The following is a 72089-nucleotide window of genomic DNA, read 5'->3' as shown; positions in this document are numbered from 1 at the left end:
AAGTAGGGAAATGTTGGTCAAAGGGTACAGACTTCCAGGTATAAAATGATTAAGTTCTGGGGATTTAATATATAAAATGGTGATGAAACTTAACAATACTGTATGGTATATTTGAAAGTTGCAAAGAGGGCAGGTCTTAAATGTTCTCACCCCCACCCTCCATACTATAGTCCTAAAAGAAGCAAAGATATGCTGATTTCCATGCATAAAATCTATTTCCTTTGGTCTCTATTGTACTGCATAATACATTTAGGCTTCAGCAAAAACTACAGGGCATACAAAGAAGCACGAGAAAAATACAACACGATTTCAAGAGACAAAATAATCGACGACAGACTAGACTAAGATATAACACGGATGTTGGAACTTTTGGACAGGATATTTAAAATGATTAATATGTCAAAGGATCTAGTGGAAAAAGTGTATAATGTGCATGATTAGATGGGTAATATCAGGAGAGAGATGGAAACTATAATAAAGAATGAAATGGAAATGCTAGGAAAAAATCATTTAAAGAGAGATGAAGAATGCTTCCCATGCCTTCTTGAGACATCAGTAGAATCAATACAGCCACGGGAAGAATCAGTGTACTTGAAAATAGACTGATGAAAAATCACCCTAACTGAAAAAGGAGGAGAAAGAAGAGGGAAAGGGGAAACAGAACAGAGGACTTAAGATCTGTGGGACAATAACAAAAATCTAACATATGTGTAATTGGAATCCCAGATGAGAAGAAAGTGGACAGGACATGAAATATTTGCTCATAAGAAGAAATAATGGACTAGGGGCCTAGGTGGCTCAGTCAGTTAAGCATCCAACTCTTGATTTCAACTCAGGTCATGATGTCAGGGTTATAAGATTGAGACCCATATGGGCTTTGTGCTCAGCAGAGAGTCTTCTGGAAATTCTCTCTCCCACTCCTTCTGCTCCTCACTTCACTCACTTGCATTCTCTCTCTCCAATTAAAAAAAAAAAAAAGAATAATGGCTAATAATATTCTAAAATTAATCAAAGATTCCAATCAACAGATCCAAAAAGCTCAGGGATCATCAATCAGGATAAAAACAAATACACTGGGTGTCTGGGTGGCTCAGTCTGTTGAGCCTATAACTCTTTGATTTTGGCTCAGGTCATGATCTCAGGGTCGTGAGATTGAGCCCAGCATTGGGCTTCCTACTCAGTGCAGAGTCTGCTTATCCCTCTCCCTCTGTCCCTCCCTCCACTTGCATGAGCTCTCTCTCTCAAATAAATAAATAAAATCTTTAAAACACACACACACACACACACACAAAATACCCAAATAAAATGAAGTATATTTAAACTACTGGAAGCCATGAACAAAGTGAAAATCTTGTAGGCAGCCAGAGAAACAAAAGACAAATTATCTACAGACGAACAAATATAAGAATAACAGCAGATTTTTTATCAGAAACTGCAAACCATGAGATAAAAACAGTCATATCTTTAAAATGTTAAAAGAAAAATCTATCAGAATTCTATACATGCAAAAATATCTTTCAAATATGAAGAAGAATTAATGACTTTTCCAGAAAACAAAAAATAAGAAAAATTTTTGCCTGAAATAAATCCTAAAGAATACTGTTCAGGCAGGAGAAATGTGACACCAGACAAAAATTTGGATATACATAAAGAAGAGTGCTGGAAATTAAATAAACGATGAAAAATATAATTCACTTTTCTTAATTCCTTTAAGACATGAATGATGCCCTAAAGGAAGAACAGTAGCAATATACTATATGAATTATGTAAAAGTATTATGTAAAATTAAAATGTATGACGAAAAAACCCACCAAGTATGGAAGCACACGTAAAGCTAAACAATACTATTGAAAGTAGACTCTAATTAGCTAAATATCTAAATTTTAAACATTATGGAAACCCTTAAAGCATTTTATACAGTGGTATAAAGAGTAAGTCAATAGTGAAGATAAAGAGGGAATCACAAAAAAAAGTTCAATTAATATAAAGGAACAGAGAAAAGGGGGAAATAAAGAACAGATGGAACAAATAAAAAGTTACTAGTAAGATGGCAGACCATAGCAAAGATTGTATTAAATATAAGTTATCTAATAATATCAAATAAAGACAGGATTCAGATTGGATACAAAGCAAGACTCAATTCTATGCAGTCTATAAGAATCCTACTTTAAACAGAAAACACAGATTGAGAGTGAAGGGGCACCTGTGTGGCTCAGTCAATAGACATGCAACTCTTGATTTCTGGGTCATGAGTTTGAGTGCTATGGTGAGGGTAGAGTTTAGAAAGCTGGAGTAGTTATATATATATATATATATATATATATATATATATATATATTTAAAAAGTAATCTCTACACCCAATGTGGGGCTTGAACTCATGACCACAAAATCAAGAATTGCATGCTGTACTGAGTCAGCCAGGCACCCCTGAGGTAGCTATATAATATCAAAGTAGATTTAAGAGCAAATAATATTATCAGGGATAAGATAAACATTTCTTTTTTTTTAATTTTATTTATTTGAGACAGAGAGAGAAGGAGAGCATGAATGGTGGGGTGGGGCAGAGGGAGAGGCAGAAGCAGGCTCTCTGCTGAGCAAGGAGCCTGATATGGGGCTCAATCCCAGGACCCTGGGATTGTGACCTGAGCCAAAGGCTGACGTTTAACTGACTGAGCCACCCAGCTGCCCCAAGAGATACATTTCTTGCTGACAAGTTAGGGGTCAGTTCAGGAGGAGGACATAATAATGATCAATGTTTATATACTTAATAGCAGCTTCAAAATCCATAGAGCAAAAACTGATAAAACTGAAAGAAGAAATAAACAGATTTACAATTATAGTTGAAGATTTGACACTTTTCTTTCAGAAATTAACATAACAAGTTGGTAGAAAATCAGTAAGGATATAGAAGATCTGAATGATAGTGAAGACTAACTCTGCTTTATGAATTTTCCACTTACCTTTATGCCCTTTCTGGGGGATCATTTTCTGAAATTGCTTTTGTAGGATTATGGACCTCCTAACCTGACCTAACCTAACTTTTTTTTGAACTTTTTCTCATCTATTTTACTTCAGTTAATCCTTATGTTCTACATTCTTGGAAATTTTCTCAATTTTATCTTCCATCTCTCTTCTATATGATTTTTTATTTCTGCTATCATATTTTAATTACCAAAAGTTCTTTATTTTTTCTCTAAATATTTCATTTAAAAATCCTCCTGTTTTAGTCTATTTCTTATCTTGTTGTAGAATAAGAGCTATCTTCTCTGTGACTATTAATAATAGGTTTTTCCCCAAGGTTTTCATCTCACTATACTGTTTCCTCCAAGATGCTTTTTCCCCCTGGGTTTACATCTGTTATGTACTGAATTATGTCCCCCTAAAATCCATATGTTGAAGCCTTAACCCCCAATGGGACTATATTTGGAAATAGGGCTCTTAGGTAATTAGAGTTAAATGAGGTCATAAGTGTGAGGCCCTCATCCAATAGGATTGATGTTTTTATAACGAGACATCAGAGAGTTTACTTTCTCTCTGTGCCATGTGAGAACACAGCTAGAAGGTAGCTGTCTGCAAGCTAGGAAAAGAGCTCTCACCAGGAACTGAATTACCCAACACTCTGATCTTGGACTTTCCAGCCTCTAGAACTATGAAAAATAAATCTCTATTACTTAGACTACCATCCTATGCTATTATATTAGCTAGAGCAGACTAAGACAACATTTTTCATAACAAATTTTTCTTGCATATTTGGTAATCCTTGACTGCTCCAGCACCCAAGTATGGTTTAATGGGACTTAAAGAAGCTCTAGCTTCCCAGGTAACTGTATCAAAGGGCCTGATATTGAACTCATGACCACAAAATCAAGAATTGCATGCTGTACTGAGTCAGCCAGGCACCCCTGAGGTAGCTATATAATATCAAAGTAGATTTAAGAGCAAGTAATGAGAATGATATTATATCCAGCAGTGCTGAAGAGTTAACAGCTCTTAGGGCACTCTTTGACCAATGGAAGACAGGAAACAGAAATGAACCAGCAAATAAATTGCTTACTTTTCTCCTTCCTTCCTTCCTCTCAATAGCAGACTGTTCCAAGTGGTTAAAGTTCTGTATAGATTCTCTGGAGAAATACCATGTGACCAATTATCCAGCCTGTACTTTCTTGAGAAGTTCTGATGAGTTGGCAATACACCTTCTTGTATTTGCTTTCTTTCTTCTCTGCCCCTTTTCTTCTCCCCTTTCTGTTTTTTTCATTGGGATTATACTCTCCAAAATTGTGGCAGCATATTAGCTTTGCTTCAGAATCTGTTTCAGTTTAGAGCAACAGCTTTGCATGTTTAGTATTCATAAGAATCACCTTGGGAATTCAATAAAATGCAGATTCTGATTCAATATTCTTGGGGTGGGGCCTCAGATTCTGTATTTCTAACAAGCTCCCAAGTGATGCCAATGCTCTTGGTCCTTGGACCAGATTTTGAGTCACAAAGCATAGAAAGCACAGGAGAAGGCACCTGGTATGTGAATTGTTGTGGTAAGAACATCTGGTATGCTGTGGCTTTACACTTATTAAAGCTTTCACTTGTTAATTGGGCTAAGGTGGAGGTGGATAACATAGCATTAGAACATTTTGTCTCCTGTACTTTAACATTATGGGAACAATGATAATTATAAGGATTGTGGTGTTGGATGGCTGCTTTTGACATCATCAGAAGCCTTGCAAAAAAAAAAAAAAAATTATAGGCTAAAGACAGTTTTTAATCTATGTCATGCTGTGATAGCCAAAGGATCTTATGGCAGCTTTAGAGAAACTTTCATCTTCTGCAACTGTAGGAGTGACTAGATTAGGCTGAAATTTGGGCATTTAATCTGAGTATACGGATAGCAATAATGCAAAGGAAACTCAATAGTAATTGTATATCTAAATCTGATGTCTGATAGAGAAAGAATTGGAATCCTGAGAACTGTGATGAGAACATTTGTGTGTATGAACCTGAGGACTATTAACTCTCAATTTCTCTGAATGCCCTGGCCATCAGAATCAAGTCCTTTCTCCTTGCCAGAGACCAGGAGCCTCCTCTTCCCTGGACAGTATGCAATGACCTCACCTTAAGGATAATACCTCAGAAGATGATGCTGGTTTTTATTAAGGTCATCCACCTACCATATTTCATTGCCTCCAGATAATAACCTGGGTCAGGTCTCAGTATAGCCTGTACAGGGAAGTATAAGGCTGCTTCAAGAAGAAGCTATCACATGCCAAAAGCACCATAGAACCAGGATATCCACATATACCAGAAGGAACATAGGAATATATGTAGGCTTTCAAGGGGGATAACTAGGAGAAGATGCAGTATATAACTGGGTAAGAGAGAATTCATTGTCATGGTAATCTCACATATGACTCAGAATTCAGTAATTTGCTAAGTATGTCTATTGCTGGTCTTAATTTGCTGAGATGACCCCTGAGAGATTAGAGATGGCAATGGTTTATCGTAAATGAGGTATTGATGCTAGAACAAAGATCATGTCTTAAATCAGTATTCAGCAAGCTTATTCCACGAAAGGGCCAGATAATAAATATTTTATAGGCCATAAGGTCTCTGTTGCAACTGCTCAACTTTGGTGCTCTAGCGAGAAAGCAGTCACAGATAATACATAAAGGAATGAGCATAGCTCTATGCTGATCAAACTTTATTTACAAAAGCAGACTATAGACTAGATTTTGAACCAGGCCTTGGTTTACTGGACCTGGTATTATATGAAATTAAAGCAGCTTTATGTGATAGAAAGAGCTAGAGGTTTATAGAAAAAATAGATCTAGATTTGATTCCTAGTTCTACTTATTATTGTGTAATTGTGCAAGTTACTTTATTTCTCAAGCCCCAATGCTTGTATTTATTAAAGTGGGCCTTAAAACCTTTCATGTTTTTGTAATAATTAAATGAGATGATGAGATCATTTTTGCAAAATATTTGGCATAATATAAATGTTCCATAAATTGAAGCAATTATTTTATCTTTTATTTTCTGAACAGCACTAGGCATATAATCCAGAACATTTTAAGTATTCAATAAGTGCTACTTAAAGAAAAGAAAAAATCAGCAAACTGCTTTCTGCTCATGTTGGATTTTCCTAACATCTTTCCTGTCCTTTGTATAAATACACTGATCACCTGCCCATAAACTGTATAATGTACTTCTAATAGAAAACCATTAAATTGTGATGTTGCCATAAACCAGTCTCATGACTTTTAGTCATGTGAGTGAGTTTTCCGAAAGTCTGATCACGAAAGACATTTTTTGATCACTAATGTTCTACTTGGAGCTCTGCTGCTCAAAGGTACTAGGCTGCCTGAAGATCTCCCCCAGGGTGATCTAAGCTGTGCACAATTACACAATAGTAAGTAATTGTGCACAATTACACAATAGTAAGTAGAACTAGGAATCAAATCTGGATCTATTTTTCTATAAACCTCTAGCTCTTTCTGTCACATAAAGCTGCTTTAATTTAATATAATACCAGGTCCAGTAAACTAAGGCCTGGTTCAAAATCTAGTTTATAGCCTGCTTTTGTAAATAAAGTTTGATCAGCATAGATCTATGCTCATTCCTTTATGTATTATTTGTGACTGCTGTCTCACTTCTGTAAGTGTGGGAGCAACTGGGCTGTTTTTGAGGATTGTAGTATATTAAACCATAAAGAAATGCCAAACGGAGTTAAAATAATGTGATACAATGTATTTTGAAATATTTACATGGAATAAAATAAAGCTTTTAACTCTCAAATAAAATGAATTATATTCCCTTTTTTAGCATAGACTGTCACATGTCTGAATATGAGGCCCATGAAGACTGTGGGACTGGGGCATATAGACTTCAGGGTTCTGCTCCCCTGAGCTTGACCCTGCTCAACTCAAGACTTCTAACTTGTTGGCACTTTAAATCATTTTTCAACAACTGTTTTATGCTTCTGAGAAATAGTTCTCCACTTCCGTACAGTGCACCTGGAAATATTGGTGTTTTTTGGATAATAGCTTTCATATTTCAAAATTAGATCTGATAACTTGCTCTATGATGGAATGAGAAAAACAGAAGCTCAGCCAGAAGAAATACTATAAAATGCAGTTTAGGTTGATATACCTAAAACTATGCATGGATAATAAGTAGTGTCATCCCACTTGGGGAATTAATTTGGAAATAAATGCTATTCCTTTTATGAAGTTTTAAGAAATGATATATACATAGGCGGCATTAAAAATATCAGCGGTATCTTTTTAATGTGGGTTGGTATAAATTACCCTTGGAGTCCTCTAGAACTAAAATGCATTGCAATAATCTTTATGAGTGTGCTCTTGCCCACAAAATTGAGTAATAAAAACTATGGGGACCAAGGCACAGAATCTTGCTGTGTACAAGAGGTTCAAGAGATTGCAAGGGAATGTGTTTCCCTTATGATTACATACACTTGAACATCCTTCTGGCTATCAGAATTCCAATTCTATCAGCAACTATTTTTAGAGGAATATATTGTGTTGGGCACCCTGTCATGAATGTTCATTTAAAGGTCCTTTAGAATGTTACTGTTTCTTATTTATCACTGCAGCCATACAGCTGAGGACACAAGAGCTTGATAATTATTTATAGAATGTTTTTGAGTACATATGCTATTAGACTTGATTCTCACACTGACCCTCTGTGAGATATGTTATTATAAACCCAGTTTTATAGACTAGAAGCTGACATAGCTAGTAAGTAGTAAAGATTTAATTTGGCACCAACTATGCTGAGATGTCTGGAGGGCAAAGTATTGTGACACAGGTGTATGTGAAGCGGGAGAGCGAGGTTCTTTTCTCGCAGAGTTGAAGAATGTATCTCATGGAGAAACAGTAAAGTGATGGAAGTTTATTAAGCCAGGATAACAGAAAAAGCTCTCAGGAGTGAGAGGGGTCCTGACAGGGTTGCCAACGTGAGCCTCCACTGACAGTCTTTTATTTAGAACTAACCAGGGAGCTTGTGGCCTTAACATTCTTGTGACTTTTTGGTTTGAGTAAGGGCTGGTGATAACATCTTTAATGGCTTACTTCTTTTTAGGGTATGGTTATTCTTTGTTGGTCACAGGTGACTATCATTTAAAACAAAAAAACCAAAAAAACAAAAAAAAACCTTCCCAACCCTGACACCTAGTGCAGGGTGGTCTGCTTTGTTCCCTTATCTCTGGTTTCCTTACACCTCAGTATTTGGGAATTTCTGTGAGCCTGACCACACACATAGCCCCCTACCTTTCTCTCCTGTCCTTTATTCATATGGAATTGGCCTGATGGGCTTTTTGCATCTAAAAATGCACTTTACTAACAAGGAGGAGCCTGCCTCATATGAACACTCTTTAGGGCCAGAAGGTTGAGTAAGTGGGTAGTTTTGATCCTACAGAACCTAAATGGTCATGATATTGTTATACCATAATATCTATTCTGTATCAGACACTGGGATAGACATTGGCTTTTATGTTGTTTCTAACTATTATACCTGTGATGTTTTCCTAGAAACTTGGCCCAAAATTTCAATGAGCAACCTGAAAGTGTTTATATTTTAGTTTTTGTTTTTCTGTCATGTTTTTACTTTTAGAACCAAATATTTAAGGGCAGAGGTCATGTTTTATAATGAGAAGCAGCGTGATATGATGGAAGGAGGTGAAGTGCAGTTAAACAAATTGTCCCATTTTATGGACAATGAAACTGAGGCTTAATTAACTGCTATTAAGTGGTGGAGAGTGGTGGAGAATGGATGAGAATCCAGGTTAATGTAATTAAAAAGCTCATAATATTCTCCCTTGCCTCATATTTTTGAACAATGACAAAGGATCAAATTATGTGATGGTGATGTTTGCTCCTAGCATATAGTTGGATCCTTTTTGAACTGGTCACTATATACATCTAGGTTTATTGATGTCTCATATTCTTATACTTCAGATCTGGGAAGAATGAATCAGATGATGGAAACACATTCAAAAGAATAACCAACTTATTAGTTGCTGTGTACAAATGTTTTGAAGGTTCACTCATGTTAATTTTATTGTAATGCTTGACTTTCTGTAAGTGGTGTATTCAAATCCCAGTCTTAGCGTTGTTTGAAGCTGGTCCTTCTTCCAGATGGTAAAAGCAGGTTTGTGTGGCTTGGGAAGTAGTGCAAAACCTGACCTATGATAGTTTCTGGACAGGTTGAGCTACAACTGACCGTACTTCTGTCTGAGAGCTTTCTTTTCTCAGGCATGGCAGACACAGTTCCGTGGAAGCTAGTAAAGTGATGCTTTAAGCTGAGATTGAAGAGCCACATCAGACTAGGCCCTACTGTGGTAAGCAAGCCAGGTGTGGGGCTCCTTCAGTAGTACCATCCCAAGCCCTCTGGGAGCACCCTAGATCAATAATTCTGGTGTTGGTAACTTTTCTGACCTTCTGTGGAGATGATGTGTGCAAGAATTCCACCCAGAGTAGACTGAAGGCTAATGTTTCAATCTTGTTGCAGAGCATTGACCACAGAGACTGGTCCTTCCTGGGTGGTCTGGAACAGTATTGTTTCCAGTTCAAAAAAGTGAATTGGAAACTTGCCTTCATACACATTCATGAAACAGTCTAATGTGTTCTGGCAGAAATCACTCATAGAGTGCTGCATTCTGGAAAACTGGTACAAAACCCAAGCATCAACACAGAATATTTAAATTTATTTAAGCCTTTATTCTTTCATTAAATAAGTATTTATGGGCTGCTAACCATGTGCCAGGCACTATTCTAAACTACTGAGGCTCAAAGATGAATGAGATAGAGTCCCTGCCCTCAAGTAGCTCACAGTCTAATGAGGAAACAGATACAATAACAGCAATTATAAAACAAGGTGGGATATTATTGGCAAATATTAAACTGCAGGGGATATTATTGGCACACCAAGAAAGAACCTCTAAACCAGCCTGGTGTGCAGGGAGACTTCTTGGAAAAGGTGTCTCTGATATTGTCTAAAATAGATGCTGTAATATATCTCGCAAAATATAAGGAGAATAATACTCCATGTAAAGAAGTTTGGGGCAATAAAGCACCAAGTGGCAATGTGCCTTTTTTGAAAATGTGAGTTTATCCTTGTAGAGTTCATGTAGGATGATTATGATATATCCAGAAGGTATATTATCTTCTTTGTTTAAATTAATATCCATAACACTCCCTCTTAAATTCTAATTTGGTGTGATCTACAGATATCCATAACTTGAGTAATAAATCAGCGTTCAAATGTTGAAATTTGAGCGTCCAATAATCATTACCACAAAATTACTTGTGTTCTGTTTCTGGATAAAGATGCCTAAGGCTTGGTAGGCCCCATCTGGTTTCTGCAGGGACCAGACTGCTGACTTAAAAAGATATAATTGAAACCACCGTCCTTGCATCTTTTAGATTTTAGTGATGGTACTAATCTTCACTATCCCTGCTGGTATGTGATATTGTTTTTGATGTACTATCTTGGTCCACAAAACAAGAGCAGTTTCAGAGATTTCCATTTGGTTTTCCCCATTATGATAGGTCTTACTCCACAAGCCAAGGACCCAATGTGGGGTTACTCAAATTCCCTAATGTGTCAATTCCAATTAAAAGGTAGGGAACTGAGGAAATGGCTGCTGGGTAGGTCCATGCTTGGATGTCAGACTTCTACCATAACATAGCATTTATTACCTGGTATCTGTAAGTCCCCACTCTAACAGGGGGACTATGATGATGCTTTGGGTCCCTGGGATTCAATGTCATTTGATACTCTGAATGCAGTAGCCTTGATAAGTTGATATTTCCTTCTCCCCAGTGTATTCAGTCACCTAAGTATATGACCATAGATCCCCTGGGGAAGAACTGGGGAAAATCATTACAATGTGTACTTTTCACAGTATTACAGTGTTCTTCCTTTTGGGGCCCTTTCAAGTAAAGGGATTCTGGATCTGAAAACTGAGCAAGGGGTTGTAACTTTTTTCCTGATGGTAGAAGTTAGGCACCACCCTTGTTGACTACTGGTCAGTTTTGCCCCTACAGGTACCATTAATCATCTCCATAACTCCTTATAGATCAAGACCCCATTAGTTACTCCTTTGGTCTTGCATGTCATTATCATTATACAGTAATCTATTTTTTAATATTTATTCATTTATTCATGTGAGACACAGAGAAAGAGAGAGAGAGAGACAGAGATAAAGACACAGGCAGAGGGAGAAGCAGGCTCCATGCAGGGATCAGGATCAGGATCTCCAGGATCAGGCCCTGGGCCAAAGGCGATGCTGAACTGCTGAGCCACCTAGGCTGCCCTGTCATTATCATTATAATAATTTTCTTTTCTTTTCTTTTTCTTTTTCTTTTTCTTTCTTTCTTTCTTTCTTTTTTTTTTTTTTGTGAGGTGTAGTCGACACATAATGTTACATTGATTTTAGGTGTACAGCATAGTCATTCAACAACTGTATATATTACACTGTGCTCATGACAAATATAGTTACCAATCTGTCACCACAAAATGCTATTACAATACCATTCACTATATTTCCTTTGCTGTACCTTTTATGTCATGACTTACTCATTTCATAACTGGAAATATGTCTCTCCCCCTCCATTTCACCCATTCTGCCCATCCCCCTTACACTTCCTCTGGCAATCATCCGTTTGTTCTCTATATTTATAGATTCTGTTTCTTTTTGGTCATTTGTTTGTTTTGGTTTTTTTAGATTCCACTTATAACTGAAATCATATGGTATTGGTCTTTCTCTTTCTGACCCATTTCACTTACCATAATACCCTTTAAGTCCATCCATGTTGCTGCAACTGGCAAGATCGCATTCTTTCTTTCTAATGGCTGAATAAAATTCCCATATATACAACCACATCTTCTTTATTAATTCATCTATCAGTGAACACTTGGGTTGCTTCCTTATCTTGGCTAAATAATGCTGCAAAACATTAGGTGCGTATTTCTTTTTCGAATTAGTGTTTTTATTTTCTCTGGATAAATACCTAATAGTGGAATTATTGGATCATATAGTATTTCCATTTTTAATTTTTTGAGGAACCTCCATACTGTTTTCCACAGTAGCTGTGCCAATTTACATCCCTGTTAAGAGTGGACAAAGATTTCTTTTTCTCCTTGACCTTGCAAATACTTGTTATTTCTTGTCTTTCTGAGTCTAGCCATTCTGACAGGTGTAAGGTGATATCTCATTATAGTTTTGATTTGCATTTTCCAGAGGATTAGTGATGTTGAGCATCTTTACAAGTGTCTGTTGGCCATCTATATGTCTTCTTTAAGAAAATTTTTAGTTAGATATTTGGGTTTTTCTGGTGTTGAGTTGTGTAAATTCTTTGTATATTTTGGTTGTTAACCCCTTATCTGATATACTGTTTGCAAATATCTTCTCCCATTCAGTAGGTTGCCTTTTTGTTTTGTTGATAGTCTCCTTTACTATGCAAAAGATTTTTATTTTGAAGTAGTCCCAAAGTTTATTTTTACTTTTGTTTCCCTTCCCTCAGGAGACCTATCTAGAAAAACGTTGCTAGGGCTCAAAGAGATTGCTCTCTGCGTTTCCTTCTAGGAACTTAATAGTTTCAAGTCTTTAATCCATTTTGAGCTTATTTTTGTGTATGGTGTAAAAAAGTGGTCCAGTTCCATTCTTTTGCATATGGCTGTCCAGTTTCCCAGCATCATTTATTGAACAGACTTTTTTCCATTGTATATTCTTACCTCCTTTCATGTAATTGATTGGAGTATGGGTTTATTTCTAGGCTCTCTCTTCTGTTCTGCTGATCTATGTATCTGTTTTTGTACCAGAATCATACTGTTTTGATTACCACACCTTTGTAGCATATCTTGAAATCTGGGGTTGTGATACCTCCAGCCTTGTTTTTCTTAAGATTGCTTTGGCTCTTTGGGGTCTTCATTTTGGTAAATATGACATCTTGGTTTCTGGTGGTTAAATACCTACCCTCTGGTGCTTTGAAGCCCCATCATCTTCCATAAATATTAATGAGCTCAGTTCTGTGATTGCCTCTTCTTCAGTCAGCCCCAGCCTACAGAGAAGAGCTACCATGAATTCTTAGTGATGTTCACGCCCCTTCTACCACTGCATTTTTGATGGCCTTAGTATACGAATGTTCTCTAGGCTTTACTATAGAATGCTATATTCTGGCCTTTTAACATGTTCATTCCAGCATGCCCACTTCCCCCAAATGAGAAGACACAGTTTCAACAGTCTCAAGAGAGCTCTTCAGAGACAATGTCCTCAGGGGCATCCATCCAGATGGCCTTATCCCATATTTCAGGTTCTCAGTTTTTCCCAAGCAGGAACCTTAGGATAACAGACTTGTCTTGGGTGAGTATTCAAGTCATCTCTTGAGACTGTTAACTCAACTATCAGAGCTCCAGTATGCTGCTCAGCTGTTTTGCTCTTCCACATCAGGAAGTAAGGGCCTCTTTGTAAACTACCAAAGATATGCTCTGGCTCTCACACTTGGCTTTTAACTGTCTGTTAATGCATCTCAGTTTTTCATCATCCCTCTGTAGGGCATCAAAACAACAGTAAGTGATAAGTGGTCACTTCCATAATTCTTGTAGATATTGCTACCTCACATCTTTCAAATGCCTGGATTGTTTCATCTGCAAGGTGTTTACTTCCACTCATTTTCCCAGATAAGCACTGGTGAAATCTTTAGCAGTTGAGCTGTTAACTTGTTCCAGGGACTGTCTACGGCCCTTTTATTAAAGACGGCATTTGTTGTGATGAGCACCAGGTATTGCGTGTAAGTGATGAATCACTGAATTCTACTCCAGAAACAAATAGTGCACTAAAATTTACATTAAAAAAAAAAAAAAAGGATGGCATCCTCTTTGTGCTCAGGTGATGAATAAGCCAGTCTCCTGTTTTCATCTCACCACCTGTTTTCTCAGACCCCTTCAGTGCCCCTTGCATTAGTTCATGCCTATTGAAAGCAGATGCCAGGATGGAATTAGACATGTAAGAGATTTATTGGTAGAAGGTGGAGAGAGGCTTCAGACTACATGCAGGTCTGACATCTATAGAATGAAAGAAAGAAGAGGGAGAATGAAATTGGATTGGAAAGGAAGAGTCTTGAACTAATGAGGCAAATAAGGAGTCATCAAGCAACATCCCCTGTGGGGAATCCCCACTTCTTGCTAAACTGGGCCTGCCTGAGTGCTCCACTGATCTCAGTCATTGTCTGGGGGAAACTTGTGGGAAGTGTCCTCTTGGTGTAAAAATAGCCAAGAGGCAACAGTGGGAGGAAGGGCAGTTATGTTCCCAAGAGTAGTAGATCTGAACAACACATTTTTGTTACTGCCTCAGGGAATCTGTACTACAAAGTAAACTTTCCAGCAGTCATCAAGGGGGTGGTTGATGAGTCAGGGCATTGAGTTTGAGGAGACAGTTGCTGTTTTGGTTTGAAGTAGCTCAAGTGGCAGACATGATAGGGAGGGGAGGAGGCTTGACAGGATCACAGAACTAATGGTGTCCTGGTTTACCCCCAACAGAGCTGGAGCTGGGTCCTGAGCCACAGCAGACATTCGTGGTGGTTGATGAGCCATCAAAGGTGGGCCTGAGGACCTAGTACCATCAAGGTCTGCCCAGATTTGCATTTTGTCTTCACCCAATAATGAGTGAGTTACTGTCCTGCATAAACACCTTCGCCCCTCCAAATCTATTCTCCATTCTACCTTGCTCTGAATCCTGGAGTCTGGCCTCTAGGGACTACATCACCAAGTGCTTTTGCCCTCTGTTTTCCATTTGGGTCAGCCAAAGGAAAATGCTTTAGGAGATCTGAGAGAAAGAGGAGAGAGGTCAGGGTATTCTCCCAGCCACTCACCTGCCAGGTCACAGGTTGACAGTGGCTATCTTTCTATCAAAGGCTTCTGCTGGCTGGCCTTGCAATATTCCAGCCAGGGATAATAAAAACTGCCTGATAGGGTTAGGCCCTCACCATTGTTTGTTGATTTCCCTTAACTTTGCCTACAATTTTGTAAGTAATCTCTTTATTAAACTCTATTCACCCCTTCTGAGGGTGACATTTTTCTGTGCTGGGATAGATCTCCACTGGTATAATCTTCTTTTATCTCTAAATCTGTTTCCTTGTTTATAAAACAGCGATAATAATAGCACTTATATCATAGAAGTCAAGTGAGATAATGTAGGTGAAATTCTTAGCATGGCGCATAAAACATAATAAGTTTTCAATGAATGTTAGCTGTCATCATCATCATATTATCATTGTAATTAACATTTTTATTCAAGACTCAGTCATTGGGACCAAGGTAAGAATGCTGGGAGTTGGAATTTCCCACCAAAACTTCCACTCAAGTCAGGATACTTGGCAAAGTATAAATGCAAACAAAGGTTGGGTCCCATTAGATGCATTACATGATAAATCCACCTTTGCCAATATCCCTATGACTGATAAAACTCTCAACAGGATAGTTCTGATCATCATCATTTCTGAGTACATTTTTAAGGCCAAAGGTTAGTGCCCCTCACATTTAGTAATCCCTTGCTGCAAATTAAGCTAATTTAGAGAAGGAATTCTTAATCAGTAGCAAGAGATAGAGGAAAAGATATTTAAGAATATAAAAAGGCACTACTACAATTTAGAAAAGCAAGACTTATTTCATCCTAAACACATTATAATTCCTGAATATATGATATATTTACAGTGGAAAGAAAGCACTACTTAACAGAAATGCTACAGTTTATCCAGATTATTATCTATATAATTATTCTCACAGCCTCACTGTGGCTTAGATCAGTTAATTTATTTGGTCATTTAAGAGATAATAGTCTGGGATCCCTGGGTGGCGCAGCGGTTTGGCGCCTGCCTTTGGCCCAGGGCGCGATCCTGGAGACCCGGGATCGAATCCCACGTCGGGCTCCCGGTGCATGGAGCCTGCTTCTCCCTCTGCCTGTGTCTCTGCCTCTCTCTCTCTCTCTCTCTCACTGTGTGCCTATCATAAATAAATAAAAATTAAAAAAAAAAAAAGAGATAATAGTCTTCATGAGGCTAGGTTACAGTTTGCATCTCCACGTAGGCCTCTTAGCACAGAGAGCCATTCTTTTCCATGATGGAAATCTGGAGTCATAGCCTGATATTCCAGCTTGTAAGTGAATGATGATGATCACAAGAACAATGGAAAGGGGGGAAATGTTCGGTACTAATCCACACAAGTAGAAGAAAGTCCAAGTCCATGTTTTACTCTGAGTAGGTAAACAGTATTCTTTTCCTGCGCAAAAGGCTATTTTTAAAAATGCGAATGGGATAAATTTGTCATGTGAAGAAAGAACAATACAACAAACATACAAATTTTAGTGATGTACCATTAGTGTTTGTATTTGTTTCTTAAGACTACCATAACAAATTACCACAAACTGGGTGACTTGAAACAACAAAATCTTGTTATCTCACAGTTTTGGAGGCTAGAAGTACAAAATCAAGGTGTCAGTAAGACTATGATCTCGCTGAAGTCTCTAGGGGAGCATTCTTCCTCACCTCTTCTTAGCTTCCAGGGGTTGCCAGCAATCTTTGCCTTTTCCTTGGCTTATGTCAGCTTAAATCCAACCTCTGCCTCTGTCCCACATGGCCATTTTCCCTGTATGTCTGTGTCCAAATTTCCTTCATTTTTATAAGGACACCAGTCTTATTGGATATAGGCCCACCCTACTCTATGACCTCATTTTAACTTGATTATATCTACAAAGACTCTATTTCCAAATAAGATCACGTTTACAAAGTTCTGGGTGGCCATGAATTTTAGGGGAACACTATTCAATCCATTATAGTGTCTGTCACCCTAACTACTCAAGGGTTGGTTCATCTCTTAGAGACTCTTTTAAGCTAATTTTTTCTTTTCTTCTTTGATATTTTATTTCTTTCTTTTTTTAGCCTTTCTTCTTTTCCTTATTTTTTTTTAAGATTTTATTTATTTATGCATGAGAGACATAGAGAGAGAGAGAGAGAGAGAGAGGCAGAGACACAGGCAGAGGGAGAAGCAGGCTCCACGCAGGGAGCCTGACATGGGATGGGATCTGGGTCTCCAGGATCTCATCCTGGGCTGAAGGCAGCGCTAAACCACTGAGCTACTGGGCCTGCCCCTTTTCCTTATATTTGTATGCTCATCTGGGGAGAGAGATTTAAGTTATATCATTTTGGTAATTGCACAGCAGACAGGTTTCGTCTGTGGGACAAGTGGTTTGTCACTCCCTACTTCTACCCCACGTGGCATAAACTTATATTTTCCCTGTCACTTTGCTATATAGAAGATGTGGTTTTGGAGGAAAGAAGATTTTAGTGAATGATGAGCCATCAGCAGGCCGCTCTGATGATGAGATACCCTGCCAGGTAATTCCCAGTTCTCTGCTGCCCACCCCACAACTTCCTCCTTCCTTGAAGCTACTCCTCAAGGACATCCTTGGCAAACAGACTTCCTTTTTGCCCGACCTAAAAAAGTGCTTTTAAAAAGTCCCACGGTTATTTCCCATTTCCCAGCAAATGTATATTTACAGTAAATAAACTTGTAGAATTGATGGTTTGTTGAGCAGAGAGGGAACCTGGAAGCAGAGAGAGAATCTTGTATGTTTCCAGCCCATCCACTCAGCCTCTTCCCCACCTTTCCCCAAGTAAGGAAGAGTTGCTCAGCCAATTGATCAGTGTGGGATAACTGACTGGTGCTCTGATTTAGAGTTATTGTGTTCATGCTCACACGCTCATAGGTTCTCTTTTGTGGTCCTTCATTGTACTATTGGTGTGGTGAGAAGGCCAAATGCTGCCTTGTTGCTCCATTAAATCATGCCTTTGTTTTTTAGTCATCGCTTTGATTTCTGAACCATATGACTGGCCAAAAGATGGAAAGAGCCTAATATGGATTAGGGATTGGGGATAAGAAGAGGCTCTATTTAATTGCTTAGACAATTCTGCATCCACAATCCAACCTAGTTTTATCTTCACTTTGCACTGGAGGTGATTGAGCAGGGCTAAGCCAATAAAAAACAAACAAAACCCCTAGGCTTGCTTTGCACTTTGCTTCTGGGATAGGTATATGCATGCCAGCACTTGTGTCTCAGCAGGAGCCTCTGAAAAGGGATGATTGTTGGAGAAGAATATGCATATTTGGATCCTTTAGCCAAATATCTTGAACAACACCCAGTAACAGCTTTCTAACAAGTATGTTACAAACAATGTCTAAAATAAGAAAGCTGTTTTATTGAGATAATATATCTAGGCCATTTATTAATTCAAATGATTTGGGAATTGGCCGCATTGTGGCAGCCCATGTATGTTCAAAGGTAGGCCATCTCAAAGGTGAAACTGTGTTACACACTGTTATTAGAGATATGCAACATGTACCTTGAAAGCAGCTTTGCACTTATTTATTGCATTGATGTACCACAAAAGAGAATATCATTCTTCTCACTCTTTGTGGCCCTGACTAATGAGGTATCAGCTGGTCATTAGACCCTAATGCTTATGTCTCTGTATAATACTTCATTTTTATAGGACACCACACTCTTTTAATAGGGGTGTTAATGGAGCATTTTTTATTAAATTTACTCAGTGACAAGATTGGAAATTGTGGCAATATTTTAGATCCTGCCATTAATTGAATATATATTGGAATCTAGTTCTTTGTCTTATCAAAGACAAAGGTATTATAATTGTGAAGAATTTCATTTATGAAATGTCTGACAGGATCATTTGTTAAATTGGAATTTAGAAATGCAGCTCCCTTCAAGTTAAACTAAAATATATATTAAACTGCAGAAACCATTAAAACCAGTAAGATTTTTTAAAAAAGATTTTATTTATCTATTGGAGATATGGAGAGAGAGAGAGAGAGAGAATAAGCCAGGGTGGATTGAGGTGGGGCAAGACCAGCAGGATTCTTAACCATCTTAAATTGATTGGCTGAATAAAGCTAAAATTTAAAATCTCAATATATGTAAAACTTTGACCTAATAAAATAATTGTTTGCTCTATTTCATAATATTAATATAATGTTTTTAAAAATTAAAAATTTACTTCCATCCAGGGTTAGCCATTTGATTACTCATTTAACATTTTTTTATTCCAAAGGAAGCCAGACTTAATTACTAAAATATATATATATATATAAAAACAAGACTATTAGAACTATTTTGTCACAGGTAGTGTACAATTATTATTGTCATGGCTGACATATGATATAGGTAAAAACTTCCAATAAATTGAGGAGAAATAGATAAACATGATTTTGTGGGGCCTTTGTTCCAAAACTTAAGTGTACTCTTTGATGGGACAAACTGCCACTTGTTTTTACCCAAGAACATGGAGAATCTGTTGTTCCAATATCATTAGTAAAAGTGAATTAGTAATTGCTTATCTATACAGTTATCTTTGCTGCAACTGATGGCAAAGTTCTAATGTCACGTTTATTTACAGATATACGTGTGTCCCACGATGTGTCAATGGCAGCACCTCTTGCATCTATTTTTGTCTCTTTATGACTTTGTCAGTGAACTTTCAGGAAATGGCAGAGTAGCTTCATTTGGAGCCTGAGGAAGCAATGCCTATAACCGGAGCCCAAGGAGAGTCCACTGGGGGAAACTAAAGCCCGCAAAAATTAAATACTTATCCATGGTGACCCAGAAAATCATTAAGCACAAATCCTCTGACTCCTGAGACAAGCTCTTTTTTTGCTCACATTTATGATGTTATATGCCTCCCTGTGGCACCTTCTGAACATGCCTTTCAGTGTGTGCTTTGGCATAGCTAAATTTATTGAGGCTGTTAACTGGACCTTGAAATGCATGTTCCACTTTGTGGTGTTAGGCAGATTCAGATGTAAAATCTGCACTGGGTCCTTATGACCACATAGTGACTTCAATCCTTTTGGACAACTACAACTTAATATCACTAGAAATTCCTTGCATGGATCATGAGCAACATGTGACCCCCAAACTCTTCTCAGTTTGTTATAATCTTTCATTTCTTCTAAGACATCTGAACTGGATTTTTGTTCCCATTTATGCTGTTTAATCTCTTAATTGTTTAAAGAAATATTTAGCTATATGAACATGAAGATTGCAACTGAAAAATATTCAAAACCTGTTTGCACTGCTTACTTTTTCTTTGGCGTATCTGTTAACTACAACATTACCAATCCACTGCTAATGAGATTGTCTGGAATCTGCCCACTTATTCCATTCTTGCTTCAGGATCCTGTGCTACTGGAGTTCTTCTCATGACATAGGCATCATTCTTCCTTGTATCCATGGCTCTGTCTGTTAAGACCTTTTATACAATAGCCTCAGAACTCTGGTTGCAATTAGAGTTTTGATTAGCTGTCAGTGATGTCATAGCCATGGTTATTTTAAATCCACTGTGCTAAGTGTTTTCCTTTTCCTAATGTACTGTAGAAATTCCATTTCTTGACAGCAATAAGACACTTCAGGCACTGTGTTTCAGGGCCAATATTGCACTTCTCATGGAGTTAAGACACTTGGCCTTCAGCCTCATGACTTATAACACAATCTGAGTTATGCTATAATCACCCAGATATATACATGGCCTGTTGTGTTTTATTGCTTAAATGGAACCTGTCCCAGCGCCTCATCAACTGACAAGGTGGGAATATAGCCCCGAATGACTGTTCAGATTCCCACTGGGAGTTGCATTTGGTCAGATCCCCTTTAGCCGTCCAGGGGTTGTGCTGAAACTCTGGAGGCCTTTGGTATATTTACCACACAACAGAAATCAAAACTTTAGCATCTCAGGTCTCGCTGCCAGACTGCCCAACTTAGGTTGCCAAATATCTCCCTCTCAACACGTTTATTGAACTTTAAAACAGCAGAACAGCATTGAATGAAGTCCAGTAATTTTTATAGGATATATTTTAGTCACTAGACTTTGAAGACTATTCCAACATTAATTATAAAGTTTCTGTGTCTGGATAACATATTGTTAACAGTTATTTTGCAAGTGCTAATGGCAAGATGGAAGATTTCCAATAATTTTATTGAGGAAGTAGCAATTAAAATGTTGAGCACTACAGGGTACATACAAAATAAAAATAATTTTGCAAACATGGCACTGTACTTCATGACAAAAATGGAGATATATTCTTTATTTTCAAATAGATATAATGATTTTGCATTTCCACCTGTTTCTATTCAGAGAAGATCAAGAGGTCTCTTTTTTGTTTGTTTGTTAATATTTAAAGGCAGGTGTAAAATGCCAGCGCTCCAGGCTGGTTTGATATTATTTGCCACAACATCATGAAATGATTTTAAGACAAGTTGTTATCCATATTTCTTTCAATAACAAATATCATTAAAATGAGATCATTGGCTTTGTGTGACAATTTATGACTCTGGATATGCATGAGCTGTCTTTTCTAAAGACTTTCAAAGACCTCATCTAGCATGGTTTTCCTCCAGAACTCTCTTGTGTGACCACCCATCTTCCAGACTCACCCTACCACAGTCAGCCAGCATCTTTAGGTCATTAGCCTGTCAGAACCCTGAGAGCAGAATGATGGACAGCAGAAGGCAGCAGGCAAGATGGAGAGCACTCTGGTACATGGGGTGTCAGAAGCAAGACCTAGAGGGTTCAAAGGATTTTCCCAAGGTCACACAGCTGGGGAGCAATAGATGGTGCATGTGGACTTGGTCCAGAAGTGTGTCATCTTTACCACATTGCTTCCAATCATTTTCAGTTTAGAGTGCAAATTGTTAATTGTAGAATCAAGACAGCAGGAATAAGAACAAACTGATCTTTTGTCAGTTTGGTGACATTATATTTTGAAAGGGATTTCAGACCAAGAATACAGCTGCTTTCCAACCCTACTTGATCACCGCTTTCTTTTTTAGGCATATTCTGATTGCTATATAACTTAGGCCTAGGTTTCTGTCGTTCATTTGGTAAAAAAAAATCTTTTCCCTAAAGAGTAATGTATATTTTAAATTTTGCTTTAGATCTGTAGTTGGAATGCTCATCAGCACTGGCCAATGATGTCAACACTATGCTATAATACCACTAAATGAAGTTTCCTGCTAAAACATTTTATTAAGCTTCTGCTTTTAGGGGGTCATTGTGTACTTTCCTTGGTTTTCCTTTGTGGATCATTTCTTAAAAACACCTTTTCTCTGATGGATCATACAAAAGCAGTAGGTTCAGGAACCAGCTTTCCTTTTTTTCACTCAAGAACAATAAGCATACAGAAACTGAAGTTATCTGGGAGTTTTTTTACCCACTTTTGCTAAGTCAAAGGGATTTTTAGAAACATTTCATTGTTTCTTAATTCTCAGAGAGAGAATAATTCTAATTAATGGGGTTTCCTCTTTTTTAACTGATGTACTTATGGAATTAATTCTTATATTCTCATATTAATTTATTTACTCAGTCTTATGAATTATAAATAAAGCAAATTATTAGATTTCTAATTAGCTTTCTTAACTGTTTTTGTTTAATAACCGATCAAGGGCATGTGAATGTCAGTTAAATAATTCCTTTATAAAAATTCATAATCTAACCTAGAAGCAAATACTCCTTTTAGGCTCTTATAGGCCTCTTATAGGCTGCCATCCTATAAGAGGATTGATCATTTGTTGATTTATTGCCACTGATGAGAGGATTCACCATTTGTTATTTATTACTTAGTAAATATTCTTGGTTCATATTGAGCAAATATATTACCACTTTACCTTTGCCTCATAGGGGGCAAATATGTCTTCCTTCTTATGCTCAATGTGTTATGATGTTTTCACTTAATGGATGCTCAAAAAACTGCTCACAATCATGTGGGAAGCTGAAGATATGCATTTAATTCATCATGTATTTTTTCTTCAAGAAAATTATTATTTTTTATTAAAGATTTTATTTTTTCATTAGAGATACAGAAGACACAGGCAGAAGGAGAAGCAGGCTCCCCAGAGGGAGCCTGATGCAGGGACTCAATCCCAGGACTCCGGGATCACGATGTCAGCCAAAAGCAGATGCTCAACAACTGTGCCACCCAGGTGCCCCTGTTCAAGAAAATTAATCACAATTACTGAGTCACAGAAACCATGTGTTTAGGAAAAGTTATTATTGATTATATGTAAATGACATTGAAAATTTTTCTGATTTTCCAACTGATTTTTTAAACTGATAAACTAACACAGCAGAACATGTAAGAGAGAAAGGCTTCTGCACAAGAACCAATATCAGGGATAGATAGTAAACTTTCAGTGAATTTCAACATAAAAATGTCCCTCTTCTATTTTGCTAACATACCTCAAGGAACAGGTACAAAATTGATTTTGAAATAGCAAATTTTTAAAGCTAGAAATCAAACTTATATAAATAGAATTTGGTTACAGAGGTGACCCTGGAAAATAAAGTGATCTTCCTGTCAGTGGTTGGGTGCCCTGGGAGCCAATTAGTGAAATCTTAGTGAAAACTGTGTGTCAGATTCTGAAATAGTTAACCTCCCAAAGGTGTGCATTTATCCCCAGGATGGATGTATGTGCTCTTGATTGGATAAGTGTCACTAAAAAGAACTTGGAATAATTGTTACCTACAGGAATCATTGGAAAGAATACGAGTTACCTGTTAACTGAAACGGAAAGTTTTTATGACTAATACTCCAGAATTCTTGCTTCTGTCCTCATGATGCTGTGGCTGTGAAAAAGCAGAATGAAAAGCAGAATGTGAAAGCAGAATGAAAAGCAGAATACTCTAGAGTTTGATAGTTTGGGCTTTGAAGACTGACAGGTGTGGCTTTGGTTACTGTTTCTGCTTTCCTGTATACCTGAAGTTGGCAAATCCAGGGGTATATGACTTCCTTTTACTGTATTGCTTCTAATAAGAATGGTAAGACAATTACAGAGACTGAAAGGGCAGACAACATTTTGGAACATATTAAAAATGGAAAGGACTCTTTATATTCCATATTAATGGAAAGGGCAGAAACATTTTGGAACATATTAAAAATGGAAAGGACTCTTTATATTCCATATTAATGGAAAGGACTCTTTATATCAATAATCCACCTACCTTCAGCAGCCCGGGTGGCTCAGCGGTTTGGCGCCGCCTTCAGATCCTGGAGATCCTGGAGATGTGGAGATCGAGTCCCACTTCGGGCTCCCTGCGTGGAGCCTGCTTCTCCCTCCACCTGTGTCTCTGCCTCTGTGTGTGTGTGTGTGTGTGTGTGTGTGTGTGTGTGTGTGTGATGAATAAATAAATAAAATCTTAAAAAAAATAATCCATCTGTCTTGTGATCTTGTCAAATTATCTATTAAGACAATTTTGAAGATGCTTTTACTAAAAGTGTGATAACCATAGCAAAGACTTTTAGATGATCAACAAAGCTTTTCTTTGTTTTCCAGGGCATACAGCCAGATGACATTTCCCAGACTGTCTTATACTAAAGTGTAGCTAGGTGACTGAGTTCTAGTCAATGGAAGGAATAGCAATGACATGTAGCATTCCTGAGCTTGGTGCGTAAAAAAATCTCCCAAGATAGATTATCTATGCTCTTTTCCTTCACATGAATTTCAGATGAATGTGGCAACACTGGAAGTTTTGTGTTAAAGCTGGTGGAGCCACAATGTGGAAGGAGCCCAGGACCCTGAATCAGTGCCCAGAGGTGAGCTCCAGTTAATCAGGAATATTCATCTGATTGTATGAATAAGAAATAAGTGTTTGAGCCATTATAAGCTTTGTTTTTTGTTGTTTTTTTAATAGCGTGAACATCACCTTCACTAATATTCTGTGTAATTAGCATCTTGTATAGAATTTATTTCATTATTATATAAATTCTGCTTGTAAGCTTTCAATGATGTTGCAAATGAGTGAAACAGTTCACATTGAATAAATATGTTTATCCGTTTGACCATATCATCGCTACGTTTATTTTTACTGTTTTCTGTCATCCCTGAATTTATAAAAATATATGAGAAGCCTGTCCAATTTCAATTTTTCTTTCACTGAAGCCATGTATTTCCCCATCCCCACCTTGACACTGGAATTCTGCCTAAAATGAAACAGCAACAGAACAGAGGTCAAGAACTTGGAAAGATTCATATGGAGGAAACTAGGTACAGCTTGATTTAATATCAGTATCTCATGTGTTCACAGAGAGTGGAGGCTACAAGATAACAGCCCATCATTTTTATGCCCTTCCATCTGTGAAAAGCTGTTCCTCAAAGCATAGTGTATGAACAAACTAGCAGCTTTTCATTTTAGGCACCATATTTTGAAAAAAAAAAAAAAGAGAGAGCTTTTGAGGCATAACCAGACTCTAAGAATAATTGAAATCTATGGCGTTTTAGGGCCAGACTCATAAAGAATGCAGACTTGTCCCTGAAACATATTGCTAGAGAAAGGTACAGAGCACAAATCTTTAAAATGTCTGCTGCACATACAAAACAAAGGCTACACCATATACTATCTGCCAGTGAAGAAACAAGTGTGTGTGTGTGTATTTAGAGACAGGAGAATAGGAAGACCTACAGAAATAGAATAAAAATGCTAAAGGAGGTGTTTGGTGAGGGGAGAGATGAGTAGATTTTTAAGGCAGCAAAAGTACTCATATGATATTACAATGGTGGATACACGCCATTAAAGATTTGTTCAAACCCATAGAATGCACAATACCAAGACTGAATCCTAATGTAAGCTTTATGGACTTTTGGTGATTATGTGCCAGTATAGACTTCATCACTTATAAAAAAATATACCACTCTTGGGGATCCCTGGGTGGCTCAGCAGTTAAGCATCTACCTTGGGCCCAGGGCATGATCCTGTAGACCCGGGATCAAGTCCCACGTCGGGCTCCCAGCATGGAGCCTGCTTCTCCCTCTATTTGTATCTCTGCCTCTCTCTCATATTTATTCTCTCATGAATAAATAAATAAAATCTTAAAAAAAGAGAAATGTACCACTCTTGTGGGGGAGATTGTTAATGGGGGAAGCTATGCACGTGTGCTATAGAGGGTAGATGGGAAATCTTTGTACTTTTTCTGAAAAATTGAGCCTAAAATTCCTCTTAAAAAAATCTTTAAAAATTTTAAAGAAATATTCAAGTTGTAATGTATTAAAATTTATAGGATGAGGTTTTGTTTAAAAAGTATGAATAATAATAATAATAATAATAATAATAATGCAGATAAACCCCATTAAACTAAGCCCCATTGTAAAACAGCAAAACATAAAATAAGAGAGACCCATATTCTTATATTTCTAACAGAACTCCTGGAATAATGCAAGGCAATAGAAGAATCAGAGGTTTCTATCCCTGTCTTCTTATCACTGCTGTGATATTATATACATCAATACAAATCTTGGACTGGTGTTCTTAGGTACTATCCCAAGTTAGGGACTCGTTAGGCTGGTACCTGGCTTCCCATTAAGATATCCAACAGCACCCATAAACTATAAAGCACTGGAGGACACTGTGGCAACAAAAAGACCAATTAGTCTGAGGATGGCTCTTACAGCTCCAAGCTTGAAGATGGGATTGTTGCTCCTTTCAGTATACTTTTGCGATCAAATTTTTCCAGGGGAAGGCCTTTCTCTGTGAAGTCTTTAGGAGTCATAGGAGCAACTTTTCAGAAAAGTAGCACTTTTGCTGAATCATACCTAAATCATAACAATATGAAAATTCCAACAAGTATGTGTTTTTAAGTGAACCATCTTTCTTCCAAAGATGATTCTATCACAACCCTTCTGTCACATCTCTGAGTGTAGGAATTGTAAGCTACTTCAACATGTCATTCGGGTGAATCGTGGAATGTACTTTTTAAAAAAACTTCTTAAATGTAAGGAGATGTAACTCTGAAGTGTTTTTTTGTGTCACCATTCATTCATTCATTCCACTTTAACTAAATACCTGATGTTCTAGACTATTGCTACTGTAAAGCCTCAAGGAATAAATAAACAACAAACAAATAAATAACCAAAGTATCTAATAGTTATTGATGTTATGAAATAACTGTTAAATATTCATCATTTCCCTTCATCCTTCCAATAAGCCTATAAAGGAGGTCCTAGTAGATCTTTCTTTTCCAGATGAACAAACAGGTTTAGAGTAATTAAGTAACTCACCCAAGCTGGTAAAGAGCAAGAGCCCAGGTTTGTTCTACTCTAGAGCGTATGCTCTCAATCTCCAAAAAATTGTGTCTCCCGTGAACTCCATGCTGGGATACTACTGTATACTCTATTGATGGGCGTACATGTGCAAGCAAATAATTTTAACACATCAAGAATACACAGTGTGATACTGGAGCACAGCAGAAATGAGGAAAATGTGCACTACAGAAGTGGGGAAAAGAAGTGCAATGACATGGGAGTCGCTGGATGGAGAATCAGGAACAGACATGGCAAACAGAAGGGAATTGTGTTCAAACCCGAGAAGGCATGAGATGGTTGCACAGTGATGAGATTCTCAGCATGGAGGTTATGCTGAGCAGGTGGAGGCCAGATTATTAAGGATTCTAATTGTACCAATAAGCACTGGGTGATGTATGGACTTGTTGAATCATTATGTTGTACTCCTAAAACTAATACAACACTGTATATTAACTATGCTGGAACTGAAATTTTATTTTATTTTTTAAAAGATTTTACTTATTTATTCATGAGAGGCACAGAGAGCAAGGCAGAGACACAGGCAGAGGGAGAAGCAGGCTCCTCACAGGGAGCCTGATGTGGGACTGGATCCGCAGACCGGGGATCATGCCCTGAGCCAAAGGCAGACACTCAACCATTGAGCCCCACCCAATGTCCATGGAATTTAAATTAAAATAAAAAATTCTAAGTGTATAACATGTTGAAAAGGTCCTTAAGCAGAAATACTAGGTGGATGACTGACCCCCTTCTCCCCCACCCCCCCCAAAACTGTTTGTACTGCAGGGAATGGACAGAAGAGGGCAGCGCTGTTGGGTGGGCAAAATGATGACCTTTGTACTTTCATTTTTTTGTTTTCACTTCTGAGGACTTTATTTCAGACAAAAGAGTGAGATTTATGTCTTGTAGAAGGAGCCATATATAAGTAAAGCATAATGACATCTTCTCCCATGGCTTCCATGGGATACTATGAGCTAGTTGCTATGTTGGAAACTTTGCATATATTATTAATCCTCAAAAATATTTATGCATTGATTTTGCATTCCACTGGTAGATATATATCTCTGGGACAAATCTCCATTTCATTGATGGAGAAATGGAGGCTCTGAGTGTTTAAAACACTTGCCCAAAATATTACAATTTTAAGTAGAAAAAAAACAAGGGGCTCCAGTTATATTCTAAGCAAGGAAAATAGAGTTTGATGAATTTGCAACGTTCCAAAAGGACTCATTGAAATGTGTAAGTTATGACATGTCTGTTTTTTAGAAAGTCTCAGTACTTTTGTAATCACACTGAATATTTGGAAAATGTTGGTCAGGATAGATTTTCAGGCTTTTCATTAAAAAAAATAATTTTGCAATTAGAGTATGAGCTCTAAGGGAAAATACCATGGACAAACACAGAACAACTCTCTTGGATTAACAGCAATTTACAAAACAAATCTAAAGAGATTGTGCAGTACTATCAGATAAACACTTTTTTATATTGATGTCTGGAACTGTACGTTGACTGCTTGCCATTCTCTGCAGTGGGAGTTCAGGCAGCATCCAGCCAAACTAAAATAGATTTTATAAAATCAAATTGATTTTTTTTTTGGTATTTGCCCTCAATATAGCACCATTTCTCATATACTTGAGGCTGACCTAAGTTTGGGAAATTTGCCAATCAATTGTTCAGACTTCTTTCTTTATTTTATAACTCATAGGATATTATTGACCAACACAGGAAAACATCTGTTATAAAGAAAGCCAAAAGCTACTAAGAGCTTAATAATAGATGGTCACCTTGTCCTTTTTGTAGGCACTCCAGAGGTGGATATTAAACTCTATCAACCTAGTTATCTTTAATTAATTACATTCTTCTAGAGGTTGATGCCTCACTTTGTCCAACTTTTTACAAGGTAAATAGGATAATTTGCCTAACGATTCCAGCTTTTGGAGTAGAGCGGGGGAGGGAGTTAGCAGATACAGCACCACTCTTTTTCACTCCTCAGCAGAGGGTTGAAGTTCAGCCAGAGGTCTTGTATAATAGGAGTTTTTAGAGGATATTTAGTGAGGTCCCCATTGGAACATTATCTATATCACAAACAACCGTATATCATTTGGTAATCATGGGCAAGTTTCAGCTTGGGAAAGACCTCATGTTGATTAGCTTTATGTAAGATGGAGAGGTCCCAATTTTGAGAATGCCAACATACTTCTATCCTATCCAATCCTTCATGTCAAGCAGGATTATCTAGTGGAGGAGTAGAGGTAGGGGAAAGGGAAATAAGCTCTCAAGCCATCCCTGGACACCAGGAGGTTTTCACGTACCCTTCTTGGCGAGGATATAAAATGAGGGTTCCATTGCTTCTAAAGTCTCTTAAAGCTTTAACATGCTCTGCTCCTAAGCTCTATCATTTGCTCTCTCCGTTGAAAGCAGGGTGTTGGCTGTCCAACCTGCATGGCCAGGGAGAGAGAGCTCTCAGCAGAGCTACCTGCTGCTGTTGTCATGAGTTTTCCCTGTTCCTTGCAGCTAGTATTGCTCCTTTGCAGGCAGTAGGAGTCGAGAGGCAACTCACATGTTTTGCTAGCCAGAACATTTGTAGAAGAAATGGCCTGGCCATCCAAGCTGGGCTGTGGCTCTCCATTTTTATTATTTTCATTCTTGTAACAAATCCTCCTTGCCCTGCTAATTCATCAGTTTTCAAACGTTTGGGGACACAACCCATAGGAAAAAACAAAATTTGATACATACCTACACATGCAAACATAAAATTTATACAGACACTTCATTAATAAAAGTCAGGTAGGAAGGCAGACAATAGTCTTCCCATAATTTTACTGTAAATCTGCATGTCATTAGCAGAGGAATGAACATTAAATGTACATTTTGGTAGCTTTGACCAACGAGAATGCATAAATATTGAAAAGAAAGGAATTTGGAGAAACACTAAGGAACACACAAGGAAACTGGATCCCAATTCAACTCACAGATTCAAATGACATCAACTGTGGGGAAGCAAAGGCTCAGAAATAATACTTTCCGGAGGAGATGCTTCAAGGGTTCAACGATTAAAACTAACTTCATTTTACCAATGGTTCTTGAGGCATAGAAAACAAGACAGATAAAGGCTTGCTGGGATTTCATGCAAGTTACAATATGACCTCTCTGGTGCTATCTCAGTATAGCAATGAGAGGGGAGACGGAGAAACAGAAAACATTCACATAGATACTGCTGGAAGGATGCGGCCCTAGCTAGAAGACTAATTCACTGGAAGCTCAAATAGCCAACCAAGGAAGTATGCTAAACTAAAATCTCTGTGGGGAAATGGAACTTGGCTATCTGATGCATTTACATATACAATTCTGTCTCTTTGTTGGAAGAAATTCGTAAAACTCCATTACAAGGCTCAGATATAGGGATCTGCTTTAGCTTAAATCTTAATATCAGTACATGGATAGTTATAAAAGAATGTTTACTTTCCAAAGAAAATAAATGGGTTGCTTGAAATTAAATTCAAATGCCTGAAACAATATGAAAAGACTCAAATTTTGTAGTAATAAAAATTTTATGTCTAGTAACAGCCAGCAGCTATTCTTCAGCTTAACCCTATTATTATTAGATCATGAATGGCCAGTTTGAGTGGAGATTCAAGGACATGGATATTGATGCTTATCTTGCTGATTTATGGTTCAGCTGATGACCTGTATCTAAATAAAAATGTTTATTCCCATTCTTCTAGCATTCTGTCTCCTAAGAATGTATTTAATCCAAGCATATAACCATAAATGTGCTGAAACGTTGATCTATAATGATGTTTCTTGCAGCATGGCTTATAGTGGAAATAGTACAAAACAGAAGCAGAACAAACGTCACTTACAAAGAGGCTTATTTGGTCTACCCTCACACCTTTACATGGTGGGGACCAGCCCACTCTCTCCACCTTAGCTCTGAGGTGCCCCCATCTCTTAACCTGAACTACTGCAATACACCCTACCTGGTCTGGAGGCTCCCACGTTGTCCTCCTCCAATACATTCTTCCATAGCAGCAACACTGATCTGAAACCATAAATCAGATCATGTCATTCCACTGCTTAAAACTGTCTTGGGGCTGTCCATTGTGCTTAAAATAAAATCTAAACTTGTGCCATGGCTTCAACTACCTTGCATGAAATGGTCCCATATACTCTCAGTTGTGTGTGTGCATTCTTTGTTGTTTGGTTTTCATTTTATATTGAAATACAACTTATACACAGTCAATGCACAGATATGAGTGTATATCTTGATGAATTTTGATAAACAGCTTCACCCATATCACACATACCTGTATCATAGTATAAAACATTTCTGCTACCCTAGAAAAATACCCTTCTCAATTAATCTCTGCCTTACTCCCTAAGGGACGGTTAGTGTAATTTCTATCATGATAGATGAATTTTGCCTATTCCAGAATTTCATATAAATAGAAGTATATGGTATCATCTCTTCTGTGTCTGGTTTCTTTCATGCCACATGATGATTTTGAAATTCACTGTACAGGAGTTAATTCTTCTTTATTGCTGAGTAGTATTTCATAGTATACCCCAGGTGTTAATCTTCTGGCTACCTTTGACCATATTTTATGATACTCTTATTTGTACTCATTCATCTCTAGCCATGCTAATCTTTGATTGATCCCTTGAACAAACTTCTTTTGAATCTCTAGGGTCTTTGCATCAGGTGTTCCCTTTTGCATAGAATTCTCTTACCTCATTCTTCACATCGCTGGTTTCTTCTCATTTCAGGTCTTAGAGGCCTTCTCTGGCCAGGCTATCTAAAGCGCCTCTACATAAATTTTCTCTATTATTCCTTTCTTTCTGGCATAACATTGATCATGATTTGCAGTTGTTTTATTTTTCACCAGTTCTGTGTCTTCCCTTCCAGAATATAAGCTCTCTGAAAGCAGATACAAGGTTGCTTCTTCATTATTTTGTTCCCAACGCTTATTGGAGTATCTGGCATGTGGAACGCATTCAATAAATTTTGAGTAAGACTAACTTGATTCAAATAAATATTAATTATTTAAATTTAAATTATTGTTTCAGTAGCCATTATAATTCCCTTTGGGGAAAAATATATGTTATAGAACATTTAGGTTAGAAGGCAGTTCAATAGGTAAGTTACATAGCAGTATAAACTCATTTTGGGAAAAGTAAAAATTATATGTATCTGTGTATGATTAAAATATTTATTCTCTCTCTGAAAAAATAAATAGGGGATCCCTGGGTGGCTCAGTGGTTTAGTGCCTGCCTTCAGCCCAGCATGTGATCCTGGAGACTCGGGATCAAGTCCCACGTCGGGCTCCCTGCATGGAGCCTGCTTCTCCCTCTGCCTGTGTCCCTCTCTCTCTCTCTCTCTCTCTGTCTCTCATGAATAAATGAATAAAATCTTTTAAAAAATATCAATCAATCAATCAATCAATCAATCAATCTTAAGAAGAAACAACGGACACCCTGGGTGGCTCAGTTGGTTGAACGACAGACTCATGGTTTCTGCTCAGGTCATGATCTCAGGGTCCTGAGATTGAGTTCTGTGTTGGGCCCTGTGATCAGTAGAGAGTCTGCTTGTGATTCTCTCTCTCCTCTTCCTGTGCCTCACCCCCCACTCATGCAAGCATGCTCCATCTCAAATCAATCAACCAATCTTTAAAAAAATAATATCCTGAGTGGTGTAATTTTTATTCTCTTCATCACACTTTTTATATTTTCCAAAATCCATGCAATGAATATTCATGAATTTAATAGTTGCAATAAACAATTTCTCTTTAATCAGCTGCCTTCAAATATAGTTCAGTGCCCTGTTGACTGACACCTGTGTCTTCCTTTACGTTGATTGCATTAGGCAGGCACAGGCTGAGTCCAGACTAGAGGGAGTTCATTCTGAGTGTTTAGTGAGAGTATAGGGTGACCTTTTCAGAATCAGAGAAGTCAGACAGCAGCTCCAAATGAAATATTTTCTTCTGTCTAGTGAAGAGGGTCACCAAACATTTTATGTAAAAGACCAGATAGTATATATTTTAGGCTTCATGGTATCAAACGTCCCTAGACTTGAGTCCCTGCTTGAGTCCTCAAGCAAGTCTAGTCCCTGTTGCAACTAGTCAATTCTAGTTGAAATTTAATGTGAAAACAGCCAGAGACAAAATGTAATCAAATGGGTGTGGCTGTGTTCCAATAAAACTTTATTTACAAAAACAGCTAGATTAGGCCCAGAGGTCATGGTTTGCTGACACCAGATCTAGTGTAACATCTCAAACTTTATTTCTTCATCTTTTCCAACTATCTAGCAGAGTCAGACCATCTGGCTGCACTATTTACATGCAGTGTGCTCTGCTGACCAAGTTAGTCAACTGTAAGCTTCAGTTTTCATGCCTCTAAAAACAAGGATAACACTAGTCTTACTGCATAGAAGCTTTTTGATAATTAGATAAGATAATTCACCTAAAGCACCCAACCCAGGACTTGGCATATAGTAAGTGCTTGTTCTAGTTATTCTGTTTGCCCCCCACATCCATTCTCAGGCCTACTCTGTCCTGTGCCTACAGATGGCATCTCCCAATCCCTCTCTAGCTTGCCCCCAGTTGAATTGGCCCTGTACCCCAATAGGAGGTACTAGCTGGAGACTGCAGGGCAAAATGAAAGAGAGGGCTTGAGGCATTTATTTTCCCTCTCCCTCCTTATTTCAGCACTGCTTTTCTGTCAGCAGCGGGGCCTGTCCCCATCCATGGCTCCCATGGCCCCAGCTCTTTCTCAGTGAGCTCCAACAACACAATTACTTTCTCTTGACCTTTCAGTCTTCCCACTGTTGCTAGTCTCTGGATGCCTTCACATCCTTTGCTTATTCCCGATACCTAGATAAAAAGTATCTTCACTAAATTATCTTTATTTGAAACTTTCAAGTGAATCTTCATTTGAACCAATTCTGTTCTCACCTGACATCCTGACTAAAATACTACTTTTGGTTAGAGACAAGGAGGGTAATGTTAACAATGGTGATTACTGTGTCACTGGTATAATTATCGACTACTTCAAAACTTTTTTCAAGTCTAGGACTTTGAATTTCTATTTTCCAGTATACTACCTATTGTCCTGATTCTGGCAGCTAACACTGTGACATTTGATACTTGGTTACTGAGGCTAGGGGAAACCTTGAGAGGTTGACTAATTTATTTTCTTGCTTCAAGGTATGAAACATGTTACAAGGACAGACAGGAATCTACACTGCTCTGCCTTTTATCTTCTTCATGTAGGGAGAATTAAAATCCAGTAATATAAGCCCAAAAGTCAGTTTTCCAAAAGTATGAAAATCACTTATCACATAGTGTTATATCCATTCTTGTGTCATTCTTCTTCCAAGTGATGGACCGGAATAGGATAATGGACAAGGATAGGATAACAAATCATTGTAATTTAAGACTTTCTAGAGCTAGAAGAACCTGACTAGGTGTTTAGGGAAGTAGTCACAAGTCTATAGTGGACAACCTATATATGGATTGAGCTCTGGTATAGAGGCTCTGAACTAGGACTCTCTGAACTACAACTTTCTGCCCTGTTTTGGGCTGCCAGGTGGGCAGGGTCACGGTGGCCTGAGAGCAGGGCAGGATGATGTCGGGCTCCTGGGTGGCGGGGACAGGCTGCAACTGCCTGGGGGCCGCCATGGACTCAGTCCAGCTGTTGGTGGGGAGGCTGGGCAGGGCCTGTTCACAGTTGGGACCTTCATAGCTTTCGTTGCAAACGCAGAGGTAGCCCTGGGAGCCGCTGCTGCTGCAGTTGCCATGGTGACAAGGGGTGCTGGCACAAGGATCTTCCAGGAGCTCAAGTCATAGCCTTTGCCTTCTCCTCAATGTTCTGCTCCAATTCCCTATTTGTTTTCAGTGAATTGTTCTCTCTTTAGAAGTTAGGGTGTAAAGCTGAAAGAGAAGCCACGTTTTCTCATTGCCCAGTTGCTCCTCTCTGTAGAAACATCAAGATCTCCAAAAACCACTAATTCTTTATTCCATATGTCTATTGGCCCATTGGTCTTCTCCCTGCTACCTTCCTGAGGCTGAAATTGGATTGACTACCATTGTGGCTCCTTGGGGCTACTTATATTTGACTTTTCTTAATTGGCTCCACATGTTTTGAGTTGGCATATTACCACTGTATTACTTCCATTTTTCAAAATAAGCCTAAGAAAAACTATAATTTCAAAATTGTGCATTTAAATAACAGTAGGGGACAGAGCTGAATTTGACTTTCACTTCAAATAACACTGTTGACTATATCTGAAAACTGGCCAATAGGTGTTAAGAAAATCATTGTATTTTATCATTTATACAATGAAACTTTAAGTGATCCTGTACACACACACACATATTTATTTTGCCAGCTGTGTTTTATGAAAGGATTGTCCTTACTCTGAGATACCTTCTACTTTTTTGGTGTTAAAATGATCTTTCTTTTATGAAATGATAATAATGAACATAATAACAACTTGTGCCTGGCACTTTGCTAAGTGCTTTGCCTGCAGATAGGAGGTAATTCATCTGTAATTTTTAGGAGAAGCCTATGTGGGGAGCACGCTGTCATCCCCACTTAAAGAGACTGAAGAGGAGATGCAGAGTAGTGAAGCATCTCCTTCAAGTGGCTGATTTGGACTCCACCTAGGTGGTATGGCTCTAAAGCCTAAACATACTGTTTTCTGATGTTAGATTGCAGCTGCTTTTTGTTAATGATCTTCCTTGGGAAAACTTACTTGTCATGAAATTCCAAAGTCTATGAACCACTGGACTCTCCTCGCCATTCACCGTATCTGCTCCTGCAAGGCACGTAGCCCTGGTAGAAGGGAAGAGTGTGGGTGGGCTGGGGAAGCCATGTCTGGACCTCTGCACTTCCTGAGGGGTCAGCACAACAAAGGACTGTAGAAGTAAAGGATATTCTGATAGGTCCGCAGAGCCAAAGGAACAAAAGGGCCAAAGAGAGGCTTTGTGGCTTTCATGACACCATGTGGGATATTTTTACCTTGGGCTATCACCACCCCAATTGCAAAGAACACCACCATCATCATAAGAAAGCAAACCTTACTGAAGCAGCACATGCTGAGAAAATGTGGCCAGAGTCCAGGAAGCTGTTTCTAGAAACCACACCCAGCTGAGAGCCTTCACCCCAGCTGGAAAGTCTGGTTATTGTTTGGATCACCTTGTAAGGTCCCTGTGGGACTCCTTTGCTCTATCTGATGGTAGCATTAGAGGACAGGCTCTGGGAAGTAGGGGTCTTTCATGCTGCTACATCCCTCACCTAATATAGGGGCAATTTATCCTTGCCAGGTGTGATGTTGTGAGTATGAACGGTTAAGTTGTCTCAGTTAGTCTGTGCATGCTCCAGGAGTTTACTCTAATAGAGTAAAGGTATTCTAAGTGAAGATTTCCCTAGAGTTGGGGCTCAAGGGGGATTTGGAAGCCACCTACTCCATCCTGTCAGTACAGAGAAGTACATCTACACTAAACCACAAATAAATGAACTAGAATACAAGCAGAATCTTGGTTCTCCAGTTACATAGAAACATGAATCATCAGACCAAATAGTATAATACATAGTGTAGAAAATGCTGCTATTCAGTCATCATCCACATGGGTCACAAAAAGGGCAAATATATATATGAGCAAATGCCTACATTGTACGTATGTGAAGACAGCCCTTTGGTTTCCAACTTTGCACTCTCACCTGGGAATGTACATCTTTTTACTCAAACCTAGCCATGCTCTTTTTATTGCCACACCAATAATGCACTGCTCAGAGCTGTTCTTTCATGTTTGCCTTTATTCCACACCAATAATGCAATACTTGAAGTTGTTCTTTAATGTACCTTTATTATTAATAGTAGCTGCCATTGACGGATCTCTGCTTTGTGCCAACACCATTCCAAGGAATTTATACTCACTATCACATTTATTTATTATTACAACTCTATGATGCTGGAACTTTATTTATTTATTTATTTATTTATTTATTTATTTATTTATAAGACTTTATTTATTTATTTGACACACAGAGAGAGAGAGCACAAGCAGGGGGAGCTGTAGGCAGAGGGAGAAGGAGAAGCAGGCTCCTTGCTGAGTAAAGAGCCTGACATTAGGTTTCATCCTAGGGCCCTGGGATCATGACCTGAGCTGAAGGCAGATGTTTAACTGACTGAGCCACCCAGGTGCCCCTATATTCCCATTTTCAAAATAAAGAAATGAAGTTGAAAAGTTATCATTTCCCTAAGGTCAGGAGGTCAGGACCACAGTTGGGATTTAAACTAAGTGGGTCTTTCTAAGATCCACTCTCTTTCCACTACATCTTTTCAAGCAATTATTCTCCAATCTGTGTGAAATTATTACATAGCAGTCACGGAGGTATCCTGACACATCCCTGCACTACAAGTCCTGTTCAGCATATGGGCTGGATCACAGGGCCAACCCTTAACTCTTGATGCTCAGCAGATATTGGTTAATATTCCAGATCCAAAGCCTTAGAGATCTGGTTCTGCCAGTTAGTGACAAGTAGGTGTTGGCAAAATTATTTTTACAACTGCTTAAAGAAACAAGTTTTCTCATTTCTCAACCATAGAGAAAGTTAGCTGATAGAACTTTGGTTTGAGAACAACTATGTCACATGGAAAGCATCTTGATTTTGATGCTTTAGTCTTATGTCAGTTCCCTATTGGGAAGTCTGATCTTGTGATAGTAGAGTTGGGCTACAGATCTGTAAAACCAAAGGAAAATTTGGATATGTTATGGGTTTCAGTGAGTCAGGTTCATCTTGGTCTTCTTCCACAGCACATATTTATTTGACAAATTTGAAATATTCCATGCCTTTGGTCATACAGCAGATAATCTAGATAATAGAGTTGAGAATTTTTTTAAAGATTTTATTTATTTATTCATTAGAGAGAGAAAGAGAGAGAGAGGAAGAGAGGAAGAGAGAGAGAGAAACAGACACAGGCAGAGGGATAAGCAGGCTCCATGCAGGGAGCCCAACATGGGACTCGATCCCGGGTCTCCAGGATCATACCCTGGGCTGAAGGCAGCGCTAAACCGTTGAGCCACCTGGGCTACTCTAGAGTTGAGAATTTTTGATGATGCTATGTCACGCTTAAATGGAAAATTTATTTTAATTTGGGAATATAACCTAAAAGCAGATTATGTGATGTGTTTTTGAAATTTATTTCAGCAAATATTTATTGAGCATATACTATATGTTCTAAGTTCTGGAGATAAAACTGTGAACAAAATTGATAAAAGTTCCTATGTTCATGGAGATTATGGCCTGTGCAGGAAAACAGATAATAAGCAAATAAGTAAAACACATGGTACAATGTGCAAATACTGTAAGGAAAAGAAAACCAGGAAGTGGTGGTGAGGAGTGATGGAGTGGGAGGCATATTTTTTAGAGGATTACTGGGGAAGGCCTTGCTGCGAGAGTGACATTTGAGACAAGACATGCAAGAGCTGAAAGAGTGAGCCATGTGGATATTGGAGGGAAGAATATTCCAGACATAGAGAACAGAAGTACCAGGACCCAGAGAGGGTGCCTGGCATTTTGGAGAGTTGGCAGGATGGCCAGGATGGATAAACTGGGCAGTAAGAGAGCAATAGATCAGTGAGAGAGGAAATGGGCATATGTGACCTTGAAAGCCATGGTACAAACTTTGCCTTTTGCTTTGTGTTGAGGAAGCCACTGAAGAGTTTTAAATAGAGAAAACACTCAAATATTAACAAGATTCTCTGGATTCTGTGTTGAGAATAAATATTATTGGGAATAGAGGGGAATATCAGTGTATTAATTTTCTATACTGTGTAAGAAATTACCACAAAGTTAGTGGCTTAAAATAATATGTATTTATGATGTTATCTGTGAGTCAGGAGTGGGCAAGTTCAGCTGGGTTCTCTGTAGGCTGTAGTCTAGATGTCAGCCAGGGCTGGGTTCTCATCCAGAGGCTTGACAGGGGAAGGATCTGTTTTCAAGCTCCCTCTGGTTTTTGACAGAATTCACTTTCTTGCAGCTGTATGATTCATGTAGCTATCTTCTTCAAAGCCAGCCATAGAGAAAAAATAGAGTGAGCAAGGTTGAGAGACAGACAGACTCTAGAGCAAGTCTATTAGCAGTATAGAATCTCATATAACATAACATGATCATGGGAGTGACATCCCATTATCTTACCAAAGGCATTGGTCAGAAGCAAGCCACAGGTCCTACATATACTCAAGAGAGGAAATTACACTAAAGTGTGAATGCCAGGAAGTGGGGGAGCATGGAAGCTACCTTACTGTCTGTCATCACAATTAAGAAAAACCGCCGGAAACCACAAATGTTGGAGAGGATGTGGAGAAAGGGGAACCCCTTGCATTGTTGGTGGGAATGTGAACTGGTGTAGCCACCCTGGAAAACTGTGTGGAGGTTCCTCAAAGAGTTAAAAATAGATCTGCCCTAGGACCCAGCAATTGCACTGCTGGGGATTTACCCCAAAGATACAGATGCAATGAAACGCCAGGACACTTGCATCCCGATGTTTGTAGCAGCAATGTCCACAATAGCCAAACTGTGGAAGGAGCCTCGGTGTCCATCGGAAGATGAATGGATAAAGAAGCTGTCATTTATGTATACAATGGAATATTACTCAGCCATCAGAAACGACAAATACCCACCATTTGCTTCGACGTGGATGGAACTGGAGAGTATTATGCTGAGTGAAATAAGTCAATCGGAGAAGGACAAAAATTATATGGTCTCATTCATTTGGGGAATATAAAAATTAGTGAAAGAGAATAAAGGGGAAAGGAGAAAAATGAGTGGGAAATATCAGAAAGGGAGACAGAACATGTGATACTCCTAACTCTGGGAAACGAACTAGGGGTGGTGGAAAGGGAGGTGGGCAGGGGGCGGCGGTGACTGGGTGACGGGCACTGAGGGGGGCACTTGATGGGATGAGCATTGGGTGTTATTCTATATGTTGGCAAATTGAACACCAATAAAAAATAAATTTATAAATAATTAAAAAAACAATTAAGAAAAACCAATTAGGAGGCTCTGCCAATAATCCAGGCAAGAAATATAAGAATTAGACTATTAAGGGATCCATTGTATAGTCTTTAATGATTCCTCTGGTGCTGATAATGGCTTGGACTGAACATGACTAATTTGGATATGATAAGGTTTAATGAGATACTTCCACAGTGTTGACAAATGAAATAAAGAGTCCTTTCTCATCCCCCCTACCATGTCTTCTGAATTCATCTTCATGTAAAATCACATCATTTTCCACACTCTGGTCTAAAGTTCCATTGTAAATCTGAGGGTGCTTATTTGATTAGGTCACTCAATAGTGCAACACTAAAGCTTTGGGCCCAATATTGCCTGTAGACATGTGACGTAACTGGAATATCTCTATCCCAACCTCAGTCAGGGCCAGAATTGTTATGAAGCCACCTGGCTTTTTTCTCTGCAGCCTCTTGCCTTTCCACATAAAATGAGTAGTGATTTTAGTGTTTCTGGAATTTTGTGATATTTCTGCAGTGTTCTCTTTCTTGAGGAAATATACATGACTCTATTCATTAGCACTTCTGGTCAAGAAATTTTCGTTAATCTGCCAGGAGATCTATCAGATCAGTTTACCCTCTTTCCTCTTCTATCTGTCTTCTCAAATTATTCACACCTTTAAAATTTCATAGAAATATTTTTTTGATTCACCTCATCTGCAGACCTAATTGCTTCATGCCCACACAGCCAGCCTAGAATGTCTGCATAGAGCCTACTCTCTCTCATAAAAGCTTCCCACAGCTTGTAGCTCCTTATCTTTTGTAGTCAAGAAAATCTCTCTGACCCCACACTTTTATATCCCCCAGCTCTCAGTCTCCTATCCCCAATCACCAATCAAATGATTATTTAATATTTCCCATAAACATGCAAGGCTCAGTGGAATATACTGTGCCAAAACCACTACGAAATCTGTGTCCTAAAGATTTCACATTCTGATGTCTCTCTGGTTGTTATAAACACATTAAGATGATAACCCCATGTTGGTGCCATGAAAAAGTACAGTCCAAGAGGGCAGCATTGCTTCCAGATTTTTCAGAAGGGGCTGTTTCAGTCATGTAGCTCATGTGAGTCAGAATTCAGACCCTTCATCGAACAGTCTGCACTAAGCAGACCTGCCCCTGACACACTGCAGCTCTCCGTTAAGCCAACGAGAGCCTCTGGGCTGTGTGAGTCATCCTTTCCCAGGTTATTAAGGCTTAGATAGAGATTTGATAAAAGACAGTCTAAGTTGTTATAGCTAGTTCACTTAACCCTTCATTTGGAAGTCTATCACCCCACAGTTTTCTAGTTCTTGCCAGAAAGACATCCTAGCAAAGCATATGGATGCCCTACTGAATGTATAACTAGGCATTTAAATAGTACTGGATGATAAAAGAGAAATTTTACAATTAATTCTAAGTAGTTTGAGGGAAAGAGCAAAATAAAGGGTGTGAGCTTTCTAGACAGTCAGAATGACATTTGAGTCACAGCTTACTTGGGGCAAGTTTCTCATTTTCTCTGAGTCTCAGTTTCCATTTATGCAAAATGGGGGTAATAATACATCACGTATAATTCTTGATAGAATTAAATACAAAACCCAAACTGCAGGATGCAGGCACCTCATAAGCCTTTCCCACTTGTGAAGTATGTGATCGTACTTTTACAATCACAGCTCTTCTGCTAGGCTGCTTACATGAACACTTCATATTTGAGAAGAGTCAACATGCTATGTCAGTGGCCTTTCCCCTGGGACTGATACAGATTCAGAATTTGTCCTGCTGTCCTCTGCTTCCTCCAGTCTTAGCTAAAGAAAGTACGATAAAGCAATACTTTAAACCAGTTTCAAGTTTGCTCATAAGATATGGAACATTCAGGAACTTGAAGATTCCTAAATCTGCTAGGGGCTAACATGGAGGCACCAAACAGAGAGAGAGAGAGAGAGAGAGAGAGAGAGAGAGAGAGAGAGAAGATATACAACTTAGCTTAGAAACTACCAATATGGTCAAACCTGACTCATTCATTTTTATGTTAGCAGAATCCTACAGATGATGTCCAGGAAGACAAGGGAGGATTTTGGAGCTGGACATTTCAGGTTTTCTGAGCCATGCTAGTCTTCTCTCTCTCTACACCTTCATATGTTAAGAGGCTGAGTTTGGGAGTATCAGGAAGGAGCGTGTATGGGGTGGGGGGGGGGGGGTGCTTGGGCTGGCAGTGTATTTCATTTAAGAAAGAGTAAGATGGGCAGACCCGGTGGCTCAGCAGTTTAGCGCCACCTTCAGCCCAGGGTGAGATCCTGGAGACCTGGGATCAAGTCCCATGTAAGGCTCCCTGCATGGAGCCTGCTTCTCCCTCTGTTCTCTGCCTCTCTCTCTCTCTCTCTCTATGTCTTTCATGCATAAATAAGTAAAATCTTAAAAAAAAAAAAGAATAAGATGTAAGGCGAAATTAATGATTCATTGCTTTGTATTTTATTCAGTGCTTAAGCAGTCCATATTTTCTGCATTATTGTCACGTTATCTTAGAATTACAATCTAGGGATGCCTGAGTGGCTCAGTGGTTGAGCATCTGCCTTCGGCCCAGGGTGTGATCCTGTAATCTCGGAATCGAGTCCCACATCAGGCTCCCTTTCTCTCTCCGCCTATGTCTCTGCCTCTCTCTCTCTCTGTGTCTCTAATGAATAAAGGAATAGAATCTTAAAAAAAAAAAAAAAAAGAATTACAATCTAGAGAACTTGATTTGTGCCCTATGTACCATATCTTTAGGTCACTAAATATTGTACAGCTACACGAGAAATTTGGAAAATCACTGTTACCTGTTGTTGACTTTTTTGAACCAAGAAGAAAACAATCTTAAAAAAAAATAATCAGCACTGTGTCTGGATCTCACTTTGAGATACAAGTATTTTTTAACACACTATTTAAAGGCTGCTATCAACTGGGTGGTCTGTTTATTGTATTTTCTTTTCCAAAGTTAATTGACTATAAATTCACTTTTAAAAATCCTGCTGTATATCTAGCCTTAGCACAGGAAAAAAGAAAAAAAATAACCTGCTATCTGACATTATGTCACATTATTAAAATATTACTGATCAAACTCTACTCATATCTGAAACTTGTAAGTCTAAACAGTTGCATATGAATGTACAAGATTAGAAACTTGCTATTAAAAAGAGCTTTCCAAAGAAGACATATAGGAGGCCAAGAGACACACTAATAGATGTTCAAAATCATTAATACTCAAGGAAAAAGCAAATCAAAACCACAATGACGAATCATCTCATACCAGTTAGAATCACTAGAATAAAAAAGACAAGAAATAACAAGTGCTGATGAGGATATGGAGAGAAGGGAACCTAGTGCGCTATTGGTGGGAATGTAAATTGGTGTAGCTACTGTGGAAACCAGTAGAGACATTCCTCAAAAAATTAAAAATAGAAATATCACATGAACCAGTAATTCCACTACTGGGTATTTACCCAAAGAAAATGAAAATGCTAATACAAAAAAAGCACTCCTACATTTATTGCAGCATTATTTATAATCATCAAGATATGGATGCAGCCCAAGTGCCTGCCCATCAATAGATGAATGGATAAAAAAGATGTAAGATATATATAAACATCTATGTGAGATATATTATATACACATATATGATATACATATATACACATATATAATGTGTATATATATGCATGTATATATACACACACAATGGATATAAACATATACATATATAGTGTATATATGTGTGTATATATATATATACACACATACATACATACACACAATGAAATATTACTCAGACATAATAAAGAATGGAATCTTGCCATTTGTGATAGCACAGGCGGACCTAGAGAGCATTACGCTAAGTGAAATAAGTCAGGCAAAGAAGACAAATATATGATTTCACTTATACGTGAATTCTAAAAAAAAAACAAAAACAAAAAAAAACCCAAAATAAATGAACAAACACACAAATGAAAACAGATTCTTAAATACAAAAAACAAACTGGTAATTACCAGAGGGGAAGTGGGTTAGGGGAGGGTGAAGTAGACAAAGAGGATTAAAAGATACAAACTTCCAGTTCTAAGATAAATAAGTCATGGAGATGAAAGGTACAGCATAGGGAATATAGTCAATAATTTTAATACTATTGTATAGTGACAGAAGGTGACCACTTATCGTGGCAAGCACTGAGTGATATATAGAATTGTTGAATCGATATGTTGTATACCTGAAACTAATACAGCATTGCATGTTAATTATACTTCAATAAAAAAGAGAGAGAGGACTTTACATTGATCTTCTCTTATTGTTAAGCATCTAAATGATATATGAAATTTTAGATAACTACGGGGTAGAAGAAAAAATTAGTTACAGCTTCAGAAATTAAATGTTCTAACATTTTGGGTCATTCTAACTACTATATATATTTTATATATATAATATAATTTAGTCAATAAGAAAAGTATTTATACTTTTGAGTCACAGATGATACTTGTTTTTAGTTACAGTGAATGAGGACCGAAATGACAACCAGGAGTGGGGAGATTTTCAGTCTGTGCCCCCAGACTGGGTTTTCTCCTTATGACAATCTTGCAAAATCTAGTGTTGAGGGTCAGGAATGTTAGAATTGGGAAGAAACAAAGCCATCTGGTGAAGGAAAAAACTAGAAATCTCAAACCTAGAACCCATGGTTTGGGGAGAGAAGGACTGTAATTTTAAAATAACAAACATTTTTTTTTGTTTATTCCAAACAATTATTTTGTTTATTTTAAATTTTTAATAATTTTTTTTTAAATTAGGAATAAAAACTTGGAGTAGATGGGTGGCCATTCTATGTTCAGCCTAAAATTTCATCATTAAAGAAAGGAATAGGGCAGCCTGGGTGGCTCAGCGGTTTAGCACCTGCCTTCAGTTCAGGGTGTGATCCTGGAGTCCTGCGATCCAGTCCCACATCAGGCTCCCTGCATGGAGCCTGCTTCTCCCTATGCCTGTATCTTTGCCTCTCTCTCTCTCTCTCTCTCTCTGTGTGTGTGTGTGTGTGTCTCTCATGAATAAATAAATAAAATCTTTTTAAAATTTTTAAAAAATAAAGAAAAGAATAATAGAGGATGGGAAGGTGATCTGGCTGTGATATCTGTCACCCCACTGATGATGGCCAGATGATTCGGCTGATCTGGCAGGCTAGGCTGGTGTCTCCTTCCTCCCTCAAATCTCCATGTGCATCCCTCCTGAGGCTTTGTGCTCCATGGAGGAAGGTGACCTTCCCCCCATAGAGGAGGATTCAGTCAAGGGTAAATGAGTAGCTGCATCCCCCTGCTAGACCTCCAAACAAATTCTTAAGGTCCATTTGTAGTAGAACGTAGGGTAATCGAGTTTCTAAGCCTCCAGACACATTCAAATGGGGGCACTGCCTTTCTTTAGAAAAGAAATAAAAACAAACAAACAAAAAGAATGAGAGAAGAAGCCATGAAAAATTGATCCCAAATTCATCTCTAGGCTCACACTGGGACCAATGCCATAGACTGTCCCCATTTAAATCCTTCTGGGTAGCAAATCACATAAATTCTTTAAATTGCTCTCTGCAATATTAAGCAGCTATTATTGTCTGAAAGTTTTCCTTAGAGATGAACTCCTTTCTCATAGTACATGTTAAAAACCATTAGTTTTCACTGGAAATAAAATCAGCCAGATTCCAAACTCCATGGGATAAAGAGAAAGTACCAAAGAGGAAACAAAGTTTAAGTGATGTTGAGAGTATATTTCCATAAGTGATGAGCCTATTCTAAACATTCTCAGTAGTGTTCTTCATAATGGATTCAGAGCAAAGAAAAAGGATTTGTACCGGATTTAGTCCTGTGTCTCAAGACATACCTGGGCAACTGACAATCACTTAGTGTACTTATATACAAGCTGGCAAATTCAAAGTCTGTGCATCAAGCAATACCATCATAGAATTCTTTCAATCAATGTGAACTTTTATTTATTTGATGCTTATAACCAAATGAGAATGTTTAACCGGAAGCATGCAATTACTCTGAAGCTCAACCTTAGTGTAAAAAAATATGGAGTAGGCATGTGCTAATAAGGTAGGCTTGGGGTTCATAAAAGTCCAAAACTATTTGTTAACTGAAGAAGAGATCATAAATCAAAGGGAAAAAATAAAGTACTTATATGTGGCTTTAGGGTCCTGTGTTCTGAAATGGCCTAGTCTATATGCTAACATTATACATGGATAAATGCTTTACATCTGCTACTACCTCAGTCATATTTAGAAGAAGAACAGTCCTGTCTATAAAGTGTTTCAGTTCCTGCAGAAAACACCACATAAATATATGGTAATGTATTATTATCATTATATAGAGCAGAGGCCAAAAACATCTTGCCAAAGTGATCCTCTAAAATTTTACACCTATTTCATGCATTAAAAAAAGAAATGTGTAGCATATGCTTTCACTTATTTTACGATTAGCTCATCAAATTTGTGTTCTGTGAGGACAGAAAGCCAAAAAGCCTGTGTCTCTCAAGACCTTCCTCCGCCCCTATGCCTGCCTCCTCATCCAGCATTGTTTTTAAAAGATCTGGTCTCATAGGTCCTCAGAAGCAAAATTAAATTCAAACAAAATAATAATAACTTGCATTTGTGTTGATCTTTAAAGTTTACAAAGTGCTTTCACATAATCTCATTTGATTCTCATAACTACTCTCTGGGGTTTGCAGGGCAGGGAATAGTATTCCCATTTTAGAATTGTGGAAACTGATACAGAGAAGAAAGGCTTATGGCTTGCTTCAAATTATCCAGTTAATAACCGGCAGAACTGGGTCTTAAACCCAAGTCATCTGGACAATTCAATAATAATTTTTGTACTCTAACCAAGCTGCTGTGTAGAGAGGATGCTAAAAGAACTCTTTTGGGGCAGCTGGGTAGGTCAGTCAGCTAAGCGTCTGAATTTGGATTTTGGCTCAGATCATGATCTCAGGGTTGTGAGATCAAGCCCCGCATCAGGATCCCCACCCAGCATGGAGATTCTTTCTCTCTGTGTCCCTCCTCTGCCTCTCTCTCTCTCTAAAATGAATAAATAAACAAACAGATAAATAATTAAATAAAATGATCTTTAATGACCTTTACCTTTATATAATCTCCTGTCCCGGAGTATCCATGGAACCTGTAAATATAATAAGATATTGCTCCTGTGATTATATTACCTTATATGCAAAAGAGATTTTGTAGTTATAGTTAAGATCCCAAATCAGTTGACCTTAAGATATGGAAATTGTCTGGGTGGGCTTGACTTAAACATGGGAGCCCTTAAAGTATGGGTCTAGAGGTAAGGGATGGAAGAAGTCAGAGAAATTTGAAGCAGAAAAATGATTTGATGTGAGGGAAATTCTCTGTTGCTGGCTTTGAAGAACCTTTCCTCCATGACATGGAATTCTAGCAGCTTCTAGAAGCTGAGACCCCACCTATAGCCAGCCAGAAAATGGGGGCCTCAGGTTTTCAACTGGAAGGAACTGAATTCCATCAATAGCCTGAGCTTGGCAGTGAATTCTCCAAAGCCACTAGATGAGAATCCAGGCTGACCAACGTCATGATTTTAGCCTCATATGCCATGAACAGAAAACCCAGTCACACCGTGCTGAACTTCGAACCTACGGAACTGTGACATAATAAATAGGTATTGTTTTAAGCTGCTCAATTTATGCTAATTTGTTATACAGCAATAGAAAACTAATAACCTGCCACTCATAAATATTTATTGAATGCTTATTATATGCAAGACAATATTTTCTATTTCAGATCATTTTATTTTATGTCTTGTCTAGAGGGTCAATTTAGACAAAACCAGAAACAAACAAAAATCCCAGACTTGCTGTGGTAATATTAATATTTTTTCTTACTTGTAGGAATATAAAGAATTGCATTTTCTGTCCTCTTGAGGGTAAGCATGACTATGTATCTTACTCTGGCAAACAAAATGAAGGGAAATTGACCTATGTCTCTTCCTGGACAATGGCCTTAATTTTCCATGTTCTCTTTCCCTGTTGCAGCAAACCCAAAATCTCTGGATGAGAAGGAAGTATTCTATGATGAGGAACACCTGTCGACCTGGGTCTGGGGAGCAGAACTTCCCACCAATCTGCATTGGGCATACGAAGAAGCTGAGATATAAGTCTTTGTTCTTTCCAGCCTCTGTGATTGCTTTGTTGTTTGCTTCCATAACCTAACCTAGCCTGTCCTGATTGACACATTTGCCTTGAAAGTACTAGACCAGCATGTAATACTGAACCTCATAAACACTGACTGCCATCCTGCTACATTAGGAATGAAAGCCAAGTTCTCTGTTCTCAGGACCTTCTGCTGAATATGTTTTGGGTAAGAAAAAAGAGAGCTTTATTTATTACCATTTTTCCCTCCAAGTAGGTGAGAAATGAAGAAAGGGATGGGAGAAAGCGGGATAAGACCCAGGAGAAAAGGAAAACAAGAAATAGCATGTCGCTCCCTGACTGAGCAACAGTTACTGACTGGCTACAGTTAGATTTTATGAGGTCCCCAAATATCAGTAAAGACAGACCCACTTTCTTTCTTTTTTTAAAATTTTATTTATTTATTCATGAGAGACACAGAGAGAGAAAGGCAGAGGAAGAAGCAGTCTCCCCATGGGGAGCCTGATGCAGGACTCAATCCCAGGACCTTAGGATCATGCCCTGAGCCAAAGGCAGATGCTCAACCATTGAGCCTCCCAGGTACCCTAGACCCACTTTCCATAAGGCATTGAAACAAGTCAGTCATTAGTGTAAAATGAATTTAAATGAAGAAATCATGTATTAAATATTTTTTTTTTAATTTTTATTTATTTATGATAGGCACACAGTGAGAGAGAGAGAGAGAGAGGCAGAGACAAAGGCAGAGGGAGAAGCAGGCTCCATGCACCGGGAGCCCGACGTGGGATTCGATCCCGGGTCTCCAGGATCGCGCCCTGGGCCAAAGGCAGGCGCCAAACCGCTGCGCCACCCAGGGATCCCCATGTATTAAATATTTTAAGGTGGATCTCTTCTCTAGCTTTGCTGGAACACACTATCTCGATTTGGGAGAAAGAATTCAAGATTGTAAGCAAACTTTCATGTGAGTTTTCACACTTCACATTTCTCAGCTTTATTTCTGTGGAAGACCTACAATATAGATATAATAGCTAAGTTGAAGAAGCAGTTTTTATATTCCTGTTAGAACACATTCACCAACAAATATAACAAATCTTATCATTTTGTTTGTAACTATCCTTATAATCATTCATCAGCTATCTTTTTGTTTGTTTTTTTAAGCAGGAGCATTAGATAAAATATTTCATTCTTGTTAAGATAGTCATTAAGGTTTATGAATTTTAAGTAAACTAAATGGGAAAAAGTTGGTCTCCTTAACTATACACAACAAAATTATTTTGAAAATAAACTTTTTTGGGTAAATTCCATATAACTGCTAACAAGTAGAGGTCAAAGTAAGCATATGTCAAAAACATTATTTTAAGAAGTTTTGATATGAAGCAGGAAAACTCCACATAATGTTTAAGCTCTTGGTTTCCAGGCTCATTTCATCATCACTATTTTTCCATTTATTCACTAAGCAGATTAATCAACTCTATAAGGAGTTTCTTCATCTGTTTATAAAGTTTTTCAAATAGATTTTTCAAACTAAAAGAGGATTTCTTTAGAAACTTGAGAAACTTTCTTTTAAAACTTGTGATTCTGGAAACCAAAATTAAAATGGACTGGTTTATTTTTCCTTTAGTTACTTTTCTTTCTTAAAGTAAAAAAAAAGAGAAAGATAATCTTAAAAGCATGGTTTGATTTTCCATACCTTTGCAAATCATGTTTTTTTATATCAGCATAATTCTGAAGAAATTAAAAGTTGAATATCTTTCAAGATCTCTCTCTCTCTCTCTCTCTAATATTATAAAATCAGCATCTTCAATGGAAGATATGACTTCCATGGTACAATAAATAGGTATAGACTGTGAATTCTGAAGACAACTCCAAATGCAGTGAACTTTGAAATAAAGAATGAGCCTCATCAAATCCAGTTTTTGGCCTGAGTAGGGGGAAGGATACACCAGAAAGATAAAGGAGAGCAAAACTGCATAAAACAAGTATCTGGTACCTCATGAAGTTTCCCATACTTTCCCCATTGCCATGTTCAAGTTCTTCATCAGCACATTAATTTCATACTACCAGATGATATTTCCTTAAATGATCAAATTTTCCCTTCAGAAAATACATGCAATAACTAATTCTCATCTGGCCATGAAACAAGTGTGCTGTTGAAGGCATAAAAGGGCCAAGCTTTTAAGTGTGAATTTTTTCCTTTCCTCCACAAAAGAAACATACATTTAGTATTTCTTTATTTAAAGACATGCCCGCCCACAAACATCTGAGAAACATCTGTAGACAAAATGCCAAAATGCATAGTCGAATTTTGACTCACACCTCACCACCCACCAAGACCCCTGTCAACTCACAATAAACACCTTTCTAGCATCTGCCCCAGAGAAAGAAACGCCACATTACCCAAAGGTCAGAGCAAACAGATGTCACTTATTGCAGACCCTAATCATATCCATATCCAACCTTAGGCGGTCTGTAGTGAAAGCCGACTTCTGGAGTAGACGTTCCTTCAGCTAGAGACACTCATCCCTATGCCCTCCCTCCCTCTCACTGAAGCAAGGGGGCCATAGAAGTGATTGTCTCTAGGGGCTGTCCCTGCACCCAGCTGACAAATCTCATGATTGAGCACAGAGGCAAGAAAAGCAGCAGGAAATTCTTCATGGTTGGCCAGCACCTTAGCAGTCTTTCTGCTTCTCATTTTGACATATCTGGATATTCTTTCAAGGGAAGGTCCTGCATCAACCTCTCTGATTTCCTGTGGCAGACTTAGGACTGCTCTTCACTGTTCTCATAGCCTTTTGTACACATCTCTACACCTTCATTTAAAGCCTTCATCTTATTGAATGATATCAGTTTACATCTCTGACCCCCATGAGACTGAGTTTCAGTTGGAGGAAGGAAGAAGGAAAGGAAGGAAGGAAGGAAGGAAGGAAGGAAGGAAGGAAGGAAGGAAGGAACCAGAGGGAGGTTAAGGAAGTTATATGGAGAGGCTTAATGAAGCGACAATGTTAGCAGTGCAATTTAGTGGGTTTTTTTTTTTTTGTCTTTATAAACCAATAAAGCACAAAGCTCAATTCAATAATGATATGTTCAGTGTCTGTAAGAGATTCTTATTTATTTATTTATGTATTTATTTAAAGATTTTATTTTTAAATTTGAGCCGTATCTATGGTGGGGCTTGAGCTACCCAAGTTTCAGAGTCACATGCTCTACCCACTGAGCCAGCTAGGCATCCTCTGTAAGAGATGTTTTAAAAGAAGAAAAGTGTAGATTTTTTTGTTGTTGTTTCCTTTGTCTTCTGGTTTCTGGTTGGATTTGGCCAATGAGAGACAATGAGAGGAAGTTAGAGGTTAGAAGGATTGGGGGAAATGAGATCAGGGTATTTCTTTCTCTTTAGTTGTTTGTGAATCTCTACTAAAGTCCACAGTCCCTATCAGATGACCACTACACTCTCCTTCCCTTGTCTCTTTAGCCCTATGGGTAGTACCAGCTTCCCAACATTGCTTGTCCCAGAGTACCACACTGTCCCTTATTGGTTTTCCTAAAACTTGCTCATATCTGTGTAAATACCCCTTCATTTCATTTGACTTAATTATCTTGCTGAAGAGTGCCATTTGTTTTCCTGTGGGACCCTGACTGAGATAGTAAGACACATTTTCTACCCTCAAGAATTATTTGAGTGGGCAAATGAAGTTAAATACACAAATAAAGAATATTCAAGGAGAAATACAATGAGGATCATAAGTAATTTAGAAATTAAAAGATAAGCACAAAGGTTCAAATCTTATAAGTTTATACTTGAAAGAATTGAAAAATTCTTTCTCATGATTGCAAATAAGAAATTTGGAAATGGCTTATAGTTGAATGTGATAGAAAAATAAAGCAAAAAAAATTGAGGAACATAGCTCACTTTTCATAACAACTTTCATTCTCTGCCAGCCTCAAACTCATGTAGATGCAGACACTATATAGTTGTAGCCCAAAGGGTCAGCACTTACCAGTTCTTGAGACAGCCCTGTCCACATCTGTCCATATACCAGGAGCTCTATTCCCAATGACTAAGATCTGGAGGCAGTTAGGCTGTCATCATCCTAGTACTTGGTGATCCTGGAGTGGCTTCACATGCTCCCTGAAATCTTCTATCCTGATGACTGAACATCTGTTTTCTGTGTGTTTGTGTACCAGTTTTTCCCTAGAAAAACTAGAACATTAGACCAAAGATTGGAGCCCTCCAGCCAAGTCTTTTCAACTTATCTCCCCTGGAGACTGAAGAGTGCTCTAGGATTGGACTGTCCTCCAACCATGACAGCAAGCACTTCTACTTATTAGCTATTTTTGCCAGATGCTCCTTTTATATTGTTGGTAAGTCTCACAAGAACCATTCGAGGTGTGTAGCATTGTCTACTTTGGTAGATAAACCACAATTCAGAATTAGAAAAATCTAATGACTTAATCAAAGCCAAATAGCTAACAAGTAGAAAAGCAGGTGTCTCTTATTCTAGAATTTATGATCTTCACACTGTATTTCACTGCCTCTTCTCTGGAACTTTGGCACTATTCACTCATCACCCTTAGGGTCTCCTCTTCCAGAGATAGCAGTGCATGGGATCCTCAGAGGTAAATGCCAGACCAGACTGGACCTGGATTTGGACAACTGGGGAAGAAGGAGACTTTGCTCCACTGTCCCAACTCTACTTAGAACAGCTTTATTCTCCTTACAGACATTAAGATTTCATTTTAGATCATATGGTATTTTTATGACAATCCTACAAAGCTCCAGCTCCAGCATTATCTCTAGGGCCCCTTTAAATACATTTTTTCTCTTATGAGAAAAGATAGATGCATAAAAAGGTACATTTTTAGGGATTTTTTTTTGTACAAACATAACTACCCTGAAACCTCATCATGATAATATTGATTTTTAGAGAAGTTTAATTTCATTCCTTATCACCAGAATTCATAGACATGAAGTATAATATCCCTAAGAGTTTGAAAATTTTATTTAATTGTAAGCAACTCTTGTTTTCTGAATTAAATGATCCCATTGAGGCATAATGGGACTTCTTGCTTTCCTTTCCCCTGCCTTCTAAGTTTTTCAAATAAAATATATCAAATCAAAAAAATATATCAAATCAAAATAATTATCCAAGAGAGATAGTGAAAAAATTATTATTAAACATCTCTGTGTACATAATATAACATTGGTCTTCACATAGTATATCCAGTTTTTAAATATAAAATAGTTGATTTTATAACTCTTAATATGTTTGCTGATTATTTAGAAAAATAAGAAGTGTCCTTTCTAAATGTAGTTTTCTTTAAAAGAATTGATGAAGTGTCTCCTTGTTCCTTCACATCTCTTTTCTTCAAGTCCCTATTTAAAAGTTACTATAAAAAAAAATAAAAAAAAAAATAAATAAAAGTTACTTATAGATTTGCCCTTTTGTATGGACTTCTCTGGGTCCATTCAGTATGAAGAAAGACTATTATTATAATATGTAGGCAATACTATATACAGGCAAAGCAATGCTAGCTGCTGTAACAAACAAAGCATCAAAATGTATGAAGGTTCAAATACCATAGAAGCTTATTTCTCATTCTCATAAATTTCCAAATTGGCATTTTTTTCCAGAGACAACATAGGAACCCAGACCCTTTTTTTCTTGTGCCTCTGTCATATTCAACATATCCAAGGTGTTCCCTGTACATTTGCCTCAAAGCAGTGGAAATGGACATACCATGAAGAGGGTACTGCATGAAGGATTTTATAGGCCAGTCTGAAATGGTAAAATCATCTCTGTTTACATCCCAGTGCCTGGAACTTGGTCTTATGGTCATATCTAAATACCATGGAGACTGGGAAATGTAGTCTAGCTGTGCGTCCAGAAAGAAGAGGAAATGGGTTCATTGAGTCTACAATGTGGTTTCATAGCCAGACAGACAGACCTGGGTTCAAATTCTAGCCCTGCAAATAATTCTCATGTGGGTCTTCATGCCTCAATTTCCTTACCTTTTAAGGGATAATAAAATCTATTTCAGCAATTGTTGCTAAGCTTGAATAGAATAATAAATATATAATGATTACCACATAGTATTTTTAATTGATTCTGAAAAGCCAAGATACATTTTGTTTTATGATCATACAGATTTGTGTAATTATGGATTTTACCTGGTCCCCAACAAGGTTTGTGATATTAAAGGGCCCCCCCTTAATATTTTGAATATTCAGCAATATTTTACAAATACATCCATGTTACTTAGCAACCCAATTAAACATTAAAAAATACCATAAACTATTGATAATGTATCTTTTACTGATTGTCCATGTTTTAGATAACCCTTACCAACATTTTACAAAACCATACCGAGAATTAACTTTTTTTCTATTTCACCATAGTTGGTTTGGTGAATGGATACAATTTTGGGGAACTAAAAATAATGGCCACAATTTAATTCAACCAAAATAATGGCTTTTAAATCCTGTGACCACAGTAAGGAGATAAACTCTGAAAATTCTCTTCAAAGGCGAAAAGGTTGCCAGTCTTAAGTGCTAAACCTTTATGCATAATCAAGGTTCAGAAAAGCATTTTGCCATTTCAAAATCAGAAGTCACCCCCAAACCAAAAATTTAGCATAAATGAAAAGAATTATCAGGATTATTTTTTTTGATAGACTACACAAATCATATATATTCACCTCCCTTTATCCCCTAAATAAATTTTATCCTTTGTGGTTTTTTTTCTTTCCTTTTATTTCTTTTCTTTTTTTCTTTCTCCTCCTCCTCTTTCTTCTAATTTTTTTTTTTTTTTGTACCAGCAGCAGTGGGATTTTTGCCAGAACTGAACTCAGCCGCTTCCTTGGGAATGTTGTCCAGTTGCTAATTTCACTACCGGAACTGTGTTCCTTTGCGTCCTGGCCTATTTCCATGCATGCTTCCACTGGAATAAAGGGTCTGACAGTTCTGTGGATAATGGTAAACATATGCAGCCAATGCTGTGCAGTTCTTTTAGAGCCAGAAAGCATTAGTAGGTATTTCAGTTGCTGGCAACAAAAAAAACAATGTAAGGCACTTCATCAAACACCAGAACCCAAAGAAAACTACACATCAATGATTTTAATACACAGCAAGTTTCTTCTTTCATCCTTTCTTTTCTAAGTCATTGGCTAATTAAAAATGAAAGTCAGACTATTATGACAACCTAATTCCAAACTTTAAAACTACAGGGGAAAAGGTTGGATTGCGAGGGAAAGAGAATATTACAACTTGTTTATTTTGGATACTATTCCCATTTCAAGTTAGGCTTTTTGATTCTTTAAGTGTACAAGAGAACTTTGACTTTCCTGAGTACACAAGGGAAAAATTACATATTGTGATGTCATTGCCTTGAGGATTTCCCATACCACTGAGTACATTAGTCACACTGTCAATGTCAAGGAGATATAAAAGAAAAAGGGGAAAAAGCATATTATCTTCCTATGAGAATCAGTAATGATTTTTCTTTGGATGCATTTATTCAAAATTGTTTCCTAAATTCCAGTGGAATTTAAGAGAGCTATTTTAAAACACATAATGACATCTGTAGCAGGTCATCTTGTGATACTCTATTACCAGCCTAATAAAAACATTACTATGTAATGGTAAATAAGAATAAAATGAAGACTACTTTTGGTTGTGTCTTATTTGCTATATAACTCTGACTCTTTTAGTCATTTTATTATTCTAAATTGTGTATTGGTGATCGCAGGGAGACATTTTCTTCTAATTATACTAAAAAGTGATAATCCTCCAAAGTTCTTCTATATGATATTAAATTGATTTGGGTGTCCCTAGCCTCTTGATTGTTTGTGCTTGCAAAACCAGCTTAACAGCTGCCTCTTCATTTGCCTAGAAAACCATCTGACACTCCTCGTTGTCTGCTTTGTTTCCTGACTTCTGGTTGATTAGAGTTTCTTCCAGTATGATGGAGGACCTGTCTGACCAAATGTCTATAAGACAGAGTATAGGGACTCAACCCTAAGCAGGAGCTTTTGTACCTAAACTTAGAATGAATCACCCAGAATCAGACCAAAAGATGAGGAACCAACTGCAGAGACCCAATAAAAAAATCAGAGATATTTGTCAGACCAAGAAGAATTCTACTTGACTGTAGTTGAATACAAGCTTAAAATGCTAAGTTGGCTCAATTCTTTGGAGACTGTCTGATAGACTGTAAATTGAGAGACTGACATATACACCTGATATAAATGAGCCACAGCAAGGAGGATCACTTGAATTTCATTCTAATAGCAAGTTACCCTGGATACATGAGTGGGATGGAGAATAAGCTTCAGAACAGTTGAACCATTTCACAGTTACCCAGTGTTGACTTAGATAAGGGTTTCTCAATCTTGGCACTATTGATATTGGGGCCAGACAATTCTTTGTTGTTGGGGATGAAGAGCTGTCCTGTGCATTATAGGATGTTTAGCAGCATCCCTGTCCTCTACCCACAAGCTGACTATAGTACCTCCAACCTAATTGTGACAATCAAAATTATCTCCAGATATTGTCACATGTCGCTGGGAGAAGGAGAATAAAATTGGCCCTGGCTGAGAGATGCTGAATCAGACATACTTGTGTCTGGAGTCTTTGAAATGAGTGGCCTTTTGCTCCAGCAACAGTTTCACACTGTTGGAGTGGTGACCAGAATGGTTGACTGTTGGGAAAAGAGGAAGAGGCTGTGAACTATAGAGAATAGGGTCACTCACAAAATAAACAAGCAAAAAAACTGTTTTACTTACTCTTTGTGACACCCCCCCCCACACACACACACAATATAACAAATGGCTTTCCTTGTAACAGAAACATTCTGGTGATAATAAGACCATTTAATTCTTACACATTACATATCTATAGAGCTGTAGGTATATAGATGCAGGTATAGGTAGGAAGGTATAAATAGTCCTTGAAGCATTTTCCTAGACACAACCTTAAGCAATTCTCTCATCTACCTATAAAGTAAGATTGGCAGGTGTTCTGGTTATTCTCATTTCTTGGCTGAGCAAACTGAGTCTCAGAGAATTTAGGTGATTTCTTCTAAGTTGTACAGAAAGTTGGTTTCAAATCCAGGGTTTCTATTGTTCTGCCTTCTTTAAAAAATGAAGGTAAGATAGAAACAGGTGACATATGCTTGTGCCATAAATATATCTAGTTATCTATCCCATGCATAGAGTAAGAGAAGCATCTCTTTCCCTGTGAGAAAGGAAGAAGTTTCAGTATGTGTTGGCTAAGATGACCCTTGGATTATATACTCCATGGAGTTCACATCAAATATTTATCAGTTGGGCTCTGGCAGTGTGTTCTCACCAGGAATAAATAAAATAATATTTAATTCTCTCTCCATTAGTATCTAGAATTTGGATCTAATTTGAAGAAAAGGAATCATTTTCTCAACTGTGACAATGCTTGAAACAACTTCTTGAACTCATTTAGCTGCCACTGCCACTGATCCTCTTGTTTTGTTTTTTACATCATCAGATTTTGATCAAAGGGTTCACAAAAATTAGAAATACAGAGAGCAGAGCATGCTGTGCGTCAGCTGCTGTAGAGAACAGATGAAACAAACCCCAGGGTTTATCACAGGCCCGGGACTAACTGAGCCAGCAGCTTCAAATATAGCAAACTCTCAAATAATTTCAAATCCTTTTTTATGAGCTTTTATAAAAATAAAGCTGGGTACACACTAGATTAACAAGCACTCTCTGAGATACAGGGCAACCAAAAGAAGAACATATCGTCTTGCCAGATCAAATGCTGTTTCTTAAAAGTAGACGTATAATAAATATAAGTGACAAAATAGGGAATGAACTTTTTCATGAGTTCTGAAATGATTTTGTGTCAAACACCACCATGATAATCAAGGAGCATTGTTTTTGTCTCATTTGGAAGGGTTTTAAAAACGTTTTTTTATACAACTAATGCATATTCTTTTTTTCTTTTGAAAACCGACATTACAGAGAAGGAACTAGAAACCATCAATAGCCTTTGTCTCTAAGGATGTATATTGCTAATTTTGAGATATTTTATTCTGGTATTTTTACTATGTATTATCACCTATAGTTAATGTTAAAATCATCTGTATACTATCTGATAGATAAAAAGCATGTAAGCCATGAGGCATAAGAATAAAATGGCATCCCTGAACTTATAATACAAACCAGCGACCAGAGAGTCATCACTAACCTGGCACTTTCCCCTGGATTCCTCCCCTACTATCTCCTTTGCTCCCTGGTCCCATTCCTTTTTTTTTTCCCCTGGTCCCATTCCTAAGGGTAACCTCTATCCAGGGGTTCTTATTTGGGGGCAGTTTTATCTCTCAAGAGACATTCCACAATACTTGCACACAATTTTGGTGGTCACCAGTGGGGTAGGGTTTACAGCTGGCATCTAGTGAGTAGAGATGGGGGATGCTGCTAAACATCCAATAGTGCATTGGACAGTCTCTGACAACCAAGAGTTATTCGCTTTAAGTACTAGTAGGGCTAAGGTTGAAACACCTTGTTCTCTCCTGTGTGTTGAATTTATCATGACTGTTTAAAACAATAGCTTTGTCATGCATATGATCTAAATTATTTGTCATTTAATTTTGCTGGTTTGAGGTTTTATAAAAATGGTACCATGCTGTATGTAGTATTCTGTGATTTGCTTTCTTTCCTCCCTAACAGTTTGCTTTTAGTTTTTATTTATAATTTTGCTCATTTATTTTCACTGGTGTATACTCCTTCGTTGTGTGAAGATGCCACAATGTATTTTTATTCTATTGTCAATGAATGTTCTGTTTTGTTTGTTGCTAATGCGAACAACGCTTCTAAAACATTTTCATGCAAATCTACTGAAGTATACATGCAACAGTTGCTGCAAAGTGTATATCTAGGATTCAAAATGCTAGGTTGTAGGGGATGTAAGCTTTAAATGTAAATGGTAATGCAAATTTCAGTGTGACTATAACAATTTATAGTCTCATCGGCAAGATACATGGTTTTGCCTTGATCCACATTTCTCCTATATTCAGCATGTTTTGCTAATTTTTGCCAATGTAGGGAGTATTGAAAGGTAAATCAATATGGCCTCAATTTACATCTCCTGAATTATTGGCAAGACTGAGCATCTTTTTATATGTGTATTCACCATGTCTGTTTCTTCTCTGAGGATCTTGCTTTACTCTGAAGTTTATTAGTGTTTTCCATCTTATTTGTCAGATGAAAAAGCCTGCCCCATTGGGTTGTGACATTTCCTTTATTGTGGAATATGTTCTTCTATATACTAGAGTCTGCTCTAAAGTTATCCATTTTGTTTCATTTATCTGTCACTTCTTTGCCAATATCATATGGCTTTAATCACCAGAATTCTATATTACATTTTATTATATGGTAGTGTGAGTGTGACTTCAATATTTCCTTTTTCAGGATTTTATAACCCATTCTCATATCTCTATTTTTATGACCTAGCTTAATATTAAAATTATTTTTGATAAGCCAAGAGTATTTACAAATTTTGATTGGTAAGTAATTTATCTTGAATATTAAGTCTCGTTCAGAAATATGGTATATCTTTCTCTTCTTTCATGTCTTTTGAATTACTTCTGTGGTTTACTTCATGAAAGCCACACTTTTTGTTAGTTTTCTCTTCTAGCTATTTCATGTTGTAGGTTACTATTGTGAATGGAGTTTTTTTAAAAAAGATTTTATTTATTTGACAGAGAGAGCAAGAGAGCACAAGCAGGGGAAGAAGCAGAGGGAGAGGGAGAAGCTGGCTCCCTGCTCAGCTGATATCAGGATCCTGAGATCATGACCTGAGTCAAAAGCAGATGCTTAACTAACTGAGCCACCCAGACAACTCATGAATGGAGTTTTCTAACTGGTTATTACTCACATAAAGAAAATTTATTTTAGATATTTATCCCATACTTCACGACTATGCTGAATTGTCTTCCTTATTTTAAAAACTTTTAGGGGCACTTGGGTAGCTCAGTCAATTAAGTGACTGACTCTTGATTTTGGCTCAGGTCACAATCTCAGGGTCTGAGATTGAACTCTGGATCTACTTGGGATTCTGTCTCCCTGTCCCTTTGCCCCTCCCCTAACTCATGCATGCATGGGCTAGCGCTTGCTCTCTCTCTCTCTCTCTCTCAAATATATAAATAAATAAAATAAAAAAATTTTTTTTAGTTGTGTCCTTTTAGTTCTAAGCCTAAAAGAGTCAACATGCACATGATCACTTTTCTCTTCTTTTTAGATATGCCTTTTATTTCTCAGTATTGTCTTACTGTGTTAGCCAGAAACTTAAACCCAAGTTTGCCAGTAGTAACATGGAGCAGGGTCTTATTTGTTCTGGAGATTCTTGGGCCCCCTGCCATTTCTTCACCATTAAGTATGGCATTAGCTGTAGGATTAATGTATATACTTTTCATTGTGTTGATATTTCTAGCCCATTTCTAATTTTCTAATTAGGAAGGAGTGCAGAACATGATTGGTTACTTTTTCTACATAAATGTACTGGTCTATTTCACAGAAATGTCTCAACAATTCTACAGTGGTTCAAATAATACAATATTTAAGATACTATATGGAAAAGCAGATATGTGTAGTTCCAATCTGCTAGAAGACATTTGGATTGCTCTGGAAACTACTTGCAATGCTTACATGCTCTACTTTTCTAGCTTAGCACTTCAGATGTCCTCATGACTTTCCAATATTGACTTTGGCTAGCCAACAGCCACTCCCTCTTCTTCCAATCCTACCTATTGGTTACTTGACTGTACTTGCTATTGTCCAAGACTAATCCTGCATATTCCTAGTTTCAAAAAACCTTAGTCAGAAATAACATGATGCAATAGTCCAAAACAATTCAAAGAGAGATCAAAATCTGAGATTTAAAAAGTATTTCTCTAACATTGTTTCAGTTTGAAGTACTGAATCTGTCTGGTTCAGTTAATTCTCCATTTACTCTTATTTTAAAAAAATTTAATAAAATTAAAAGACAGGTTTTCTGTTATACCCTATAATACAAGCTTTTATGTTATTATTTAATAAAATAAATAAATAATAATGCTTGTTATGTGTAATACTCTGCTTCTACTTCTTAGTTAAGTCTCATTTAATACAACAATCTTCTTATATCTATAATAAATTGAATTATGGAAAAAATTGCTCATATTATGTTAGATACAATAGTAGATGCTAATATCTATTGTTATTCCTTTTCATTTAAAGATTTATTATTTTTAGACAAGAAGTACATTTTTTGCATAAACTCTCTTTTTCTGTGTCCTGTGGGTATCTAGTTTTCTCCTTTTTTAAAAAAGATTTCTCCTTTAAATGAGGGAAGAGACTTCCAGCCTAGGAATTTACTGTATCAAATGATAACTTTATTCAACTTTCTTTTCAGTTTTGACAACTCAGCTTGTGTTTGGCCATCAATTTTCAATTTCTAACATCCTGAGGTCATGCACAAGAGACTCAAAAATGATGTTTTCATTTTGCATTTAGTAAGTGACATTTAAAAGAGAATTTCCCCTTATTTATGATTTTCTCCCTCCCCCCAAACAAAACTTCTTACCATTCATTCTTGTTCTCTTTCCCTCCCTTCCTCTGTCTCTCTTTCTCTCTGTCTCATGTATGCAACCCCAAGCACACAATGGCATGCAAACCTACCAAATAGTTCCAAATCTTGTTAACTAGTTTTTTCCCTAAAATTTCCATTTATTTAAGAGAGAGAGAGAGAGAGTGTGTGTGTGTGTGTGTGTGTGTGTGTGTGTGCACAGAGGGAGAGGGAGAAACAGACTCCCCGCTGAGCAGAGACCCTGATGTGGGGCTTGATTCCAGGACACTGAGATCATGACCTGATCTGAAGGCAGATGCTTAACTGACTGAGCCACCCAGGTGTCCCACTTGTTGACCAATTTTGACTCCAAGTTGCTTTAGACAACAGTTAAGAATATAGCCCACGAGTCATGTTAGGAAGGCTTAGGGTCAGAGTGCTTGATTGCAAATCCTAGCTGCTCCACCTACATTACTTCTTAATCACTCTGTAAAATACTTATAATGGAGTCTTGATTTTGTTAAATATTTATAATAACAGTCCCTTTGAATAATTTTTGTAATGATCAAGTTAGTTGACTGTTAAATATTCAAAACATTGATCAATGTGGCAAATGCCTAATAAATGTGGTTTATTTGTATTATAACTTCATACTAAACAAATTGGCTTGGAAGGAAAGGGAGGACAAGGATAGTTTCATCCTTCAAATATCTTTAAGGCAAGTGCATGGTACTGAAAAATTATCAAGCATAACCGTGCCAGAAATCAAGTGCTGACAGGAATAATCTCTTGAAACCATGACTGATAAGGGTTACATTAATGTCTATGTCTAGGAAAACCAGCAACATGTAAGGATATAGATATAATGTACAGTCATACCTCTGATATATTTTGTTGTTAGAAACTCCAAACCAAAGATAGAAATAACATTGAATATTCTTAGCTTAGCTGAAAATTATCTGCCATCCACTAATGGGTCTTACCAACTATCTGGATATATGGTAAATTAAGGATAACATTCATCTCTATGTAACACAAACCCAAAATATAGTAGCTTGGCCACTGGGGGATTTTTCTTTTCCTCACATGACAAGAAGTCTGGCAATTAACCATCCTAAGCCAGACAGGGGCTCCAATGGTCATCAGGGTCCTTGGTTTCTTATTTTTTTCTCCCTTTCTTAGCATACAACTTTCATCCTCATGGTTGCAATATAGTGGCTTCACCTCTAGACTCACACTGGAGTTCCAGACAGGAGGAAGGAGAATGGACAGGTACAAGAAGCAGGAGAGCCAAAACTTGCTCCAGCATCCTGGTAGACTTCCACTTACACTTTTTTCTTTGAAGTCAGAGCTATTCCACATGGCCCCCTTCATTGTGAGGGCATCTGAAAAGGTATTTAGCCAGGCATGTTGCCACTCTTAACAAAATAGAGTGTCTGTTGACACCCCCAATGAGGGGAAAGGAGAGAGTGAACACTAGGCAGACATCTAGATGAATCTGCTACACATCTTACTTCTGGCATAGATGTTAACATCCTGAGCTAAGAAAACTAAGGCTTGAAGGGCCATACAGATATAAAACCAGAGGCACAGACTGGAATTGGGTCTGACTGATGCTAAAAGTAATCTTTTGGATTAAGTGTATCATGCCATATCTCAGCAATGAGATCACATGGACTAAGGGCCAGTGGCACTTCCTCGATTCCCATTGTCTAAGCAATGCCAGCTCAGGAGCTTGAGCCATCCCAATTTGAACTGGGGACCTGACCTGCCAGGAAAGGCAAAGGACCCTGCCTTTTTTATCCTTAGAGTGTCAAGAACCTAGTCCCCAAGAGCCACCCTAAGTTTTTCATTGTGCTAGAGCAAAATTTGTTCAAACTCTTCTTTTCAGATTTATGACTTATGTGTCACTTCTTTTCTACCATTTTCTACCATGTTTTCTTTATCCTCCACTCTCTTTTTAGTTAGTGGAAGACAGCATCGTACCATAGAATCATGTACAGGCTCTAGAATCATGTTACTTGGGTTCAAATCCCAGCCTTGCCACTGGCTGGCTAGACAACTTTGGGCAAGTTTCTTACTTTATAGGCATCAGTATCCTTAATTGTAAAATTGATATAATAATATCTAATTGAGATATAACAAGGACTGAATTAATTTGTATGTGTAAAGTTCTAACAAGTGACTGGAGCAAAAAGCTTTATTGCTCTTTTAAATCAAATTTATAAATGTACATTTTTTTGTTTTGCATATTTTGCTATTTATAAAATTTGCAAAGTTACTGATGTATAATTTACATTAAACAAAATGGATAGACTGTAAGTGTTCAGACTGACAAGTTTGAACACTTGGATACACTACTTCAAATAACAGATAGAACATTTCCATCATCCCTGGGTTTCCCTCATGTGCCTGTTCAGGTCATTCTCTCACTCCTATCCCAGAGGTCACCACTGTCTGACTCCATCACTACTTTGGCTGTTTTTAGATTCCAGATGAAAAGAGTGATCTACAATGTATAAACCTTTAGTGTCTAGGATCTGTAGCTCAACACAATTTTTTAAGATTCATCCATGTTGTTGTGTATACTACCTTTTCACTCTTTTTTATTACTGAGTAGTATTCACTGTATGGTCTCATTGCAGGTTTTTTTGTTGTCGTTTGTTTTCTTTCTCCTCTTAATGAAAATTCAGAATGTTTCCAATTTTGGGGAAATCTGAATAGGACTTTTTTAAAAGAATGTTTCTTTTTCTAATATTTTATTTATTTACCCATGAGAGACACACAGAGAGAGGCAGAGACATAGGCAGGGGGAGAAGCAGACTCTTTGCAGGGAGCCTGATGCAGGACTCAATCTCTGGACCTGAGATCATGCCCTGAGCCAAAGGTGGATGCTCAACTGCTGAGCCACCCAGGTGTCTTCTGAATAGGATTTTTATGAACATCGCTGTGTAAATCATTCTGTGGACCCACATTTTCATTTTTCTTGGATAAATATGTGGGAGCAGAATTGGTAGATGATGGGATAAATGTAAATTTACCTTTCCATCCAGTCTCCAAAGTGGTAATCCTATTTCATACTTCCATAAACAGCATATGAGAGCTCTGATTGTTCAATAACCTCACCAATATTTGGTTTTGCTGGTCTTTTATGTTGTAACCATTCTCATGAGCATGAAATTGTATCTATTAATTTAAAATTTTAAAACTCAGCTGGCTTCACAGGTACACTATCAAAATATGCAAAGAACTCTTTTTTTTTTTTGAGAGAGAGAGAGAGATTGGAGGAGAGATGGGGGTAGGGCAGATGCAGAGGGAGAGAGAGAGAGAATGTTAAGCAGGCTCCATACCCAGCATGCAGAGCCTGTGGCCAGGCTTGATCTCACCACCTTAGATCATGAGCTGAAATCGAGTAGGATGCTTAACCGACTGAGCCACAGGTGCCCCAAACATGCAAGAAACCCTTTACTGTTCAGGAAAATAAAGGGAGAGAGAATGGTGGTGGGGTACAGCAGGGATCTAAGAATCTGTTTCTCAGTAGAATTCACCCATTCCTTCCTGGATGAGCTACCCAGTCCCTACTCATTCTTTGGCTTTCCAGCTTCCTAAATTTTGTTGCTGTCATTTCATCTCCTATTTCCTCCTCTTTCTGGATTTGTCTTTAAGAGAAATCCCTTTATGACTGTTTTAATTGGGGTGTAGGGAGGGAATGAATGAAGGTAAATAGTTACTTGATTCTGCCTTTGCCCAGACATCTCTCCCTTTGTCTTCGGTGGCCTTCTCAGCCCTGATCGTGGTGAGATTCTGAACTTGTCACAGAGGTGATGGAGCAGAGGGGCTCCAACACAGGCTCTGCAGGAAGACCAAGCTCATTCTTCCCTGACCACTTGTAAGCGTTGTGATTTGGGGTGAGTGACTTTTCTCCTGTCTGTTTCTTCATATTGAAACAGAGATAAGAATAGTATGTACTACATGTAATTGGAAGAGTAACTGGCACATATATGACACCTAGAACAGTGTGCAACATAGTAGGTTCCTCATAGATAGACATTGTGGCTGTTGTTCCTTAAACTAGTGGTGTGAGAAGGTGAGTTTCCTTGGAGGGTAAATAGTGGCAGTTGTGAATATAACCCAAGTCAGTGTTGTTTTTTTTTTTTTAATTTTTATTTATTTATGATAGAGAGAGAGAGAGAGAGGCAGAGACATAGGCAGAGGGAGAAGCAGGCTCCATGCACTGGGACCCCGACGTGGGACTCGATCCCTGGTCTCCAGGATTGCGCCCTGGGCCAAAGGCAGGCGCTAAACCGCTGCGCCACCCAGGGATCCCTCAAGTCAGTTTTTAAAAACTGTTTGCAGGTCTGTGAATGAAAATGTGTATTGCAAGATTTGTTTATTAATTCTGTTTGTGCATATTTGATACAAGTTTATTTTTGTACTATATATAAGTAAAGAACTCACAAGCAATTTTGCAAAACTTTCTTATTAATGGGGTGCCTGGGTGGCTCAGTGGTTGAGCATTTGCCTTCGGCTCAGGTTGTGATCCGGGGGTCCTGGGATCCAGCCCTGCATTGGGCTCCCCGCGGGGAGCCTGCTTCTCCCTCTGCCTATGTCTCTGTCTCTGTCTCTGTGACTCTCATGAATAAATAAATAAAATCTTTTTTAAAAACCAACTTGCTTATTAATGCCATTTGTGGTTATTTCGCCCAAATTTAGGTTGATCCTTATACCTTTTATAAGCAAATATTTAGCAAACAATTTAACACCGTTGAAAAAGATTTCAAAGGGCTTGTTTAGCTTTAGAGAACATGGTGCTACTGATTTGTACAACAATTATATGGAAACAGATAAATGAAATTTTTATTCATTAAAATAAGGATAGTAGTAAATATCTGTTAGCAGTATATAGGAAGAAATTTTTAAATTTTTTCTGTAATATAAAAGGTTTCTCCTATTTGTTAATTACTGGGATGGCAATTATATTACCACAACACATATAAAAACAGTATACTCTCATGCATATATAATATGATAATGAATGTGGATAGCTCCTAAATATCCTAAAATAGGAAAATACTAGCATATTTGCTAATTAAACTTCCACATATTTAGTGTTTTGAACTCAACTTAGCTGCCTATTTAAGACAACTATGGCAAATGGCACATCTACTGTATGTGTGAGTGTGCATGAGTGGTGTTTAGCAAGGTAAGATGTATATGGCATCTTAGCAAGGTAAGGTCTATATGACTAAGGTCAGCAGCAAGTTGAGAAGGATAAGAGTGGTTGGAGAGTAAATGGGCAGTAATGCCCTTGAGGTCAGGTAGAGAAGGAAGAGTTTCAAGATCAAGAACCACGTGTCTAGCAGGAGAGAAGCTAGACTCAGGCAGGGAGTATACAAGAACCATCAGGTTGAAATCAGGGTGTATAGAACTGGCAAAGAGAGGGAAACTGGGAAGCATAACGGAGCAATCAAGATAAAGTTGTGTTCAACTTTGTTCAGATATATTCTGAATTTCAATGGCCTGGCTCTACAGTTGTTGCTTCTGCCAATCAGAAAAAGTAGTACGGCACCTGGTAGCAGAAACCTTATGTAAACAATATTGTCACATGTAGTTCTGTGTTCCTGATGGTGGTCACTCAAGTGTGACCATGAGAGGAGACACAGGAGAGAGTCAGGGAAACAAAGTCTATTACAGGACCTAGAGACAGGAGGCAAGCCACACAGGACCACATGGCGAAGCATCAGCGGGGGTCAGGAGGCAGGACTGTAGCAGGAGAGAGGAGAGTCTAAGCCCCAGCTTTTGCTGGAATTTCTGTGGGAAAGGCAAGGCAGGGTAGGGTAAATAATTTAGATTGGCTAGTTTGAATAATTTCTGCAGGCTCTAAATTATAGGAGTGGTCCCTAGTTGCCTGGCACCTGGCCCTGGGATGATGAAGGCAAAGGAATATTGCCTCCAGGAGTGCACAGGCCAGATAAAGGACGTATGGCTTTGGAGTGGTTTGTTTATACATCAAAAGCATGTTCCCAGCTGGCCTTGTGCTATTTCTAATTGGCTAGCCTTGGAGGGGCAGTCTCTTCCCAGACAGAAGTTTTCTCAAATGTCAAAACATCACAGTATACAGAAAATAAAAGCACATAAACAATACACAGGTTAACTCTTTAGTTAACTCAGGATTGTTTCCTTGCAAAGAATTACACGAATAAATGTGGTAATTGTCTTCAACTATAAAAATTAACTCCTGCTCAATCAAGAGTTAGGGCATCTATATAATTATAAAGGGCACAGCTGGTTACAAACTTGCTTATATATCACCTCATTTTATCACTGTTTACTCATGTGTAAAATGAACTGATGACCGTAAAATGTTATAAGATTACTTTCTTGGGAAATTTGGTCATTACCATTTTTGTAAGCTTCAAGCTGGTATTTCCTGCCTCATCTCTCTAGAGATTTTGGGGTGTTTCACATGTTCCATCCTTTCCTAAAATTTTTTTTTCAAAACTTAAAATACTCTAGTCTGATGTATTTTTTTTCTAAAGAAAAATAAATTGTCTGGGAAACAAATTAGCTTTGTAATAAATAGATTCTATTTCCACGAAGACTTGCACCCCAAAGCTACTTCTTATGTTCTATAAGACTTGGATTTTGATTTTTAGTAAAATTTTACCCAAACTGAAAAAACATATGAACACGATCTCTGGGCAATGAGTCTGCACCTGGATCCCATGCTGCAGGTGGTGCAGGATTGCTCAAGTCTCTGGGAAGCCTATAAGTGAGCTCCACGGTTAGGAACCCACTGCTAGCTAAGTGCATGCAGCAAAAGTCCAGTATGATTAAAACAGAGTAGAGGCAACAGATTCCATTTGTACTTCATTGACTTTTAAAATTTTGGGGGGGAGCTGTATCCCTTTGAGCACAACATGCAAGAAACATTTGGTCTCTATCAAGTGTCTTTCATTTTCTACATCCTGTGACCATTCACCAACTCTTTTCCTTGAACTCACCGTTTCAAAGAAAGTGGAAGAGGTAATATTTGAGTGTCGAGGCACACCTTAACACTCACTGAATTGCTTTTAGTATAATCCAGGGTGGGATCTCAGTTATTCCATTGTCCTGCCACCCAGCTTCTAGCTCTCCCAACCTTCACCCTACTGAGGTGCATGGGAAGAATGACATTATGCTGGTACTCCTGAATATATGCTTACTCATAAAAAGTAAAAATAACTACCATTTCTGGGACACCCAAGGTGTGCCTGGAATTTTACCTTCATTATCTCTCCCTCTGTCAACAATCCAACTAAGTAAATAATGTGAGGATGTTAATGGCATTCATTAACAGGCACTATACTAAAACTGTTCTAAAAATTCAGTCCATTTTATTTATTTTTTATATTAAAACTTTTAGATACCTAATCCCAATATAGGCTCACAATAAGCCCATGAATTTTTGTTTCCATTACACTAATGTTGAAACTGAACTTGAAAGAGGTTAAGCAGCTTGCTCCACCTGTGGTCCAGGGGAGCCCCAACCTGTGGTCTAGGGATTCAAACCCAGAGCTGTTGACTCCAGGTCCCAGTGTTTTCCTAAACATTGTTCTGGGTTATCTGGATCTGCCCTCTCATGCATGAGTAGAGGCACAGACCAAAGTTCCCACCTACACCCTATACTTTTTAAGGGTTAGGACTCTCTATTATCCAGTTTTGTATCCTCCACAGAGCCCAGTCCAGCCCCTTATGAACAATAAGTTCTGACAAAGCTGCAAATTACAGGCAAAACCACAGGGATTAAATTTGGACACACTGTCTTTGAACGTCGCTCCATCCCTCATCAGCTGTGTGCCCTTGAAGGTAATGCCTCTAGAATTTTTATCATAGAGAGCTTGTTCGTAGGGAGCAAAGGTGTTTGGGAATTCTCGCACATTGCATAGCAAGCACAGTGGAATTGCAGTGGGCAATCACGTTAACGTTCCTCCAAGCCACCCCCCGAAGCCAAGAGCCAAGAGCCAAGATCTTGGCTGTGGGTATGTTGTATAGCCTCCCTGAGCCTCAGTCAGCTGTAGAAGCTGGACAATCACACCTCCCACATGGACTCACTGTGAGGACTCAGGAGATTAATGTGCTTAAAATGCTTAGTGCAACTAGTGTTGAGTCACTTCTTTCTGGACATTGCCCATTGAGACTAAGCATTGGAAGGCTATGCTATTTCCCAGGACAGTTAGAAACAATGTAGAACAACACTTTTTTTAAAAACTTTATTTATTTATTCATGAGAGACAGAGAGAGAGAGGCAGAGACATAGGCAGAGGGAGAGGCAGGCTCCCTGGGGGCAGCCTGATGCAGATGCTCAACCACTAAGCCAACCAGGTGCCCCTAGAGCAATACTTTTCAAACTTCAGTGAGTATCAGAATTTCCTAGAGGACTTGTTCAAATACAGATTTCTGAACTCCACTTAATATACTGTGGGACCAGGATGAGGTCTGAGAATCTGCATTTCTAACAAGTCCCAGGTGGTGCTGATACTGCCATTCCAGGGGCCACACCTGGAGAATTACCAGTGTAGAACATAGAAGAGAGGAGGGATAAAGTACATGGCCAAACATAATGGAAGTGTGCTTCTCTAAATACCTTCAGAGTAAGCGTGGAAAGTATAAAAAGGAAAGCATGAAGAAGTCCAGGACAAACTAGCTGTTAGGACTGAGAGTCATGTGTAGGAGGGTCGAAGACAACTTGATAAAACTGATCACTCTATGTGCCAATGGGTGCCAAGGGCTGCTCCTCAGACGTCCCATTTACAAAGTGAACATGAAAAATATGGCCATGTGAAAGAGGTAAAATTATCACGTGTGAGTAAACACACACACTATACTTGTGTGCTCTTAAACCTACTTCTAAAATAAAGGTCATTGTTGCAGAAGCCAATGCTTCTGCTCTTTTGAATGTGAACACCATCCCTGCCAGCTCCAGCCGAAGTCAATGCCATCCTCTTCTCCAACAATGCTTCTACTGTTTCCTTTGGAAGGAAATCCAACTGGTTGGCCACCAGATCTTGGACTGTGCCTGAAGCCATGTGAAAGGTTTTGCACATTAAAAGCAAAACTGGCAAACCCAGGCTTTTTGACAGCTTTGTGAAGTGTGAAAAAAAATCATATTTCTCTGGCACAGTTGCATGAATTTTGTCTTGAGCAAGAGGGAAGCTTTGCCTGTGAAAATGGGAAAAGGGTCATATTGGTGACCTCAGCACTAGCAACCTGATGTGAGATCCAGTGAACTCTGAAACTGAAAAGTTTCACCAAAATTCTCAAGTTTTCTGTGCAATTTCAGAGGAGTTTTTCTGTGTGCCAAAGGCATCAAGCCCCATGCTCTGCTTATTACTTGCTGCAGATAGCCCAGAAAGCCCACTTCTAGGGATTTACACAAAATGCTGCTGAAAAGAGTAACCAACCAGGACTAATTACTACACAGGGCAAGGGAGTCTTCCAGATTCTTCCAGAAGGTACTGCATTTGTGCAAAAAGATTACTCGGCTAGATGGAAAACATAATCTAAGGGCCTGGTGGAGGCTCATGAGAAAGCAACCTGGTCTACAACAGATTGCTGTGGTGGAGTTAACTGGAGGATTGGAAGGCAGAAAATCCAACCAGATAGGGATCCATTCTTTCTCTGTTCTTTCAAACAAGCACTTTAACACACAGCCAACCTCATGTAAGCCTCTGCAACCCAACCTGCCTGGCCCTCCAGTGAAGCCTGACCCACGTGGTCCGATGATATGTGTTTTGGAATTTTGTCACCCATTTACAGTTTTAAAATGTGTTGTGATTTCTTGTCCTATTCTATAAATACTTACTTTCCTACCTATTTTTTTTTCCTTGAGGAGGATGCTCCAAAATTGTATCAGCCTCAGGCCTTTCAAAACCCAAGTCTTCTCCTTCCACATTCTGCCTATTTCTTACAAAAGCTCACTGAGTTGAAAAAATAAGGAGACTTAGAAAATAATATTTCCTGGACTAGGTGACTATAGTAGTTTGCTAGGGCTGCCATAACAAATACCACAAACTGGGTGACTTCAACAACAGAAATTTATTTCTCACAGTTCTGGAGGCTGGAAATTCAAGATCAAGGTGTTGGCAGGATGGGTTTCTTCTGAGGCC

The sequence above is a fragment of the Vulpes lagopus genome, chromosome 1 (genome assembly GCF_018345385.1).
Source record: "Vulpes lagopus strain Blue_001 chromosome 1, ASM1834538v1, whole genome shotgun sequence".
Lineage (NCBI taxonomy): Eukaryota > Metazoa > Chordata > Mammalia > Carnivora > Canidae > Vulpes > Vulpes lagopus.
This window is presented reverse-complemented; position numbering follows the sequence as displayed.